The 69,848-nt window shown below is 53.4% G+C and overlaps 2 protein-coding genes across 2 annotated transcripts; one reads left to right on the top strand and one right to left on the bottom strand.

Annotated features, from left to right (window-relative positions):
- Positions 1–6,652: 6,652 nt before the first annotated feature.
- On the bottom strand, positions 6,653–31,602 carry ADAMTS15 (ADAM metallopeptidase with thrombospondin type 1 motif 15). Its single transcript, XM_059676437.1, has 8 exons — positions 30,258–31,602; positions 19,002–19,134; positions 18,349–18,516; positions 17,829–18,112; positions 12,780–12,957; positions 11,629–11,810; positions 11,346–11,521; positions 6,653–9,364 (listed from the first exon to the last, which is right to left on the bottom strand). Exons 1-8 carry the CDS (start codon positions 31,212–31,214, stop codon positions 8,590–8,592), a joined length of 2,853 nt encoding a protein of 950 aa, XP_059532420.1. The 5' UTR covers positions 31,215–31,602; the 3' UTR covers positions 6,653–8,589.
- A 16,469-nt stretch (positions 31,603–48,071) lies between these two features.
- ADAMTS8 (ADAM metallopeptidase with thrombospondin type 1 motif 8) lies at positions 48,072–69,632 on the top strand. The gene is made up of 9 exons (XM_059675915.1): positions 48,072–49,207; positions 57,585–57,824; positions 58,660–58,795; positions 59,900–60,067; positions 60,953–61,254; positions 63,570–63,753; positions 66,052–66,224; positions 66,364–66,539; positions 68,473–69,632. Exons 1-9 carry the CDS (start codon positions 48,476–48,478, stop codon positions 69,041–69,043), a joined length of 2,682 nt encoding a protein of 893 aa, XP_059531898.1. The 5' UTR covers positions 48,072–48,475; the 3' UTR covers positions 69,044–69,632.
- Positions 69,633–69,848: the final 216 nt, after the last annotated feature.

Genomic DNA, 69,848 nt, shown 5'->3' with positions numbered 1-69,848 from the left:
TAAGTACTATCATTTCCCCTTTAATAGATAAAGCAACCAAAAGTGTGTCCCCCCTCAAAAGGGTCAGCACCTGTTCGACCGCCCTATCTACATAGACCAGCCTAACTCCGGTCCTCACAAACTTTCTCCCCTCACCTTTCTGGCTCATGTAGAAACGGAGCCCAACAGTTATCAGCCTGGGGTGCTGCACTAGCTCTTGGGGTCCCCTTACCCCCTGCCCACAGCTTTGTAAACTGTTCTTTATTCAACTGTCTCCTCAGATTATTCTACTTTGAGTGTGCCATCTACTTCCTGTTGGAATCCTAGCTGATAGTGAGGGGGGGGGGGGAGGTAAACTGGAGAAATTTGAATCCTCCTAACAGTAAGGTGGGTCAGGAAGCAACCCCAGTTGGTGGAGAAGGCAGCCCCTGAGGGAGGGAGCGGGGGGGGGGGGGGCGGGGGGAGACGTGGAGGGGGGAGGCAAATTGGCAAAACTCTGGGCATGGTAAAGCCACTTGAAGAACAATCTGGAAATAGCTCACAGTAAAGTTGAAGGTACACACACCCTATGGCCCAGAAATTTCACCCCCGGCGGCTCCCTATATACATGCCCCGGAGAACATGTACGGAATGTTCACAGTAGAACTGTTTGTATTAGCAAAATTCTGGAGGCAACCTAAATGTCAGTCATTCGATCCAAATAATGAAACAATACACCAGACGGAAAAACAAGTGAACTAGAACTCCATGTATCCACAGGAATGAGTCCACCAGATGTAGCGTTAAGCAAAGAGAGTAAGCTGCAGAAAACGCAGGGATACGCAGGAGCTACTGCAGATACCAGTGGGATGCATGCATTGTTTAGGGATCCAGATTTATGCAGTGGAAGGATAAAAGGATGTCTAGGGATGATAAGCAGCAAACTCAAGATGCTGGGCACCCTTGGTGGAGAGGGAGGAGCATGGAGGGGGAGACTCCCATGGGGGCCTTCAACTCTATTAGTGATGTTTTATTTCTCATGCAACATGATTAATAAAGTAAACCACCTAAGCTTGATTTTATTATTCCTTGTTCCTTCTGTGTGTCTTAAATACTTAATAATTTTGAGGAAAGGAAAGGAACAAACTTCTGGAGGTTTCCAGGGAAAAGAAAGAGCCACCGGGTTGCTGGACTCCACTTCTCACTATTCCTCACCGCCCTTTGACACACAGTGGCTCCAACCATCCAGGGTTTCCGGGGCCTCTGGACTCCAGGTTCATGAGGTGGCAGGGTGGTTCCAAAGCCAAATGCCAGCCCTGAGAATCTCAGAGGAAGCTCCACTGGGAAACAGGCAAGAAGGCAATTGAGCCCAGCCAGTGTGGCTCAGTGATTGAGCGTCAACCTACGAACCAGGAGATCACAGTTCGATTCCTGGTCAGGGCACATGCCTGGGTTGTGGGCTCTTGTCCCCAATGAAGGGATCAAAGAAGGCAATCAACGATTCTCTTTCATCATTAATGTTTCTCTCTCTTTCTCTCTCTCCCTCCCTCCCTCCCTCCCTCCCTTCCTCTCTGAAATCAATAAAAATATATTTTAAAAAAGAAAGGAAGAAAGAAGGAAAGAAAGGGAAGAAAGGAAGAAAGGAAGGAGGGAAGGGAGGAAGGAAGGAATCCAGTGAACAGATTTCCTATTAGGAGAGATGATAGGGGTCAGGGCCAGTGTGGGTTGTGTTGATAGGCCCTTTGGAAATCACAAAACATTGCCTCCAGAACATGCTCCTAGGTCATTCCAAGGAGTCTTTCAGGAAAAACAAATGGCCAGGTAATTGTCTCCCCACCTTACCAAGAGACTGACAAGACCTCCTCAGCTGCCAGGGTGGCGAGGAGCCCAGTGCTGGAAGGAAGCAAGGAGCTTGAGTCCCGGCCCCGCCACTGGCCTGGGTAACTTTGCACAAGTTACTTCACATTTTGAAACCCTGGTTGCATTCTGGGTTGGTCAATCCTCAGAGGATGGTTGTGAAGACCAGACAGGACTGTGTTTGCACATCAGAACAGTGCCCGCACAGGGCAGCGTCCTCACGACACCAGAGGCAATGGGCCGAGTTATCTTGCTCTCACGCACGGTTCCCAGGAAGTCTCCACCTTGGAAATTCTCCCTGACAGTTGGCTGTGTCCCAGCCCCGGCCCCGCCCAGGCGCTGGGTGTCCCTGCTGCCTGGGGCACTGCAAACAGTCCAAAGAGGGCCCTTCCAGCGGTCAGAGGTCACGTTGTTCTCCTGAACACATTTCCTTACACCCCCAAAGGCTCTTTTCTCAAAAGCCTCAAGACCAACACCACCGAGTCAAGATATCTGCTGGATCGCCCATGCTACCATGGGGATGGGTGCTCCCTGGTGAGACCAGAAGCCCAGTCCCATGAGGCCACCTGGACAGGTGGTCAAAGTCAAGAGAGCAGTGGCCTGAACCCCTGCTCATACTGGTGGGATCGTGGCCCCAAGAAGGGGCAGAGGAGAGGGGGCGGAAGGACGGACTGCAACAACATAAGGATGTGGCTGGAATCTCATCAGCCTCCGAACATTCCCCAGGACTCTGTTTCCCACGTTCCCCAATCCGATCTTTCACGAGGAGGTTCCCTTCTCTCTTCCTCTCCATCCTGCCCTTCCTTTCTGCCCAAATCCCTCTCCTTTGGAAACGAAGAGTTCTGCTTCTTGTCAGGAATGCTCTGGGAGCCAGGAACTCTTATCTCCCTCAGCAACATTCTGGCCAGTGCTTGGAATGTGACTTGCGTTCCTGAGCAAACACAGGACAAACACGCCAGGGCTTCCCGGTGAGCCCCAGGGGGTGGGGCACGGAGCTCCTGGCACCCCTGCTTGGGAGCAGGGGCAATGTCATTGCGGTCCCCTGGGGCTGCCCGGGCTGGGCAATGTGGTGGCATCGGGACAGTTTAAAGGGGGAGACATTTGACTCTCCTGGGACTCGTGGCTAGGATTGCAGGCCTCTGGGCTGACTCACCCAACAGGGCTGGGTGCAAGCCAGGGAGCCACGGAAAGACTTTCTGGGTCACACACGCTGCCACGGGCCCTGCCAGCTCAGCCTGCTGGGGGCCAGCCAGGGCTCACTGGGCAGGGGAGCGGGGCCCAGGGGCGTCAAGACCTTTTGACCATTATTGAGGCTTTTTCTCTTCTGGGACAAAAACGCATTCCTCTACGGAGGATGAATTACAAAGCAAACTGTTGCTGCCTCTCTTCAAAGGCCAGGAGGTTAGGAAAGGGCTCCTTCCCCATGCGGAAAGCTTCAAAGGACAGCCAGGCTGTCTGCTCCAGGCGGCTCCAGTGTCAGTCGCTACCCCCCTACCCTACCTGGAGCTTCTAGAGGTGGGACCCAGCCTCCTCTCCTTTCTCCATTATTTGCTGCAACATAATAAGAAATATATAGCCTGGTTGGCGTGGCTCAGTGGTTGAGCACCAACCCATGAACCAGGAGGTCACGGTTCGATTCCCAGTCAGGGCACATGCCCAGGTTGTGGGCTCAATCCCCAGTATGGGGCGTGCAAGAGGCAGCCCATCAATGATTCTCTCTCATCATTGATGTTTCTATCTCTTTCTCTCTCTCCCTTCATCTCTGAAATCAATACAAATACTTATTTGCTAATATGCATGCGTACAAGTCCTTGGGTTGCTCTCTAACCCCCTCACCTCCCCTGACACTTGTCTCTGGATCTATTTTTGTTGCATGCATATCAGCATAACCAACGGACACAGACACTGGGCCGGTGGGGGCTTGCCCGGGGTGGGAATGGCTGGGGGAGGAGGGGGTCAATCAGGGAAAAAGGAGACATATGTAAAACTTTAGACAATAAATTTAAAAATAATAATAAATAAATAAAATATTTTTAAAAAGAAATATATAGATAGATATAGATTATATAGATATGGATATAGAGATGGAGATGAGATGGAGAGGGAGAGGGAGAGGGAGAGGGAGAGGGAGAGGGAGAGGGAGAGGGAGAGGGAGATGGAGAGGGAGAGGGAGAGGGAGAGGGAGAGGGAGAGGGAGAGGGAGAGGGAGAGGGAGAGGGAGATGGAGATTATATATATTGATCTCTGCCCCCTCCTTCCTGATGCAGAACTCTTCAAACCCTTGGGATTTCCTGGGCGATGGAAGTGTCTTTTGTTGTCCTGAGGTGACTCTTGGTGGGCTCCTGGGTGGCCCCTGGCTGGGAGCCAATCACCAGAAAAACCAAGCCGTGATTGCAAACCTAGAACTTTCACCCATCAGGGCAGGGACGGGGCTGGAGATGGAGGTAACAATCGCCCGTGCCTACTGAGGAAACCTCGTGTGAATCCCTAAACTACAGGTGTGGAGAGCTTCGTCCTGAGGAACACATGAGCGCAGGGAGGTGATCCCCAGCCCCACAGGGACAGGGCTCCTGCACTCAGAACCCCCGGGTCCTCGCCCCACAGACCTCTTCCCGCGGCTGCTCACCCGTGCCCTTTATCACAGCCTTTATCATAAACCAGGACACATAAGCGAGTGTTTCCCTGGGTTCTGTGAGCCATCCCGGCTGATCACCAGCCCTGTGTGGGGACTGTGGAAACCCTCACTCTGGAGCTAAGTGCATCTGAAGCCTGGGCGTCCTGGGGACCACGACTTGAGACTGGTGTCTGCAGTGGGGCGCCTTGTGGGACTGTGCCCTTGAACCTGTGGAGTCTGATGTTGACTCCAGCTAATTAGTGGCAGAAATAAATTCTAGGACACCCGCTGGCGTCAGAGAGCTGGGACATGGTTGGTGCCAGGGGTGGCAGCGGGGGGCACACATTTCGTGTTATAAGTAGGGAAAGTCTTCCTTTACCCCTATCCCTGCCCATGGGGACATTTCCATTATTGGCAATGGCTGTCATGGGAAACAGAAGGGGTGACAAACATAACAAGCCCAGGAACGTGGCAGCATTTTGTGTAAATTTACGAAGATCGTACAATTGCTGACTTGGAGCTTAGACACCAGCGTGAGCCCCTGCAGACCCTTCCGCACTTCCCCCAGCCCATGGGGTCACCTGGGCTCCTCGGGCTCAGGCCTCCTTCTCCAGAACCTTTATCAAGGGCTGAAGCGTGTCCAAGCCCCACTCTGGACCCTTCCCCGACCCCTCTCCAAGCACAATGGGCTCTGAGAAGCCATTCTCCCTGAGGCCCTGCAGAAAAGGCCCGGGGAGGGGCCCTTTCCTCTCTGACCCGCAGCGGACACCCAACAATCTTCTCCCAAAGATTCAGCCATAACTGTGCCTAGAAACCCAGACCGCTGAGGCCAAAACACCCTAAAGGAACATTAAATAGTAACCCTACCTTCTCACCTCGCAGACAGGAAGCGGGATTCCTGGAGAGGACCTCAGATCTGAGACCAACACAAGTCTCTGGACTCGCAGTTGGATGTTATTCAAAACGCATCCCACCCCACCCCTTTGGTTGTAACACTGTCCAAACAAAACAGAACTGGGAAGCGAGAAACATTCTCCCAACAGAATGAAACATTCTCCTAAGGCAGGTACCCAGAACCCCTGCACAGTAGACCCTCTGGCCCCTCCTGTGCCTCGCCCCTCACTCGAGGGGTCCAGGTGGCCCCAGCGGCCTTCCTGCTCCTGCTGGTCCCAGGCCCCAGCCTGCTGCTCCTCTGCTGGATGGTGGACGGCTCCTGCCCCTTCAGCAGGGCTGTGTCCTGCCCTCGGCCAGGCTCTCCCGGGTCACACACCCCACACAACCCACACACCCAGACCTCAGTTCTTCTGTGCATCGGTTCCTCTCTCCTTGGCACCCACCACACCCGCCACTGTGCTGCCTCGTTTGCTCTGCCTCCTCAGCCAGCTGCATGGGACGGGACTGCGCCTGCCCAGTCACTGCTACACCACAGCCCCCAGCTCCGTGGCCGCACATGGTGGGTGCTCAGTAGATTTGTGCAGCGTGTTCATAGGCGAGATGAAGTCACCGAGGCAGGACACAGGTTTAAATACTTACAACTTTATTAGGAGAAGGCTGTTGTCCCCGCAGCAGCCAGCCCCCCGTATACACAGTATACACAGCCCGGCGGTACCCGGTCTCCATCCCCTGCAGAACACGGAATGCAAAGGAACCAGACACAGAGGGGGCTCCATGATGACGGTGCCTTCCAGGCCGGAAACACGCGCGTCTCTGCACCTGCGCCCACCCCACCCCGCAGCAGGGCCAGGCCATGCGCTCAAACTCCTCCAATCAGTGCACACGGTGGGCAGAGGGGGCAGAGGGCTCCTGAGCCCAGGTCCTTCCTGGGCCACACCCCACAACAGAAGTTGCTGGAGCCCCCAGAATGCTCCTCTCCTCCCACTGGACATGAGACACCACCTTGGCTTTTTATCCCATCCCTAGACGCCCGTGCCTTGAGGCTCATCTGTGCTCGGCCTTGGAGAGCACAGTTGGATTCGTGAAATGGTCAAATTCAGGACCAACCTCCCAAGTTGTCTTGGTCATACTTCTTTTGCAAAGGAAAATAAAAAAAAGGAAAGAGAAAAACATCACGGCAGACAAGGACAGCGAGACGCAGCCTGTGTCAGGAACAAGACTGGTTATCCCTCCTTGGCATGACTCAGAAAGCTGCTCTGTGAAGGGCCAAGTACCCCACCGATGGCAGCTCCGTTCCCCCGCCACCTCTTCCCCTACACATCCCCCACGGCCCCCACGACCCCCTCTCCTCGCCAAGGACGGGTGCACCAGGCACAGGGCGCAGTGCTGCTGTCGGTCGGCAGGTCTGTGTCCGGCCGGGCACCCTGGGCTCCTCTTAGCCCTGCAGCCTCCAGTGCTCACTCCTGCGGGACAAGGAACCCTCCTCCCCTGGTCTCCCAGGGAGACTGCAGCCCTGCCTCCAAGCTCAGCACGCCCCTGCTCCAGGGGGCTCTGCGCCAGGGCTCAGCCAGCGTTAGACTGGGATGAGAACGCCATCCCAGAGGCCCGCCTGGCTGCCCGGCTGGCTTGCAGATTCTGACTAAGAGGGGAAACCGAATGAACACACCTGCCCTGATGTCACCTCGCTGAAGTCCAGGACTCAAACCTACGCTCAGAAGCAGAACCTTCCATGTGCACCCTGGGGCAGCCGAGGCCTCAGAAAGACCCTACTTGGCCAAAGGACCCGACCCCAAAGCATCTCCCCACTTGGAGCTGTAGGAGCACCCTGCTTCCCACTCCCCTAACATGTCTCCAAGGTAGACAGCTCGCCAGCCGCTCCCACTGGTGGTTATCAAGGCCCCTGGGTCAGGTGATCGATTCTTGGTGTCCCCTGCGGCCAGGGCACCTGAGAGAGGGCACCTGTCTGCGTATTTGGAGCCGCAGTGAGTGGCCAGCCTGTGGACAGCAGAGAGCCATGCACCCGAGCGCACCTTTGTGCCTGGACAGATCAGTCCATGAGGACGCGGCCAGGTCTTCTGGAAGCACCAGGACATCACTGCTGCCCCGGGGGAGGGCCAAGGCGGGGTTCCCCGAGAATACAGCCTGAGGTAGCAACTAGTGAATCCCATTTTCCAACTGCAGAAACCGCAGCCCGGGATGCCACGTGACATGCCCAAGCCAGACTGCATGGAGCTGTCCGGATGAGGACCAACCTGCAGGCATGTGGAGTTTCAGCACCGGCCCTCCTGGGCACACCCCATGCCCTCTTAGTAGGCCCGGGACCCTGACCACTGGGAAGGTGATGCAGAGCCGAAGGCATCAGCCTGATTGACACCTGCCTCCCTGGAGGAGGAAGCCATCAGAACCCGGGCCTCCTCCTCCCACCCTAGGGTGACATTCCCCCAGGCTCAGCCCAGCCGCAGGGACCGCAGAGCCCTTGAGATCTCTCCCCAAACCCCCTGCTTCAGCCACAGAATCCATCTCCCCTTACACGTTTCAGCATTTTTTTTAAATGGTCGGATCTCTCGTGAAGACAACGGGCTCCCTATCGACATCCTATCCCTTCCCGCGGATCCTCAGATGACACTGGTGTGACAGCCCTCCCGCTGGAGGCCTGGATGACACAGGAGAAGAGGTGTCTCTTTAAAGGAGGGCCCAGAGTAGAAGGAAGATGAGGAACCTCAGGACTCCCCCATACATCCAGTCCTCCTCAAGAAGAGTGGCCCGGGCTGCAGGCACACCTCACCTCCTTCTCCCTCCACGCCTGCTCACCCCCAGCCCATGTGCATGGTTCAGTCTGTCGGTCAGAAAAGGAAAGTGGGCTAAAAGCACCTTGTTCAGAGACGGCTCAGAGCCCCCGGGGGCACCTGAGGGTGCCAGCTGCTGAGCCATGGCCCTTCCGGCAGCCTGTGGCCTCCCTGACGGGGGCCCAGGTCCCTGAAGTCTGCCTGGGAGTGGCCACCCTCCAGGTCTCTTGGAAACTGGGCCCCAGCACCTTCTTGCCCAGCACCCGCACCTCTCAGCCTCTCCCGAGACTGGGCCCTGGAGGAGCCAGGTGTGAGGTAGACTGTGTGTTAGTGACTTAGCTCCCTGCCCAGGCCAGGGGGTAGGAGGAAACCGCTCGCTCCCACCCATGATCCTTGTCCCTGGATGTGGTGACATCGTGGCGTGGGCCTCCTGCCCACAGCTCCCGCTGGCCAGAACACCGGCAGCACCGTAGATCTCACTCAGCACGGCCTCAGGATGCAGAAGTCCAGTTCTTGGGGCTTCCGACGCAGGTTGCACTGGTCCCGGGCCAGCAGCCGCCCTCCGCGGCCCACACACTTGAGTGGACGCCTCTTAAAGCCGCGGCCACAGCTCTTGGAGCAGGGCGACCAGGCCCCGAGCTCCCAGGTCGGGCAGGGGTCCCCACAGGCTCGCGTCTCCGCCGGCCGATGGTTGGCGTTGCAGGCAGATGCTGCGCGCTGCCCCAGGGCACCCCGACAGACCACCGCCCGCCTCTGCAGGCCCCCGCCGCAGGTCACAGAGCACGGCCCCCAGCTGCCCGCCACCCAGCGCGCAGCGGGCCTGTCATCCGGCTGCTCCACTTGATTGGAGAGGCTGAGGACGCTGTTGTGGAGCACGGAAGGCCCCCGGGGGTCCTTGGAGTGGGAGGACTTGTCCTCCCGGGGCTCTTTGGGCAGATAGAAGGAATAGCGGACCCGCGGTGGCGTCATCTTCCCCACAGAGAGGACCTCCACGGTCAGGGGCTCCAGGATGGGCCGGGAGGCCTGCAGGCTCTCCACGGCCATGCCCGTGCCACTGTAGCGCAGCACGCTGCCCTTCACCACCAGGTCCCGCTCCATGGGTGACACCACGAAGTGCCCGTTGAGCAGGTACTTGCCTTGGCTGTTCTTCAGGGCCAGGTAGTTCTCATCGCCAATCAGCCCCCTGTAGCCGCGCTGGCGGATGTCAATGCTCGAGGCGCCTGCTGGAATGGCCACCACGAAATTGTAGCCGTGCCTGCGGCGGGAGGGGGTTGCGAATTAGACAGATGCCTGGGGGTAAAGACCCGGATTCCGCTAACATCATAAAGATTCCCCTTTCACGAAACCTGGGGTGGGCCCAGCCGGTGTTGCTCAGTGGTTGAGCATCGACACATGAACCAGGAGGTCATGGTTCGATTCCGGGTCAGGGCACATGCCCGGGTTGCAGGCTCGATCCCCACTGTAGGGCGTGCAGGAGGCAGCTTATCAATGATTCTCTATCATCATTGATGTTTCAATCTCTCTCTTCTCCCTCTCTAAAATCAATAAAAAATATAAATATATTTTTTAAGTTCTATAGAACAACAACAACAAGGCCTGGGGTAGGTCATGAAGATGGCAAAGAGCCAAGACCAACCAGGCTGCCTCAGCCACCGCTCAGGCGCCCGGGAGACACACACGAGCTGCAGGATGGAAGGGAGATTGTCTTCAGGTCATTTAAAACTAAGTATGCTGGCTGCATAGCCTGATGGTCTTTCTTCTTCAATACAATGATATTTTGGTGAATTCCAGCATATGAGTAAGACCGGGAGTGTTGGGGTCAGAGGGATCCCTACCACACACTTCGCTGTTGTCCTTACGTAAGTTCCTTAGTTTCTCAGTTTCCACACCCAACAGACCATAGTCACACGTAGCACGTGGCATTGTAATGAGGATGGAATTAGCTACTGCACCCACAGCAGAGGAAGCACCCAGTGAGGAGGGAGCGGGGAGAGAGAGGCGATAAGTCACTGAGTCCCAGGCTGGGCCTCAGTGCAGAAGTACACACTGGCCCTGGAGTGTGGGACCCAGATCAAGTCTTGGCTGGGACACCAACTCCCTGGTGGCTTTAAAGTCAGTCTCTCTGGGTTCCAGTGTCCTCTCTGATACAATGAGTAGGTTCAACTAGAAGATTGCAACGGTTCCTTCTAGCTCCCCTAGTCTGTGAAAGGAACCCCTGTCATGTAACCAGGACTTCCTCACTGGGCCTCCCCGCTGCAGATCCCTCTGAAGGGCAGCTAGGACACCCTCAGCCTGCAGTGTCCAGGTTGCCAGAGAAGTTGCCCACCTAGGGCTCAGCAGAGGCCCTGTGTGTCCTGGGGCGGCCGAGGCTCCTGGCCACGCATACCTGCCCCACAAATGAGGCCCCAGTGGCTCTGCCTGCCCCAGCTGCTCCCAGAACATGGGTCGGGACTTTTGAAGGAGCACATTCCTCTGGAAAATAAAAGGGAAGGTGCTGGACCTCAGAAAGCTCAGGCCAGGGAGCCCCAGGCTCCGGAGTTGGGGCTAGAAGAGGCCCAGAGACATTTCTTCCGCCGGTCCCAGCACAAGTCTGCCAGGAAGGGGGTTCCTTCAGTCCCAGCCTCTCACACTACCTGTCTCTACAGTTTAGTGCCATTCTCACCTCCATCTGGTCCCCAAGGCCAAGGTCTCGGGCATGAGGAGGCTGTCCCACTTGGCCTCCAGTAGAGTTGCGTTTTGCTATCATCGTCATGAACATTAAGCACCAAGTACTATGCTAAGCATCTCACTTGGATGAACTCCCTTCATTCTCCCATCAGCACTACATGAAGTACATTCGGGACATGCCCACTTCATCAGGGAAGAGATATGTTATTCTAGAGACTGTGTCACTTGCCCAAAGTCATCCGGAATATTGGGGACTGAAATGTGAACCCAAGTCAGTCCTACCCTAGGACTCTAGACAGACCCTAACAACTCTCTGCATCCCCCTGAGCAGCATCTCCTGCTGAGGGGGGTCCTCCTTGAGCATGCATCTTTGCAGTCATCTTTGCTTGCTGAATGAATGAATGAATGTCATACTCATAGAAGAGTGTGAGTGGTCTCCACAGCAAGGATACTGGCCAGGATCTGACATTTACCCCAATCGAACTCAAGCTTCCCATGCCTGGGCGCTATGCCACTCACTCCTCCTCTCCCCTGCTCCCTGGCCACGCCCTCCAGGGCCCAGCACTCACATGGGCTTGGTGAAGAGTCCTGTCACCTTCTTACAGCTCTTATTGTCTCCCCCACACACCCCGCATTTGTCGAACTTCTTCTTGGAGCCCAGGTTCCCGTCGCAACCAGCCTTGATGCACTTGCCCTGGACGCAGACCGAGGTCGAGTCAGGGGTACACAGCGTACCGTCCACCACCTGCAGCGCCCCCAGGAGGGGGAGGAATGGAGAGAAGGACAGGTCAACTGGAGGCTTCCCCGAAGGCCTTGAACCTTCTCTGACCTCTTGGCCTCCAGGGCGCTCACCTTGGGTGCCAGCACGTAGAAGTAGCCGGTGCCGTTGGCTCGGCAGATGAGCTTGCACTTGTCCTGGGGAGACACCCCTGAGTACTTGGGCACCCACGACACGGTGAGGGTGAGCCGGTTGGTGCTGTGGTTGTAGCCGTTGAAGGCCTCGCACTGTTCCTCCCGGAAGCTCTTGCCAGAGGCTGGGGAGGGAGCAAGCAGGTACAGAAAGCTAAAGTGAGGGGCCAAGGTGGGAGCGAAGTAGAGAGCCCTCCTGGGGCTCTTCCCAACCCTTAGCTGAGTGATCCCCATCCTTGAAGCCACCCCATCTCAGCGGACTAAAGCAGGCTGGGCCCAGGGATGCAGGACACTGATGATAAGGCATCTCCCAGGCTCTGGGCCATCTTCCCCAGGAGTCTGGCCTTAAAGCCATTGTGTCAGGTACCCTAACCCTCTGTGCTATACAACTAGCCCTACAGCAGGCTACTGAAACTATTTTCAGAATGTTATTAAATTACATGGAATACTAATAAAATAAATTACATGGAATACTAATTACATCAATATACAATGACCAACATACTTTGAAACATATTGTGATGTGTGTGTTTCTTTGTTATTACACAGTAAATAACACGACTCCATAATGAGTCTATAACCCCTGTAATTTTGAAGTAGTGACAAGCACAAATGGCATCTTGAGAAATCCATGACAACTAAAACGTAATGTGACATAGCCATGATTGCTATTGGTGACAACGTCATAGGTACTGCTACCACTACATTTTGGATAGAAAGTTTAGTAAAAATACTAAATTTCTAATAGAAGGAAGTTCTAAATTTTAAATTAGAAAGGTTAATAAAAATAAAGATGTCATTTTTCTTCCCACCCAAGGTCATGGTTCCCGGGATAATGAATTTCTGCTTACGTCTCAGCCCCTTGGGCCATGTAGCCTCCCAGTCTAAGCCTCTTGCCAAGGGAGTAGACAGAGAAGTTATCCCAAAAGGAATGTGCACCTGTGCATTCCCAGGCTCTGGCCTAAGGCAGACACTCTTGACCGCAGTAACTCTGTGGCCATGAATGACCCCAAGTGGGGACTGTGACCTCCAGCCTGACCTGCCTCCCCCAGGCCCAGGCCCTGGCCCAGGCCACCGCTGCCCTCCCTCCTCACCTGAACTGGGGCAGGGCTCCAGGTTGCAGGATCGGTACTTCACCCTCACTCCCTCGCAGTACTTGCCCCCATTGGCCGGGGTGGGGTTGCTGCACTGCCTCCTGGCCAGCTGCACTCCCCCACCACAGGTGCGAGAGCAGGGGCCGTAGGGCTCCCATTTGGCCCAGGAGCCGTCCACCTGTGAGGAAGAGTCTGTTATGGCCCTGCTGGGGTTGGGGTGCCACACCCACACCCTGAGCCCACAAGAAAGCAACACTGGTACAGCCTCCCCAACCCCCTCTCTCCGAATGAAGCCTAATTCTACAGCCTCCTCTCCCTTCACCACAGTGGTGGTCAAGGGCAAGTCGGGAAACTTTCCAAGTCTCAGGTCCTTCATCTGCAAAAACAGGACCCATGAAATGCAGGCGTGTGGTCACACAGAAGATTTAAATGATGCAACGTGTATGAATATTCCTGGCACTGTGCTTGCCATCGTGCAGGAGTTCAAAGTGTCTCCTTACCTATTGTTAGCGTATATATGTCTCTAAATCTAAGGCATGGCCAGTCCTCAGCTGTTGCCAGTAAACCACAGATATCTGGATATTTTTTATCTGTACGTGTTTACTAATGCGGACTTTTCACAAAACCAGACTGATCTTAACCTCACTTGGGGGCTGAATTTGAAGTTTCACTATTAGCAGCTCTGATGTTTGTGTTAAGAGGAGATACACATAAGAGACTATGAAGCAATCTTACAACTCGACTTGGCTCTGGGCTGAATTATGCAGTGTTGTCTTATTTTTTAAGAGGGTGGAGAGGGGATAGAAAATTTATGGCCTTCGGGATGTTTTCCTTATGATGACAGTAGAGTGAGTTTGTATCCCCCAAGCGCACATCAGTTGGGCAATAAAGGAATCAGCCCTGAGAAACAAGCCTGGGATTAAAACGCTGTCACACATCATCCTAAAACCACTAATCCACATGGAGCTCATGGGGAACTGGCCGCATGCAACAGAAGAACTTTAATTTATATTCATAGATTCAGCGTATCTGCGCGATCTGTCCTTCTGTCAGAGAGAGAGTTCTGGCTTCATTGTGTCATGTGGCAGTTCCATCCTGTAAAAAACACTTTCCCTGGGGCCTGCTTTCTCCTCAAGCGGGAGCCCCACCTCATTCCAGCCTTTTATTTCTAAGACAGTTCTCTGCGTCTGTTCTTTCTCCCTCCTCCCCTCTGTGCTGGCAACGTGGGTCTCATTGCACCAGGGAAGCCGCTCCCAATCAACAACGATCTCTAAAGACTGAAACTGCCCTAGCTGGTTTGGCTCAGTGGATAGAGCATCAGCCTGTGAACTAAAAGGTCCCAGGTTCGATTCTGGTCAAGGGCACATGCCCAGGTTGTGGGCTCGATCCCCAGTGGGGGACTTGTAGGAGGCAGCTGATCCACCATGATTCTCTCTCATCATGGATGTTTCTATCTCTCTCTCTCCCTCTTCCTTCCTCTCTGAAATCATAAAAAATATATTTAAAAATAAATAAATAAATACTGAAATAGCCTATGGCTAGGCCTTGCCGTCTTTACTATATATATATATGTTTTTTTAATTGATTTCAGAGAGGGAGAGAAAGATAGAAACATCAATGATGAGAGAGAATAATTGAGCAGCTGCCTCCTGCAAGCCCCATATTGGGGATCGAGCCCACAACCTGGGCATGTGCCCTTCACCGGAATTGAATCTGGGACCCTTCAGTCTGCAGGGCAATGCTCTATCCAATGAGCCAAACCGGCTAGGGCCATCTCAAGTTTTTCTGCAGTTATTTAGCATTGGTCCCATGACTTTCTGAGACGATGCTATGGTTTTTCACCTGGCACCACTTCTTCCCACTGGTTTCTACAGGAAACATTCATCATGCTCCTCTCATGTGCCATCATTCGTTCATTCACCAAATATCCATTGAGTTCCTACAACCTGCCTGGCTCCAAATCCTTGCCCTCAAAGCGACTTCATCCAAGCAGGGCAAGGTGAACAATGCAATAAGCCTGTGCTGCCTGGCCAGCATGGCTCAGTGGTTGAGTGTCAATCTAGGAACCAAGAGGTCATGGTTCGATTCCTGGTTAGATCACATGCCCGGGTTGCAGGCTCGATCCCCAGTGTGGGGTGTGCAGGAGGCAGTCCATCCATGATTCCCTCTCATCATTGATGTTTCTATCTCTCTCCCTCTCCCTTTCTCTCTGAAATCAATAAAAATAAAAAAAGTAAAACATAAAAAGCCTGCGCATAGTGTCAGATGGGGTTCAAAGCAGGTGGGAGAAAGAGAGATGGGAAGGGCCTCGGAGAATTGGGGTGCTCTGTATTATAAGGGGTCTCAGAGGCCTCACTACTGAGGTGACATTTTTGCAGAGGCCTAAAGGGAAGTACAGGAATGAGCTGTGCAGGGGTTAGGCAAACTGCGGCTCACGAGCCACATGTGGCTCTTTGGCCCCTTCAGTGTGGCTCTTCCACAAAATACCACGTGCAGGCACGCATGTACAGTGGGATTGAAACTTCGTGGCCCATGCACAGAAGTCGGTATTTTGTGGAAGAGCCACACTCAAGGGACCAAAGAGCCACATGTGGCTCGCGAGCCGCAGTTTGCCGACCACTGGGTTAGGGAAAGGGCACTCCACGCAGAGGGAACAAATACAAAGACCTGGAGGAGGCAGGTACCCAGAGTGCTCCAGGGTCACAGAGCGAGAGAAACAGGAGAGGAAGAGCGTTGGGGCTCATTCGTTCTAAGAGACGAGTAAAGCCGGGAGGGGCACGACCTGGCTCACACTAAAAGGCTCCCCTGCTGCTCTGGTGGAGACAGTCTGTAAGAAGGTCGGTCAGGGAGCAACCACAATAACCCAAGGAAGACGTGACGGAGGCTTGGACCAGGGCTACAGCAGGTGAGGTGCTGAGCTATGGCTGGCTCCTGGCTCTGTTTTGGAAATAGAGTCCACAGGAACGGCTGAGGTATTGGATATGAAGTGAGAGGAAAACGGTGTTGGTGTGAGCCCCGGGAAGATGGAATCCCCAAGGCAGGTTTAGGGGAGCTGATGGGGAACGCGGCTTCCCTGATGTTATGTCTACACTGTGTATGAGTTCCCCACCACGTGGAGATGTCAAGATTGGGTGGGGCATTCAGGTCTGTAGTTCAGGAGGCAGGCCTGTGCTGGAGGTAGCCATCTGGGAGTCTTTGACACAGAAATATAGTGTTTCCAGCCAGTGGTTGAGATGAATCGCCTAAGAAGTTAGCGGGAGGAGTGAGGAGGGCTGGGGACTGAGCCCTGGAGGTCTTGGGAGAAAAGGAGTAACAGTGCCCCAGGTGGAGGGCTGGGCTTCAGTTGAAACAGGTGAAGAGACTGTTCAGAAAAGAGGTTGAGGATGCAGTGCAGTGTTTTTTAACCTCGGCTGCACATTAGAATCACCTGAGAATCTTTTTAAAATCCTGATTTCTGGGCCTCATCCTCCGGAAATTCTGTTTCTTTGTTATGGGGTGGGGCCACAACATTAGCAACAACAAAAACAGAATTTCCAGAGGATGGGGCCCAGAAATCAGGATTTTAAAAAGATTCCCAGGTGATTCTAATGTGCAGCCAAGGTTGAGAACCACTGATGTAGTGGATTTTGCGGCTGATGGGCTGAGAATTCCAGAAAGCATGGGGAAAAGATGGTGCCTCTCAGATCACACTTCCTATATCTAATATCCTTAAGAAGTTATTATCTTCCTTATCCTCCTGACTCATCTCATCCTCCGGAGCAGGAGCTGGCCAGGACCTTCTAGTCTAAATGCATCAGCCTGGTGGTCAAGACAACTGCAATCCAGCCCCAAACCATCTGCCCAAAGCTGATTCTGATAGAGCCCTCATCCACCCAACGCTCCAGCTGGCCCTGCCTCCCTGACGTCTCTACTCCCTCTCGCCCTACTCATCCCTCAAGGCTCCCTTCAAATCTGACCCCCTCATCCAAGTTTTTTTCAGACCCCTCTCATGATCATCAAACTCTCATCCCGATCTCCCATGACACACTTTCATGCTTCTGCCTTAACACGTAACTCACGCCTCCCTGTGTCTTGTGTTACAGTTCCATTTCCAGCTTCCCCACCGGCATGTGAGCCCTCTGAGACGCGGCCCATTTTTATTTGTTTTTCTGGCCACCACTGTGTCTTACACAGTCCCCTGAACACAAGGGGTTGTTGCCTAATAAATGGCTAAAGTTTAATTAAGTATATATTCCCAGAACACAGAAAAAGATTTTACATAATTCCGTACCACACCCATCTCAGGGCAATTGCCAACGTGCTTGGTGAGTGCTTTTTCATTATATTGCTTCGGTGTACACACAGCCCCAAGCCAAGCCCTCCTGCGGCCCGGCCGGGGTGGGGAGGCGATGGTCTTCCCCAGGATCGAGGGAGCAGAGGGACTTCTTATTCCTGCCTGGGAACGTACAAATCCCTTCACCGTCCCAACCCAGGACCTGGAGAAAGTGTTCACTATATTCTGAGACTATCTGGGGTTTTGAATGTGTTCTGGTTTGATCGTTATTCCTGCTTATCAGGAAAAATAAAGTTTCTCCCATTGTGGTTTGGCCTCAAAGACCATCAACCACAACAGAAACTGATGCTTGGCTCAGGGTGCAGCAAATATGGAGGCTTGCCCAGGGGTCGGCTTCCTTTCAGCTCAGAGCCTTGCTCACCTCTGGCCCACAGCTCCCTGAACATGGAACACACTCAGAGAGAGCTGATGAGGGAAGAAAGGAAGGAAGGAACCAAAGAATGAGCAACCCAAATATCAAAGTGTTCAGCTTTGGTCCAGAGCTGCCAGGTCGGATGAGGTGCAGAGCTCGGCACGGGGACCCCTCGCTTCGGGTGAAGGGCTTTGCCCACCTGCCTTAGACCTACCATATCTTTTCTCTCCAGTCTTAGAGTCAAGAAGGTAATAGAACCACAGATGGGGAAATCGAGGCACAGCACGGCAAGGCGACAGAGTTATGGTCCCATAGCAAAGCTGGGATGAGACCACCAGGGTCTACTCCCCTCCAGCACGCTCACCCTGTACTTATTGAGGTTGTGTCTCTCCACGCAGGTCCCCTTGAGGCAGAACTTGCCCTCGCCGCAGCTGGTGCCATCTGCCCAGGGGAAGTGGCGGGTCTGGCACACCATCTGCCCCTTGGCCTTGCCGGTGCACCACAGTTTGGTGCAGTACTGCATGTAGGGACAGGGCTTGGAGCCCACACCGAAGGCCAACTCACACTGCTGGCTCAGGGTGTAGCTGGCCCCCGGCAGGTCCTCGGGCAGGGCGATGGGCTTGCTGGGCTGGTCCAGGAGGCAGTCTCCTGCAGAAAGCCAAGGGCATGCATGAGGGATGAGCTGGGGAAGGCGGGGCGTGGCTAACCAGTATCTGAAGGGTAGGGAGAGAATGAAGCAAGGGGCAATGGAATGGGCAGACTCTCTTCAGAGCCCGCCTCTTCAGGGTCATGTACATGTTGGGCAACAGAGGACAGGTCCAGAGAGGTGGCGGGCACCGCCAACAGTGGCAGACTGACGCTCCTGCTCAGTCGCCCTGGCTTACCGTGCCCACTGTCCAGGAAGTCGGTGATGATGGCAGCGCTGCAGGCTGACCAGGGGTTGGCACGGTCGATCTGGATGAGCGTTGGGGACATCATGTGGTTGGCACGGAGTTTCCCGAACACCTCCTCACACACTTTCACGTTGTCATGGGGCATGTTGAACACATGGCCTGTGGGGTGAGGCAAGAGGCTCAGTGGCTGTGTAGTTAGGAGGCAATGGGGAGAGATGGGGGCAAGAGGACCAGTTGGGGAAGCTAGAGAGCTGGGTCAATCAGGCTGGTCATTTCTATGTATTGATGGATTGCTTAGCAGATGTCCCCAACATCATGTTCCTGTGTCCTCTGTCCCATCCAGGAGGCTGCGGGCTCAGTGAGGACAGCAGTGTATTGAACATACTTTCCCCTTAGTGCCTGGTTGATGAGACACACTGACGTTCTCGGACAATATCACTGGCCAACTGAGCTGGGGCAAGCAGAGACAATCAAACAAAGCCATTGCTAGAGAAGACGCCAGCCCTGAGAGAGGATCCCTAAGGCTTCGGGCCATGAGGAAACACAGACATGCCCATGTGTCTCCCCGCCAAGCACCCAGGGAACCCAGAGAGACCCCCGAGGGGAGCTCTCCCACCCCACCCGAGAGCCCCCTCCAGCCTCACCCAGCTCGTGGGCAGTGGTGAAGGCTGACGGGAGCCCATCGTCCTCGATCACAGAACAGCTTCTCTTGGGGTCGCACATGGTGCCCACGTCAGCCATGCCCAGCGTGTCACAGGTGGTGGCTCCGCACAGGTCCTGCCAGGCAAGGGAAGCAGAAGCCAGCCAGAGGTTAGAGACAGTAACAGGCAGGCCTGAGGGGAGAAAGAGCATTCCAGCTCGCTCCCATTCCAAGCCTAACCGGGTGCAGCACCTTTTCAGCCAGGCCCTTTCCCAGGGGGCTGTGGGGCTGGCTATTCATGGGATTGACCCAGGCTGAGGGAGGAGGCCTCGGAAGACAGCTCTGTGGCTCACAAGTCCTCTGCGGGGAGGTCCTGTGGGAGGAAATGAGGAGGTACCGAATTAAACTACAGGGCCACTGCTTTATATAGAGTCGGCCTTCCAGACCAGAAAATGGTGACTCCCACAGCTAGGCGAGTCTCTGCTTGTGCCTAACGGAGGCAGGCGGGGGTGGAAGGCAAGCACAGTGTCCATTCAGTCAGCTCTGTGCAGCCTTGGTCTTGGCTGCTTTTGGAAAACCATGAATTAAGCTCAGACTCTCAGCCAAAGGGTCACAGGCCAAGGGCCCACCCATGCCTGCCATCCGGCCTCCTGGGGTTGGGAGGAGGCAAAGTGAGGTGGGCCCAAGCCTCTGTCCAGACACAGCTCACTTGCTATGGAAGCTCAGGGGGACCGCGGGCCCAATGGCTGCTAGGAAGGAAAACGAATTAAGTGGATTGTGACCTAAGCAGGAAGGTCCGTCTTTTTGTACTGAAAGGTAACTTGCAACCGAAAGTAGGGCTTCTAGCAGCACCCCTGACAGGAGGCACTTCCGGGGATATGGAAGTCCTGGGTGGCTACCTCAAAGAACCTATTAAACAGTATGGGCCAGCGATGCATCTAGATACTGCAAAGCCCAGGACCTGGAGCTAGAATAAGACACTTGCACACATTGTACTCCTCTTTTATATATATATTTATTGATTTCAGAGAAAGAGGGAGAGAGAGAAAGAAACATCAATGATGAAAGAGAATCATTGATTGGCTGCCTCCTGCACGCCCCCTACTGGGGATGACGTCCGCAACCCAGGCATGTGCCCTGACCAGGAATCAAATGCTGACCTCCTGGTTCATAGGTTGACTCTCAACCACTAACCCACACTGGCCAGGCCGTTCTGCTCCTCTTGAGAAGACCAGTGATGCTGGCTTTCTCCTCTCTCCATCTTTGCCTTCCTTGTGGAGGGCACTTTACAGCTGACAGGAAACTATTACATCCCCGCAACAGTCTTAGGAGGCAGGTATATGATATGCCTATTTGTCAAAGGCAGAAGCTGAGAGTCATGATCATAGTTCATCGCGGTGATGATTTCTCAAATGCTGACACTGCGTGCACTTCTCACACACGACCCTGCTGAATCGTCACCACCTCCCACTGGAATAAAGACTACTGTCACCTTCTGCAGACAGGAAGCTGAAGCTTGGAGAGGTTCACGTCTCGGGGAAAAATGTGCCCTTGAGGTCGGTAACAGTCAGCACTATTTCCAGACTTCACAGCCGACTGCCTGGTGCCTCCTGTGTGAACCCTCCAGAGAAAGAGCTGTGCATGTTCTCCTCTGGGAGCCCAGGTGTTTACAGAAACACACACACACACACAGCTGTTAGCTTCCTTCTCTTAAGGGCTGTGTGTGTGCGTGCATGCGTGTGCAAGTGCGGGCTGACTTGGGGAAAAAGTGGGCAATCCAGTTAGTGAGGTCAGGGGGCAGAGGAAGAAAGGGGGTCATGGTTCAGAAGATCAGCAAAATTTAATCCGAAGCCCTGAGAAGGTTACCACCTGAGCAGTGGAACTTGGCTTCCCATAGTCAGGTGAGAGTCACACCTCCTCATGAGCGAGGTTATCCGGCCAGAGAACCGCCAGGGTCATCAGACTGAGCCCACGGTCAAGGATGGGTGAAACGCCTGGGCACCCTCGAGCTGCTGTCCTGTGCTGACCTGTGGCCCTCCCTCCACTTCTGGGAGCCCCACGGACGAACTTCAAACTCCCTTCTTTTCCAACTACCCTTCCCTCTCCAAGGCTCAGAAAGGTCTTCTTCCCCGGGATTCTGAAACCTAAAGACAACCGCTGCCAAAGCTTGAGGGGAGGGGGGGAAGTGCACTTGACCAGCAGTTTAGGGAACCTGACTGCTGGGGAACAGCAGTGAGTCCTATGGACCTGCTTGTGATGCAGCTAAGGGCCCACCATGAGGAAAGGGGTACGAAGGTTCATGCAGGGGCACAACGAAGGCGGTTGGGCGATGGGGCCCATATGTCCCCGGAGTACAGGATCCCGTAAGGCAGTAGCCCCGGAAAAGTCTAACCTCTAATGGTCAGAGCCTGTAGGACAAGCATGTTACTTGGCCCTGGGGCACCACGAACACTCCCTGTTGGCCTATGTGAGAGAGAGGACACAGGGCTGTGAGGCCTAGATTCTGGTCCTGGTCCCAGCCCCAAGTACGTGTGTGATGTTGGGCAAGTCTGCTCTCCTCAGGGCCTCGGCTTCCAATGCTGGGGAGGGGCCCATTGTCACCTTGAACCAAGACTGTACCATGGCCTTGCACCTCTGCTCCCTCCCCGATCCCAGATGCTCAGCCCCATCTGGCCTTCTGGGCTATAAAGGGACACAGAGACTGGTCTACCTTCAGAATGGAAAACAAGGAGGATCATCTTGTCTACTGACCATGCGGGGTTAGAGTAAAACAAACACAGAAAGTGAAGGTCACCCAGGTGCAAGTTCAGGGTCCTGTCCCACTCTGCCCACAGAAATGACTAGAGCAGGTGGGGAGCTCAGCCTGAGTCTAGGCAGCCCCTGAGGCTCAGTGGTCCGGCCAGAAGCCTCCTTCCTCTCAGGGAGGGTGGACTCTCTGTGGAGCAAAGACAAGCAGCTGCAGGCCGTTCCTGGCCAGGAGCAACCTGTTCTTTCCATTAAGAAATCCCAGTTTCCCTGGATCAAACAAGAGGAACAAGGCGAGAGCCGGCATATGTCCTGAGGGTCAGGGTGTAGCTGAGAGCAACTGTCCTAGGGTAGCCAGTTCCTTCACTGTGGCCCGATGCAGCTGTTTGGGGTCAGAGGCTCTGCTTGTCCCTCTTCCCCCGGTGACTCGGTGACTCTCTGGGCCACAGTGCCGTGAGCGCCTGCAGGTGTGTGTGGGGCCAGTGGGGCCTCATTGGTGGCAGCGAATGCCTCCACCCTCCGGAGTGAACTCAGATGCACTCAGACTGCGTTAACCTCTTCAGCGCAGGCTCTTGTCTCCATAAATGAAAACTGCTCTGGCTCTTCCCGCCTCGAGAATGTGCTCACTGCTCAGCCCAGTTCCTACCTGCCTCACTGTTTCTGATCATCCGTCATTTCTCCACGTAGCTGCAGCTGCAGCTGCTTCGTTCCAGGTGACCCAAGAGTCATCTTGGCCAAGAACCTAGTCCTCTTGGATTATTCTTGCCTAACTGTCCCTTTCTATAAAATCATTCAAGATTGGAGCCACGATTTGAAAATAAATAAAGAAGAAGAACACCTTGGCCCTGGCCGGTGTGGCTCAGTTGGTTCAGCGTCGTCCCGTGCACCGAAAGGTTGTCCGTTCTATTCCCGGTCGGGGCACATGCTCAGGTTGGAGGTTTGATCCCCAGTGGAGGGCATGCAGGAGGCAGCCCATCAATGATTCTCTCTCATCCCTGATGTTTCTATCTCTCCCTTACACTCTGAAATCAATAAAAAGAAATTTTTTTTAATCTAGCAACTCAATGCTAGGCCGATGTGACTACGGCTGCCTGGTAAAGAGAGAACTTGCCCTGTAACTTCTATACGCAGATTGGGCGTCACTGGAATATACAGATGGTATTATAGCAAGAGACTGAGGCCATCAAAACCCCAAGAACTCCCTCAGTGAGGAAGAAGAAGAACCCAAAGCCTGCAGGAAGACCGAACTTTCTCCAGAAAGCATCCAATCACAAGGGGCACACACCAAATGCAATGACAGTGGCTAACGTTTCTTGAGCCGCTACTATGCACGGGACGCTGCGTGAGGAGTCTTACCTGTGGTAGCTCATCGAATCCTCACAACAGCTTGAGGAGGGAGATGCCATTGTGAGGTTCCATTTTACAGTGAGATCCAGAGAAGATAAACGACCAGGCCAGGGTCAGTGAGCCCAGGGTTGGGCTGGGAGGGAGGGACAGAGGAGGGTTGAAATCCAGGCAGCACAGCCTCAGAACGGAGCAATTCCCACGAACCTGCACTGCTTCCGGTGCACGTGCACCCCAAGCATGAACGTGCTGGGGAACCTCAAGAGGGCAAGGCTCTCCACCCCAGCCCCAGAGCAGCTGATCTCGGAGTGGGGAGAGGCCTATCTCCAAGGGGAAAGCGGCAGGATTAGCTTCAGAGACTGCTCATAGCGCGGTGTCTGCACCACCCCCCTGGATGAGCAAGACTTGGCTCCGTGCCCCACACCTGCACTGACACACTGACCCCATCCCTGCCGTGTACCCTGCCTGCTGGCTCCTCCCGGGGCCCCTCCTTTCTCCAGGGAAAAGCCTGATGGCAAAGAGCCCAGATGAAATGCCAGAGGAGCCTAAACTCCCTCTCCCAGGCCTGCAGCCTGACAGCCTAAGACAACGTTGGATTAATGAGCCCCAGGCAGGGAGGTGAACTACCAAGCCCTGTGGCCACGCGCAGCCCTTACACTGTGTCGGCGCCTTCCTTCCGTGGACACATACTAAACAACGGCGTGTGCATGGGGCCCAGCAGAGGTAGAGCGGTCCTGCCTTACAGGAGCTGACAGGTCAGGGGGAGTGGCAAATGCTGGAGCCCGCAGTTCCCACAGGAATGTCATCAGACTGGTGTCAAGGAAACTTGCAAGGGCCACAGGACAGAATGCTTTAAATCAGGCCTGTCCCAGATGGAAGTTCTGGCAAAAGACCTGTAGGTAATCATTCAGCAATGGCAAACGAATACAGTTCGCCCTCCATCCACGGGGCATACGTCCCAAGGCCCCCAGAGGATGCCTGAAACCATTACTAGTACTGAACTCTATCTGTGCGACCTTTCTTCCTAGACATACACACCTATGATAGAGTTTATCACTTAGGCACAGTAAGAAATGAGCAATGAAATAGAACAATTTTAACAATATACTGTAATAAAAGTTATGTGAATTGTGGTCTCTCTCTCTCTCATAACATCTTATTTTGATATTTTGCACTCATCTCTACACTTAAAAGAAGCACTTTACAGCTTCTCATTGGCGTACCAAACTGCCGGCATTTGGAGCCATTATTCGGTACAATCATGCTGACTTGAATACAAGCACTTCAATACCGCAACAATCAATCTGATGATAACCCAGAGGGCTGCTTAGCGACTAACAACGTTCAATTTAAAACATATGTTGCCCTAGCTGGTTTGGTTCAGTGGATAGAGCGTTGGCCTGTGGATAGAAGGGTCCCAGGTTCGATTCGGGTCAAGGGCACGTACTTCATTGGGTTGCAGGCTCCTTCCCAGCCCGGGCGCTGGTCAGGGCATGTGCAGGAGGCAACCAATCGATGTGTTCCTCTCACATCGATATTTCTCTCTGTCTTTCCCTCTCTCTTCCACTCTTTCTAAAAAAATCAACGGGAAAAAAATATTCTCAGGTGAGAATTAAGACAAAGAAGTATGTTTATTTCTGGTCTAATATTTTCAGACCTCAGTTGACAGCCAGTAGCTGAAACCGTGGATAACGGGGGAGGACTGTCCTGAGCGAGGTAGTGGTGATAACAGCGGCCAGTACCTGGGTGCCTACTCAGGAACACTTGGTAGCTTATCCTGGCAACAGCCATTATGTTAGGTCCCTTCATTGTCATCCTGGTCCCCATTCTATGGATCAAAGAGTTGATTCATTCCATGTCTTTTGCTTAAAGAGCAAGTGTCAGGTTTCCAACGCAGCTTGCCTGGCTCTAGCCTATGTTCTTCCCATCGTGCCGAGAACAGAAGGCAGGTGTCAAGGTGAGGAGAGGGTAAGTGCTGACAGTGATACCACCACAGGGAGGCTCGAAGGAAGGAGAAGAGCAAGAGCTAAGGAGGAGAAAACCTCACTTGCTTCCCTGACTAAACTAGTGTTTTTTAAAAAAAAAAAAAAAAAAAAAAAAGAACAAAAAAAGATTCCCGTGCACTCTACCATTGGCCGACTGACTTGGTGTAAGTGAGAAAAGGAGGGAGAAAGGGAATCACCCCAAAAGTCAGGGAGCAATCCTATTCCACGCCTCCCTCCCCCTACCTTCTCCCTCCCAGAAGGAAAGGTGTTAAGTTTCCATTTAGTGATATTGACAAAGTTATTAAAAAACAAATCTGCAGGTGCCCTTCTGTGTTAATATCTTCCACGTCCTGACTTGGGAAAAGATTCTGACAAAATTATGATTCTTTTTATTGTATTGGGAGATATGTGTAAAATACATATTATGGTTTTATTTTTTAACATTTTTTTAATATGTTTTTTACTGATTTCAGAAAGAGGAAGGGAGAGGGAGAGAGAGATAGAAACATCAATGATGCCGAAACCGGTTTGGCTCAGTGGATAGAGCATCGGCCTGCGGACTGAAAGGTCCCAGGTTCGATTCCGGTCAAGGGCATGTACCTGGGTTGCGGGCACATCCCCAGTAGGAGATGTGCAGGAGGCAGCTGATCGATGTTTCTCTCTCATCGATGTTTCTAACTCTCTATCTCTCTCCCTTCCTCTCTGTAAAAAAAATCAATAAAATATTTTTTTAAAAAAAAGAATTGTTTAAAAAAAAAAAAAAGAAAAGAAACATCAATGATAAGAGAGAATCACTGATGGGCTGCCTCCTGCACGCCCCCTACTGGGGATCAAGGCTGAAACCTGCATATGTGGCCGGACAGAGAATTGAACCTTTTCCTCCTGATTCATAAGTCGCGATACGCAACCACTAAGCTACATTTCATTTTTTTATCTGAGCACTAAATTTCACTGCCATATCACAACTAGTTTATTATAGAAATAACCAGCTTCTATTTCAAATGAGGTTCCAGAATGCTGTTCCACTCTGCATAGTCTAGAGCTGCATAGATTTCCCCACAAGACATGGAGGTACCCAAGGTCCAAACAAGAAGATAAGTGCCGAGCTGTGGCTGGGGAGAGGCAGAAAGATGAGAATGTGAATGAAGAGAATAAAGGAGGAGAGAATGATGACAGAGAGCCTCCTCAATAATCCTGAAAGTGGAAAGAAGAGCATGGAAGAAAACACGGAGAGGAGAGGACAGGGCATGGGATAAAGTGGTACCAAGCGTAACAGAAAAAGCAAAGTAAATGAAGGGCTGAGAAGGCAGAGAAACCACAAAGCACAAATCCTAAAAAAAAAAAAAAAGTAAAATAACAAAGTCAGTCCAAAGGAGGAAATGTCACAAATTGCAAAACAGATGGTTGAATGGAGGGGAGGTCACCTATGAGGTCCAAAAAGCTTCCTTCCCCATCACCACCAGCTCCCAGCCTAAGTGTCTTTTTTTTTATTTTTATCGTCACCCTAGGATATTTTTCTATTGATTTTTAGAGAGAATGGAAAGGAGGGAGAGAGAGAGAGAGAGAGAGAGAGAGAGAGAGAGAGAGAGAGAGAAGCATCGATTGGTTGCCTCCTGCATGTGCCCTGACCAGGACTGGGAATCGAGCCTGCAACCCAGATATGTGCCCTTGACTGGAATCGAACCCAGGACCCTTCAGTTTGTGGGCCAATGCTCTATCCACTGAGCCAAACCGGCTAGGGCTCAGTGCCTTTCCTGAGGCCTGTCCCTCTGAGTGCTTCACAGGCTCTAGTTTAAGAAGAATGACCCCCCACTTGACTTCCAGCAGAGGAGCCCCTAGCCTCCCAGTAGGACACTGTACCACACCGTGTGGTAATGAGCTGTTTCCTTGTTGGGCTCCCTGACTCACGGTCAATTCCTGGGGGCCAGAGGCCACCTCTTACCAATATCTCTATCTCCACGGCCCAGGATAGCTCGGTGAGTATTAGAAGAATGTATGAATGCCTGAATGGAAACCAGTCTATCACAGTTACCCAAACAGCGGAGGCGCTGGGCTTGGAGAGAGAAGAGGGTCTCGCATGGACTAGCTGGCTCCGGCCGCCTGAGCAACAGGAAGCCTCAGAAACGTCCCTCCTCGGAAGTCAGCGTCCACCCAGAAAGCCTGGCTCGGCTTCCGCACGGCCCTGGTTCCGATCCCGCGCTGACCTCACCCTGCTGTTATGAGGCTGCAAGCTGATCGCCTCAGAAAATCAGATGTGCTCTTTCTCCAGGAACATGAACTTTCTCTGAATCGTTAAGCAAACTCCTCAGATTGTCAAAATACTTGTCGGGTGATCCATTTCTTTCTCCTTTTGTGCACAGGAGACTCCCTGGGTCTTGTCTTCCCAGTGTTTTGATTTCAACACCCCACGCCCCTCCCACTGCCTGCCAAGGACAGCAGCATCTCCCACAGCTCCGCCCAGGCTTGTTGTCATACACAGCCGCTCGATGGGCGGTCCAAGGGGGGGGGGGCGGGGGGAGGGGGGCTCCAGTGTTGCAGGTCCTGTCATTCTTACTGCTCTCCTTGCAAATACCCCTGGCACCTGCAGCTCCAAGGGGCCAAGCCCGGCCCCTTCCTAACCGCTCTCTCTCTCTCTCTCTCTCTCTCTGTGGAAACCATAACTAGAGTGTGCAATCAGTTAGAGAGTCACCAGCCAGTTTTCCCATTTCTCTGGGAGAATCAAGCAATAGGTGACTCTAAAGGTGTCCCTCCTCTTCTGAGCCCTTATAAACAAAAGCTGATTTACAAAATAAGTGCATTTCTAAAAACTCCTCATCCAAACAAGCTACATGCGTAGAGTATCTATCATTGGAATTTTAGTTTGAAATGCATTGATTACGCCGCCATCATAAGCCAGGTTTAAGCAGAGCAGCTCATACATCTGACGTAAAGGATCACGACTGACCCTCACGAAGCAAAACAGAAGTCCCTCCTGTGTCGGAGGGCAGCAGGCGACTCCCCCGGGCTCCCAGAGACCACATCTGGAAAGCGCAGCTGTGCGCGCATGTTCTCATCGCATACTGTACCTTCCCGGGGGAGTTCAGGAATGAGCAGTTCCTCAGGCTCTGGGAATGCAGCGGGCTCTGCAGCCTGTGCTGGCCAGGCGGTGAGGGAGGGGCGTTTACTCTATCCCGCAGAGCACATGCGTGGAGGACAGACCTGCCCACTCGGCCTCCCCACGGCCTGGCTCTGCCCTCTGGACGACGGAGAGGAAGAGAGCCTCTGAAAGTCACATCTTGCTCGTCACCGTCTCTGACCCAAGCGGTCATACATCTTGGACCCATTATGCGTTGTCAACATAGTCCCCGGGGGTCTAGCTCACACGCTGACACACAGAAGCTGGCGTGCTGCTTGAAGAAGCCGGCTTCTTCGTCACAAGTGGGGTCCTTCTAACGGCATGGCCCATGGTCCCGGCAGGGGTCCTCTTCCCAGGGTTGGTTCCAAAAGTCGCCTGGCCCCTGGGCAGCGGAGGCCGAGGTCTGGTGCTTTCGAGCCAGCGAGGGCCCTCCCTCCACAGGGCATCCCAGGCAGCAGATGAGCCGCAGCTGCTTTGCCCATTAAGCTATCCTGTTCTCGGCTTTTGCTTGCTTCCCCCGGCAATCTGCCTGTCGACTTGGCCTGCACGCAGAGGTCAAAGCCACCTCCTCTGTCGTTTCCCCATGACTCAGGCGGTGCTGGTGAGGGCTGGGCAGTGGCAGCTCCATAGACCTCAATTGGAAGAATGAGCGCAAGGAAACAGACTCAGGCCAAAGACCTCCCTAGAGAAACCAGGTGGTGGGAGGAGAAGGCTGGGAAAGGAGGAAGTTCAGCTGCGGGAAGGGACTAGCTGTGCCAAATGGGTTAGTGTAGAGGACTCCACCTCCAGCCCCAAGTGCGCCAGTCCAGCTTCGAGGGGCCATTCGGAAACCGTGGAGATTCAGAGCCCCACGGGTAACCATGGATTCTGTGCCTTCCCCAGGACGCTGTGGTATGGCACAGATTCAAGTCGCAGCCCCCCAAAACAGAGGGAGCAGGTCATGTGAATGCCCCTTTTTCTCCCAGTCTCCAGTATCTATCAAATTTTAAGAGTCCAGAAGCTTCACAGTACCCAATCACTCCAACATCTACAAATCTACACTTTCCCAGATCCATAGCAAAGGCACAGCTGCTTTTCTGATCTGTTTTCTAATCCCAATATTCAGTCACTTTCCAACCCTGTAGCTAGGTCCCCAATGCCCTTCCCTGAGCTCACACCCTGCCACAAGGCCAGGGGCAGAAGCCAGAACGCTGCGGTCCCGGGCAGTCGCAGGCGGTTTCAATGATTCGAAGTCAGGAGCCTGCTCTGTTCCCCAGCATACATCGGGGCCAAGGGTCACCCTCCACCAACAAGGACATGGGAAAATTGAAAGAGATCTTCCCAACTCAGCTCCAAGTGAAACCTCAAGCTCCAAACAGGGTCCCCTACATAGATGGCCTGCTCTGAACATACTGGAAGTCCCTCAAACAGAAGGCAGGCCCAGCACAAGGGGGTATAGAGGAGGGAGCAGTGACCGAGGGGGAATGGTCCCAGTACTTGAGTCTCTCCTTTCACTGGAACCTACAAAATATCCCACATCCAAGTTTTCCAGGCCCAGAACAGAGAGGACAAACTGAACATGTCACCCGTGAGAAATGTCACCCGTGAGAAATGTCGCCAGGTGCTTCGCGGGGCCATTTGGATCACCTGCCAGTTAGTTCTACCAGCAGAGGGAGAGAACCTGGGTGCCTGAAGCAACTTAGACGCCCCCATAAAAAAGGGCGGACTTTTCCCCACCCGCCCTCTCCAATGCCTCCTATCTGCCTGGAGACAAACTCCGGCTCCTGGGCGGCAACTTCCTGGGCTCCGGCCCCTTGGCACCTGATCCAGGAGGCGCTGATTGGCCACGCCAGGCCGACACCTTCTGACCGCCCATGTGCACCCAGATGCCCCTGAGCCAGAGTTCGCTGAGCCTAGGAGCGGGCTCTCCCTGGAAGATCCAAAGTGGGAGTTGGAGGAGAGCAACGAAAGTTGAACTTGGGGGAGAGGGGGGAGGGGCATGGCACAGCACAAAGCGCATCTGGAGAGCTAAGGGCAGCGACCTGATGGAAATGAAGCCGCGTGGGTCCAGAGAGGTGACAGATGAACTCACCTGCCTGGTGAAGAGGATGGCGGTGTCCCAGTACTCGGGGTGCTTGTCGCTCACTTTGTTCAGCTTCTTCTGCCAGGCACAGAAGTTGCGCAGCGTCAAGGCCGCGTTGCCTGTGACCTTGGGCCCCGCGTCGCGGTCTCCAAGGAGCAGCACCTTGACCACGACGATGCTGATGGGGTTGAGGATGCTGGGATGGCGGTAGAGGCGCGCCGCGGTGGCCAGCAGCGTCAGCAGGTAGTGCTCCAAGTCCTCGCCGTGGAACTTGACCATGGACTCGTCCGCCACCACCAGAGTCTCCACGTAGCGCGGGATGGACACGAAGCGCTTGGCGCGCCCAGACCTGCGCCTGCTGCGACTCTCCCCTAAGCCGGTCCGCCGAGGCTTATAAGGGTCCAGAGCCCGCAGGATGGCGGGGTTCCAGCCTGAAGCCACCCCGCAGCGAGAGGTGGGGTCTCCGGGAGGCCCGCCAGGGGCGCCGCGGCGCTGGAGGAGGTGTGCGCCCTGGCGGTTGCGCTGCGCCGCGGGCGCGCTGGCGTTGGGCAGCGGGCTAATGACATACTCCACGCCCCGGTAACCGAAGGCTCCGCGCAGCCCCCCGCACAGGCTCACGGCGGCGAACGAATCCGGCTCGGCGTTCACGTCCCCCGAGTAAAAGCAACGTCGCAGGTCCGGGGAGTTCGCGGGGAACCCCTGGAGCGGGACCCCCAGATGCTCAGTGGCGAAGGCGGGCGCCAGGAACTGGGCATCCGGTGTCAGGTGGAGGTAAAAGTCCTCCTGGAACGCCGTGATCTGAAAAATGAGCCCCTGATCCCCGGGGTCCTCGGGGCCCCGCCGGTAGTACTGGCGGCCGTTGATGTCCGGGTCCAGTAGGATGGGCACCACCACCTCCCGCTCTGGCTCTGCACCGCCCGCGGGTGCCCCGGCGAGAGCCAGGGTTAAGATGCCCAGCAGAAGCATGGCGGCGGGCAGCGCACAGCCCCGCTCTCGGAGCAGGAGCAGCCGCCGGCAGGATCTCGGTGCAGCCAGCACCGGCACCGCCGACGCTCCGGGCAGCCCGCAGCTCCCGGGAAGGAGAGCGAAGGGAGGGCGACGGCTCCCCGAGCGGCGAGCGGTGAGCGAGCGCCCTGCAGCCCGCGCCTCCTACCTGTGCCTTCCCTAGGAAAGCGCGCCGCAGAACTTAAGTGCACCCGCTGTCAAGTGCAAGGCGAAGATTTGCAGCCGAGAACTAGAGGGAGGTGCCGGGCCGCTTCTCCCAACTGCAGCCACTCGTAGCGCCACAAACCGGGCGCTGGGCGAGCCTATTAAAGGCCCCCTTCTCTTTGGACTGCCCAGTCGGCGCCCCTCCCTCTCTCGCCTCCCAGCCTCCCAAAGCTTGCAGCTGGGAGCCTCCGGGGGCCATCGAAGAACTCGGTCCCGCCTCCAGAGCCGAGAGCCACTAGGCGGGGAGGGAGTGGCGTTGAGCTGAGGCTGGAGGCGTGGGCTGGCCGAGAAACAGGAATCTCAGTTCGCGTTTTTTTGCCCTCAAGTTATGCCCTGGTGGCCGACACGCCCGACATATCGGTTACGTCTGCCCCAACGGACATCTGCCCACTGCCACTCTCAAGGCAGTTCGGTTGAGGAGTTGAGGATGAAGACCCACCACTGCCCGCCACCCCCACCCATCCATCCCAGGCCCTCCTGTTGCAACATTCCTGCTGGTTCTTCATGACACTGTCCCCTGAAAGAACCAGAACCAAGAATGATCCCTGTGAATGTCCTAATGCCAGAAGGGCAACTTCCCAGGAACATGGAGAGCCCTTCTGAAACCCAGGGCCACCTATGCCCACGGTCTGCCCAGGGGGCCGTGGTGTGCTGGCTGCGTTGGTGCAGATTGTTAAATTGTCCGGCAGTTTGCCAGTCAGCTGTGAAACACAGCCGTTATTAAAAAGTTAAATTCTATAAACTTACAATTACAAATTATGTTTAAAAACAAACCTCGTCACTCCCTAATCGACTATTGGGCTCTGAACCACCAACCCTCTCCAGGACAGCCCACAGCTTCCAGAGAGCAGGAGGAGGCGGGAAGAGGGTGGAAATGCTGAACGGTGTGCTGCTCTTGGAAGAGATCCTGGTGGAAGTATTTACACCACAGAAATAGGCGAATGCTACCCCCTCAGGGTTTAGGGAAAAGAGTCGAGAACCGTGGGGATGTGGAGAAAGGTGGCGTTCCTGCCAAGGAGGGACTGAGGGACTGGTGTACAGTAGAAAACCCAGAGGGTACTTCTCCCAGGAGTTTATTTCATTTGATCCTCAACTAAGTACCACGCAGGGCACTGGCATGAAAGACAGACCATCAAGCCATGAGCTCCCGACCAGTTTTGAGTGGGGGGTTCTGGGAGCCCTGTTTCAAGTGCTGGTCCTTGAGATCCTCCGTGTCTCTCAGTAACATCAACTTCTTTCTTCTGGCAACTTCTTTCTTCTAGGTATCTCTCCTGATACCTAGAACATCGTCACAGAACCAAAAGGCTCTGAGTTGAGTTTACAAGAGAAGACAGGATTCTGATGCCAAACAAGGAGGTGTGTGGAAGAATTTTGAAATTTTCTTAGAGAAGTGGCTGCTCAAGTAAACAATTCCACTGCTGAAAGGAAGAGAGCGCTGGGACTGGTCCATCAGTGAAGAGCACTTTTTACCCATTATCTTCTCCCCATAAAGGACCCACTCTTCCAAGATTTCCCTGGGGCCTTGGCACAGGAAGCTGCCCAGATGCCCATCAGTCTCCAGGGGCCCCTCTTCCATTGAGATTCACGGGGCTAAAAATCATTATGTGAATGAGTAAGACGCGGTGATTATGCTCTGTAAATGAAAGGGAGAGTGTGCCTATGGGAGGATTGTGTGTGAGAGAGAGGGAGTTCAAGTCTACAAAGGCCTTGTGTGTTTGGGTGTTTAAAGAGGGACTGTAATTAAAGAGAAACTCAGACAACCAAGGGCAGTCATAAGCCACTTGTAAAGGGCAAGCAGTTGTTTTCCTATACCCAGCCGATATAATGGTGGGTTACAAGGTTTCCAGACATTTGACTTTCACTGTGATCAGCGGGGTTTGGCGGGGGCTGCAGCATGTCAGTGAAGCTTCCTCTTCCCTAGTCACAGCCGACTGTCTCAACCCTGAGCACAGAAACCCCATGAGTGGACCTTCTCAAAGGCACTGGCGTGCATTGAGCACTTCCTCGGTGCTCAGCGCTGCACCAAGAGTTTTATACACACTCTCTTATTTAACACTTGTCTTCTCCCTCTTGGGAAGCTGCCCTTCTATTCAATCGCTTTGCCAGGGCTTCCTAGCCAGGAACTGAGGATCTAGGTGTCTGCTGAAGTCGAGTGTGTAGAGCACTAGAGTAGAAGTCAGGAGAACTCAGCATCGGTACTCCATTCGCATCACTGATCTGGCTCTCTGGCTTGATTTTCTCACCTGTCCAAAGAAGAGGGATCATCCGAGGTCAGAGGTTGTCAGTCACAGACTGCATTAGAATTCTGGTCTATGTAAAATCTAAGCTCACTTCCAGATCAAACGCTACATGACTGTGGGAGGCTGCGGAAGACAATATAGCATGATGATTAAGAGCCCAGGCTTGGAGGACCCTGATGTGCGTCCTGGCTCCATCGACTTCAGTTGTGCAATTATGGATAAGTTACTTTACTCTCCAAAGCCTCAGCTTTTTCATTGTTAAAGTTAGGATAATAATACTACTATTCATCTCTATAGTTATTATGAGCACTAAATAAGTTAATACTTAAGCAGTGCTCAAAAGGACTTAATACATTTTGTTGTTGTTAATCCTCGCCCGAAGATATCTTTCCATTGATTTTTAGAGAGAGTGGAAAGAAGGGTGAGAGAGAGAGAGAGAGAGAGAGAGAGAGAGAGAGAGAGAGAGAGAGAAACATCAATGTGAGAGAGACACATTGACTGGGCCTGCAACCCTTGATCAGAATCGAATCTGGGACCCTTCAGTCCACAGGCTGACACTCTATCCACTGAGCCAAACTGGCTAGGGCAGAAGTGCTTAATACATTTTTTTTCAGGTATTTTTTTTTTTATTTCAAGAAAAAAGTTTTAAATATAATAATATTACATGCAATAAACATTAAGAATAAAAGGATTTTTTTTAAAGTTCACAACTGTTATCTAAGAGTGCTGTTAATATTTTCATTTTTTTATTCCTATTTTTATTACCACCAAGCCTTACTTGGCCCCCCAAGATGGCCGCCATCATCGCCCTCCCATGTTCTCTGGTATTCCTAATGGAAGGGAGGAAAGCTAATGGGAATGGCCTCTCCCCGCTTTGCTCATGGATTTCCCATGATACATTGGCAGCCCTTCGTCCATATTTGGACCCTATAATCGCCATCCTCCTGTTTCTCCCTGTCCTCCGTGATCTTTGAAAAATAAAAAGCAGCTCCTTCCCCAAAGGAGAGATTGAGGGCCTAGCTCATGCCGTGAAATCTAAACTCCTCCGCTGGGCCTTTTATGCCCTTCGACAGCTAGGCTGACCGCTTCCTGTCCTTCAGGTCTCAGCCAAGTGCCACCTCCTCAGCGAGCAGAAGCCAAACCATGATCGGGATTCCATGTTGTATTTCCTCCGTAGCATTTACTTCTATGTACACCTGTTTTGTTCACTTGAATCTTTACTGTTTTGTTGCCTGTCTTCCCCTCCTGCCCCAGCTAGAATGAGAGTGGGGCCTTATCTGTCTCATTCACTGTTACATCCCCCGGGGCCTGGCACAGAGCTTGGCAAGTTGGAGCTCTTCATTCATACTGATTGACTACCTGGGCTCAGTTCTACTCTCGGCGTGGTCACGCACAGGCTGTGAAGCTTTGGGCAAGACATTTCCTCTCTACAATGGGGATTGGCTCTATCCCCTGGGAGAGTTTGGAATCCCTAACGCACTGCTCCCCATTATCATTAACTTCCTACACCTCTGTGACAGAAACCTTAGCCCAGGACCCTTGTCACCTCGCCCAGGACTCTCATCTCACCGTGGAGGCAGCTGAGGATCAGAAAGATAAAGTTACTTGTCTAAAGCGACGCAGCCAGCTGCTTTGCTCATCTTGCAAACTCACTTCTCTTTCCCCTTGACATGGAAACCTGGCTCTAGCGAAATTAATTAGCCTGGCTTCTGCTCAGAGCTGCTATCCCAGCACGTGTGGCTCCATGTAAGCATCTCACCCACGGAGGCTCGCTCAGCCTCATCTCTGCGTGTGTGTAACTCTCACCTCCTCTAGAAAGTCACTCAATGGACCTCACAGGGATCTAACTGCTTCATTTTTCTCTGTATCTTCAGCAAATGTGGACTCCATTGCTAGCCCAGGAATATTCCATGTGCACTTACCTGCCCTTTGCTAATTAAATGTCAAACTTCGTTTGCTAAGATTGGATGACAGCCACCCTCAACTGGAAACTCATCAACACCAAGGCTTTCTTTTCTTTTAGTTCAGTCTCCACGGCAATCCCCAGAGCAGATGTGGACTGCTTGGCAGAGCCAGATGGGTGCAGGAGGTTCAAAGTAGATGATGATCAGCCCAAAAGGGGGAGGCACTGAGGCCAGAAGGAGGCAACCACAGAATTCGGTTTGGAGACTTCGAGTTCCTGCTCTCAGGTCTTGATGATTCCCCAACATCAGGACCAAGCATGACGTCCGCCTACCTGTAAAACCCAGCATCCCGGAGTATCTCCCCAAAAAGAATTACGGAGAAAGAGAGGAGGCTAAGAAATGAATGAGAATAAGCTCTATGATCTCAGCCATGGGGAGGGACGTGGCTGAAAGAAATATCCCAGCCCTAGCTGGTTTGGCCTGCGAACTAAAAGGCCCCAGGTTCGATTCCGGTCAAGGGCACATGCCCAGGTTGTGGGCTCAATCCCCAGTGGGGGACTTGCAGGAGGCAGCCAATCCATGATTCTCTCTCATCATGGATGTTTCTATCTCTCCCTCTTCCTTCCTCTCTGAAATCAATAAAAATATATATTTTTTAAAAATCTCCCAGTTCCTCAGATTAGACACTATTAAGTCACGGATTTACCATGTGAGGATTTAGACCAGGTTTTACACAGAAAAGAGATTTCAGGACTTGCCGTTTGTGTGCGTGTGAGCTTTACATCGCCACCATTCTGTGTCAGAGATCCCTGAACATCCCAGATGTGTTTCATCTGCTCTTCGTGGAAACTGCCACAGAGCTGGGCACGGCAGATGACAGCTCCAAAGGCCCAGGCTCTGGGAAGCTGCTTGGAAGGCTCGGGCAGTGAGCCGCCTCATCCACTGGCTTCCTCACGTGCTGGCCCCCTTGGCCAATCCTCTCCCAGATGTGGAGACAGCTGAAGCAGCTGGACACTCATCTAAGGACCCGTGAATTATAGCTCTGGGCCTGGGTCCATTCTTCTTTGCTCAGAGGAAATATTTAACTCTACTTTCCCCCTCTCAGCCACCCACTCTGTCTTTTCCTCTGGGGTTTAACTCCTGCTTGTTCTCTTGGAGCTAGGAGGCTAGAACAAAGGGTCCTGATTAGACTCTGGGAAACTCACCGAATAATGCATCCAGTCTGCCTCCTGCTAGCACCCTGACTCCACCTTATACAGCCATGTTCCTCGCAGGGGGAGGGTAAATTAATGGAAGAGTAGTCTTACAATAGTCTCACACATCAAGTCTGCAGAGTAAAGAACATCATTTGGTACTCTTGCAATTAGAAAGCATCATAGATACAATTCTCACCTCTGGAGTTTGCAACTTACTTGATCAGTTCTGCCGAGAAAACCCGAGGTGAGCTAAGGCTCTTGCTCTCTTCATTTAGGTAAATTAGGGGGTAGGCACTGTGTTCCTCCATTCTCTCCTCTTAGCACAACCCTCTCCCTTCCACCTCTCCATTCCCTGCCTGGCCTCAGCACCCCCATGCTTTCTGTCAGCTCTCTCTCATTCTTCTCATGCACCCACACTCCCCTTTCTCAAAATTTGCTGCTGCCAGCATCTTCATTTACACCAGGGTGAAAAAATAGCTGATAACAGCTTTACAATGTTTCCATTCACATATATTTACACCTTAAAAAGATCAAAGCCTTTTTCTAAACAAAGTTCTGATAGTAGAATGTCAGAAGTGACCAGAGAAGGGTACTTTAAGAGGGGAGGGGGGAGAAAGGGGCAACCAAAGACTCCTGAGGTCAGGTCACCCCTGGGGTGGTGCAGGTTGTCCAGCAGGGAGCACAATTCTTATAAACGAGAAACAAATGATTCCATCTTCCACCCCCCTGTCACCCATCACTCTCACTGGGCCCAACAGGTTGGGAGCATTCTGACTGTGTCTTCCAAGATGGGGGTTTCCAATTAGTGAGCTACTGCCCTGTTTTGTCCCTCTGGCATCTCATTTAGAAACACTTTGCAGAATGCCTGCTTCCTTCGTCCCCATCTCTTACTAACCTCATCCATGCACATTACCGCACTCCATGCTTCACTCTTTTATTTTTTAAACTTTAAGCTTTTAATTTTTTAAAATATATTTTTATTGATTTCAGAGAGGAAGGGAGAGGGAGAGAGATAGAAACATCAATGATAAGAGAATCATTGATCAGCTGGCTCCTGCACACCCCCTACTGGGGATTGAGCCTGCAATCCGGGCATGTGCCCTTGACCGGAATCAAACCTGGGACCCTTCAGTCCCCAGACCGACGCTCTATCCACTGAGCCAAACCAGCTAGGGCCTTCAGGTCACTCTTGAAGTGGAGAGGTCAGTGGGCAATGGGGATGAGTGGCATGGACACCAAGGTGAGAGCGGGGAGTCCAGCCTGGCAAAGGAAATCTCTAACTGAGCATCCACAGTCTGACATGCATGAGGCTTAGAGGTGTGAGTCCTCTTCTGATCCTCAAGACCATTAGAAATTAAAGGGCAGGAAACTCTGGTGTTTAACTAAAGAAGAACATGAGACCATCCCTTGACCCAGGCCGGTGGCAGGAGGAAAGCTGTTTGTGGCTCTCACGGCTCAGGCCCACCTCCCACCTGAGTGTGGGTCCCAGAGCAGAGCCCTCTCTCCTCCTACCCCCCACCCCCTGGCCTCCCCGTGCTCTGCTGAGAGGCCAGATGTGATCTCCTGTTTTTAAAAAGGTTGTCCGGGCTTTGCCTGCCCTCGCTTCCTCTTCCCTGCACCTCTGTGCCCCTCCCTTGTCACTGCTGAGAGCCAAGAGGTGATGGGATCCAGGAATGTCGCTTCTTAGCCAACCTGGCGGGAGCAGCCCAGCAAAGTGTCCAATACTTTCAAGCTGTGGTTGGGGAGACTCCAAACAGCAAGTCACTCCAAGCAAAGATCTCTCCCTCCCTCCCCTTTGCTGTCCACGCCAGCCAGGAATCTTCTCCACATCAGGACAGCCCACCCTCAACGGACCAATTGAAAGACACCTGTAGACCACAGAGCCCAGGTGGGTGAAAATCACTGCGTTTCATTAAAAAAAAAAAAAAAAAAGGCAGTGGTACTTCCTGCTTGCAGAAAGGCCCCAGATATGTGTGTGGGGGGAGGGGGGCCCGCGGGGAGGGGAGGAGACAGCAACAATGGAGACTGGACAGGCAGTCTTCACCTCTGCTCTCGGAGCTGTGAAAAGAAAGAAAGTGGGGGATCAAGAAGCAAAGGGATGGGTAGGAAATTAAAAGGAAACAAAGAGAATCCCTATTTCACACATATTCAAACAGCAGAATGTACGCACAGCTTCCGGCTCCCAAATTCATGTTCCCAAGCCCGTCACTGCCTGAGCTTCGTTGAAGTGCATCCATCCCGCCTCGCAACCCCAGAGAGTCCTTAGATCTAAAACCAAACCCCCTTCTATGCACGTCCCCAAAACATACACGTGCATTTTGCCTCTTCCTCCTGTTTCCTCAACTCAGCCAATGGCTTCCCTATTCACCTCACCACTCAACCAGTCACCCTCATCTCCTTCCCTCGGCCCCCTGCACCATCACCAGTTACCCGCATGGGCTAACTCAAAAAGGCTCCAACGGGTTCCTCTCCTTCTCCACCACCACTTCCTTCGCTCAGACCATGCCATGCCTGGAGAGTCCAGCCTCACAGGTCTCCATCACTCCAGTCTCTTCCTCAATGCAACCGTTAGTCTACATAATCGCTAGCTACCTTCCTAAGAGACAAATGCAGTCCTATCACTTCCCTGCTCACAAGTCTTCAATGAGTCTGCATCGCCCTCTGGGAGAGAGCTCAGGGTACCCAGGTAATGAATATGCTCCTTCAACTGGCCCCAGGTGACCGTTCTGGCTTCATTGTCTACCACCTCTTGGCACCTGACATTCCAGGCCTGCAAGACTCAATGAACTCAATACTTTCCCAAATGCAAAAGGTTCGTGTGTGTGTGTGTGTGTCCATCTTTCTGAAATGGTACCCCCCTCCAATGTCTGGTGAACGACTGCTTATTCATTAGAGTCCAATAAAAATAGCACTTAAGTGGATACTTTTCCATCCTGATCTCTGCTCATCAAAACACAGCTATCACTACCTTCTCTGGGCTCTCATAACTTATTAATCAATCCACTCGGCAAATGTTTCCTGAATTCCTACTCTGTGTGCCAGGCTTTTCTGCAGATAGCTTTAGTATTGTACGTGCAACATTAGATTAGCATTATTTTTTCTCTTTGACTTTCCGTTTCACCAGACTAGGAACTGTCTGGATAACACAGATGCCGAGGACGCAGGAACTGCCTTCCGTATTTCTTTGCCCATGTTGCCTAGGACCATTTCTGGCACATAGTAGGTTTATGGAATTATTTACTAACCTGAAAAATACAGGGAATGGGGAACTGAGAAAGGAAAAGAAGAAAATTTAGTAAATTCCAAGGAGAAGAGAGAAAACTGGGACAGGAGCTACAGAGATGAGAGCACGAGAAAGGGAAGAAAGGGGAAATGAAAGGTGAGCCCCTTCTCCCACTACCGTGTGTGTGTATTGGGCGGGGGGGGGGAGAATGAATGGGTGAGTGTGTGAATGTGCGCGCACATACACACACACAAGGCAAGATACTAAAGAAGTCTTCAAAGTTGGAAGCACCAGGCCATTTCTATCCCTCTCCCCTTCCCATTCCTCCCCTGCCATGTGGCTGCTCCAAATCCCACTCTTCCTCAATCCTCAGGTCTCCCCTGCATCCCCATCACGCTTTGAGACATCCAAGAAATACCCCCACATTCTTAGTCTCACACCAGGGAAACACTTCTTTGTGAGTCACTGACATGGCTAAATTCTAAGAGCTCGGAATGCTCCCATAATGGAAGATTCTTTTCCTGGGGGAAAACACCAAAGGGAGAGTTCTGAAGGAAGGCAGCGTGGTCAGGCTGGGTGACAGGGTTGCTGAAATAGAGCCGCGTGTCCCACTGCACTCCGTGGGCCTGGATTCTGCTGCCAGGCCCACCTCCAGGCAGCTCTGTGACTCGGAGCATCTCACACAAATCCTGGGAGCTCGGGTTCTGCTTTGCACAGAGAGTGGGATTAGCCGTGACATGGAGAGAACGTGGGACTGACGACCCAAGTTCCGGCCCTGAACCTTCTGTCGGCCAGCTGTGTGACTCTGGGAAAATGACATCCTCATAGGTCTCCACTGACCATCTGCAAAGTGAGAGGCTAGAAAAAGGTGTTTCCACCTCTGATGTCTATGTCCTTCTTTAAAATTGTCTGATGCCAATGAGTCTGATGAGACGTCACACGGAGCCGAAGAACATTCTGAAAAGAAATCACCCCAGTCATCTCAGGAAGTGGGGTTGGCAGACAGCTGCACAATTTGCACTAGACCTGGATGTCTAAAAGAAAAAGAAAAAAAAACTGATTTTTTTTAATCCAAAGTCAAAAGAATGCTAATTTCCTCTACTACTCAAGAATACGTGAAAAGTGAGATGGATGAGGCTGTAAAGTCCTCATAATCTCACCTCCCAACCCCACTCACGAATCCTTTTTCAACACACCTGCAAATACTTAGGAGCCCTGACATATGTCCCTGGCTCCCTGATTTCTCCCTCGTGCTACAGCCACAGTGTCTGAAATTCTACCCTTGGTGGTTTATTTCTTTGGGCTCCCCTTCCTAGGGTCTTTTAAAATCAAACACCCCTAGCAGTACTCATTATCACACCAAAGTGTTCATGACTTGGGTTCCGTTCTGTCCATCCTCTTCTGACAGGTGAGCACCTGGATCAACTCTAAAAGAAGGGAGACCCTGAAGGAAGATGGTGTGGCTCAGCTGGTTGGGTATCGTCCTGAGCACCGAAAGGTTGCCAATTTGATTCCCAATCAGAGCACAAGCCAGGAAGCAGCCAATCAATGTTTCACTCACACATTGATCTTTCTCTCTTTCTCCCCCTCTCCCTTCCTCCCTCTCTAAAAATCAATGTTAAAAATCTGTGAAGAAGAAGAAGGAGAAGGAGAAGGAGAAGGAGAAGAAGAAGAAGAAGAAGAAGAAGAAGAAGAAGAAGAAGAAGAAGAAGAAGAAGAAGAAGAAGAAGAAGAAGAAGAAGAAGAGAACCCTTGAGGATGAGGGTACCGGTGCCAAGATTCACTCCAGATACTCTGCAACTATTCTGCCAGGCCAGATGTGAACACATATCTGTGATGACAATGATGATAGAAAACAATGAACATTTACAAATGCTTACTAAGGTGCCAAGCACTTCACCTTCTGATTCATGGTAAACAAATTCATTAAAAATGGACGGTTTTTATATCAAGCCCCTTGATGACCTTGAATAAGCACCTCATCTGCTCAGAGAAATCACCCTCCATCCTGACATCCCAGCTCCTTTCCTTCGTCTCTCTTTTCTTCCTTTTAAAACAAGGGGAAAAGGGTGCAGCCGGGCAAGTTAGTACAATTAAAAAAATATATGTACAGGGGTGTGTGTGTGTGTGTGTGTGTGTGTGTGTGTGTGTTATCCGAAGTGATGAACTAGACCCATTGTTGAGAGAGATTTCAGACCTTAAACCAGCTGTGAAAGGTAAATGTGGTGAGACTCCCATCTGGTGGTTAGAATCAATAAGGAGGATTTGAGGGACATGTAGTGTTTGCATTCAATAATTAACCGGGATAGAGGAAGCAAACCATTCTCACCGTTAAGATGGGCCCAGACCCTGGAGACATCTCGGCTTGACCAGCTCTCCCAGGCTGTCTGATGAGCTAAGAGACACTGGTCTGATCAAGGCAAAGAAAGGATTGCAGGAAGAGAAGCACAAGTTAGGTTAAGCAGGACAACCACACAACACCGCCTTCAACCTTCTCCAGGGACTGGTTGTCAGACATTTAACGAAGGTCCAGGCTTTTTATTTGCACAGTTTTGAAGGACTGTTATCTCAGACTTGCGTGACATGACAGAGATTTCTAAACTTTTGAAAGAGTTGTTCTGAAAAATTGTACAAGAAGGTAAATACCAAGTTCCAACAGTGCCACCTGCTGGCCATCAAATGACAAGACAAGCATGACTTAAGCCTCTGTTAAACATCATGGCCATGGTTATTGCATGTAAGACTCAAGATGTGCAATTAACTCTCAGCAGCCAGTTACATTAGGGATCACATATTGTCATCACGGGTACATTCCTCAGAAAACTTTATGTTTTGGGTGCCCCACAATGAGCCAAATTTGTGGCTGTTAGTCACTGAAAATACAAGTGATAGGAACGAAAAGGTTTGTTTGCTTCTTGGTGTAATAAAACCAATTACAATCTGCTCAGCAAGCAAGTCAAGGTCACAATGGCACTACAGTATGTAAAGGTCTGGTTTTCAGTGATCTAGAGCAGTGGTCGCCAACCGGTGGTCCGTGGACCACTGGTGGTCTGTGAGGTCCGAAAGGTTGGTGACCGCTGATCTAGAAAACAGGGAGCTCGCCCATTGAGAGTGTCGGTAAGCTACAGAACGCCAGGTGAAGGTAGGAATCATCAGAGTGGCTAGCGCTTTGCAGGAGTTTGGAACTGAACGTGAAGTAGCCTCAAGAATATGAATTAATGTCTTTCTATCTACTGGGTGAAGTTACAAGGTTCCGAAAGAGAGAATATTTAGGATTAAGAAAGAATTAAAAATAAACAGGAAATGCTTGCATACTTACAAGTGATCATCACAAAACACAAAGTCAATACAAGGTGATTGTCAGGACAAAAGTGATGTCCAAAGTCCAACATGCCTGCCTGGACGTGTGCGCGGCAGCAGGAAACATAAGGACCGGAAAACGCTCAGGCAATGCGGGATCTGGTGGTTACGCAACAGCCAAAGTTAAAGAAAATGAGCATAAATTGTGGCAAAGGGGTATTATTTTGCTTAGAAAGAGAGGGCTCTGTTTGTATTGAAGTGCTGTAACAGGCTTTTGAGAAAAGCTGTTTACCCCCCTCTTGGAGCTCTTTAAAGATAAAGTCTTAGGGTCCCTTCCAGCTCTGTCCCACCACAGTTTAACCTCTGGTTCTAAACAAAGGAAGGCTAATTCAGCATGCGGCGTCATCAGCAGAAAAAAATTAATTTAATTAGTAGCTTATGAATGTGACCTAGGTTAAGAACACTGTTGCCACCACTTATTAACTGAGTGACCCTAAGCAAGTTCCTTAACCCCTCTAAACCTCTCTCTTTTTCTGTAGGTTGCCTTTTTCAAAGGATGGTCATGATAATAAAGCGAAATACGCCATGCCTAGCCCACAGCAAGCACTCAAAGGATGGAAGCTATTATTACTAACAATTAAAGAAAAATGAGCCTTGAGACAGGAGTGGGGAACATCAGGCCCGCAGGCCGTATTAGGCCCACAAAATCATTGGGTCTGGCCCTGCCAAGGCATGAGGGGTGAGTTAATTAAGTGTTGGACCAAATAGAGCAGGCTAATTTTGAAGTTGATAATTTTGTATGGCCCAAGAATGAGGTTATAAATATCCAAGTGGCCCTTGGCGGGAAATAAAGTTCCCCGCTCCTGCTTTAGAACAATGCCCGGGCCAGAGCAAGCATTCCATTTTCATAAGAAGGTGCGAATTGCAAGTGAAATTTAAAAGCAATACAGTTTCTTTATCCTCAGGCAGGGGGTACCCTAGTACTTTAAGAAAAAGATGCCACTAACTATATGTGTTTGGTTTCTCCTCTGTGATTGCACGTGGAGTAGATTAGATGACCACTAAGCTCTCTCCCAGAAGGAGGGAGAGTCTTCTAGAACAGTGGTTCTCAACCTTGGCTGCACATTAGAATCACCTGGGAATCTTTTTAAAATCCTGATTTCTGGGCCTCGTCCTCCGGAAATTCTGTTTCTTGGTTACTAATGTTGTGACCCCGCCCCATAATAAAGAAACAGAATTTCCAGAGGATGAGGCCCAGAAATCAGGATTTTTTTAAAAGATCCCCAGGTGATTCTAAGGTGCAGCCAAGGTTGAGAACCACTGTTCTAGAGAATACCAGAGCTTAGTAGACACTATAAATTGATGGCATACACTCTATAAAATTCTAGTTATAAAGTAAGAGATACCAGTTACTAATAGTTCATTAAAAACTCCTAAATCACTACAGACCTATAAAAGAAGGTACTGTAAACATAAAAGCCCTTTAGTTATGTGAGTGTTATTTAAAAATAATGAATAATTGTTAGGCACGGAATTAAAGACAAACATAGATATTTTCATTTTTATATAATTTTCCTTTCATATTCAGAGCAAGAAATTGTTGAGCTTCTTAGTTCATAAGAATCACATATACTGAGAGTCTAAATAATCCTACATTTGAAATGTGAGGACTCCAAATTAATGCTTTACCGTAATTCAGGAGTCAGCAAACTTTTTCTGCAGAGGGCTAGAGAGTAAATGTATTTTAGGCTCCCTTACCCCTGCTCTTCTAGCACAAGAACAGCCGATGTGTAAATGAATGGCAATGGCTGCACTCCAATAAACCTTTACTGTATTTATGGACGCTGAAATTTTAATTTCATACTGTTTTCAAGCATCATCAAATTGTATAATTTGTTTTCCTCCTCCCCGCCCCCCCACCACCACCACCACCAATTCAGTTAAAAATGTAAACAACATTCTTAGCTCGTGGACTATACAAAAACAGGCAGCGTGCAGGATTTAACTGGCCGTGTTTGCCAGCCCTGCTGTCATGTTGTATTTTGAGAAGGAACGTGGTGATGTAGAAAATCCAGAATTGGCAGATATCCCTCTGGGATTTGCACTGGGTGGTTAGTTGGTTGGTTGGTTGGTTGGTTGGTTGGTTGGTTGGTTGGTGTTGTTTTGTCCTGCTGTTCTCATCTGCCTTTTTCCTATGGGCTTGCACCACAAACCAGTTTCTCAGTCCCAGAGGCAGGGACACAGGCTCAAGCATAGCTAAGGCAAGCCTGACCCCTTGAGGTCACCCTGCAAGCGGCAGGCGCCACCCAGGCTGAAACGTTGGAATCCAGGTGGGCTGGAGGGAGGGAGAGGGCAGCCATGCAGGCTCCACCCAGCAGTAAGCCGGCCAGTTGTTGTTGTTGTTATTGTTGTTGAAGCTGTTAAAATGGGGCAGGAAAAGTCCTTCTCCACAGGAACTTCCTTCAGGGGCATTTCATTTTCTTAAAACAAAAACAAAACACTCCCAGAGGCTTCCCAGCTGAGACCAGAAGCCTCCAAAGAAATTCAAGACTTTCTCTGGTCTGTGTAAGCCTCCCACTTGTAGCCATGAACACGCATCAGGGAGGAGGGGAGGGAGACTGGGCACAGCCCTCCATCTGCCCCTCTTGGATGCTTGCAAGGGAGAAAGTAGGAAACCCATAGGGAACTAATTGCTATTGAGAACCAGGAGTTTAACTCTGGGAAATGGCAAATCAGGGGCTTTAGGAAGCAAAAATGAAAGATCAGAATCAGGGGGTGGGTGGGTGGGGAGAGACTAACCGAAGAATTTATATACATAGGCCATGAACACAGACTAATAAATAGTGTGGTGAAGGTCTGGGGGTGGGGGGTGGGGGTGCGGGGGGAAGGGTCATGGGTGTGGGATGGAAGGGGTCAAGGGGAGAAACAAGGGAACATCTGTAATATTTTCAACCATAAAGATAAACTTGAAAGAAAAAAATAAAAGGCCAAAAAAAAAAGTTACAACAGGCCTGAAGCAGAATGGGATTCCCCGTGGCCTGCCCAGGTCCCTCTCCCAGGTCACACCCCTGGGCTGGGAGGGTGTGTTTTTGCTAATTTTTGGAAAAAGATGGCCGAGGCCACTCTTTCCATTCCCCCGCCGCCACGGCTAGAAGTGTTTGGGGGAACATCGGAGTCGCCAGTTGTTCCTCTCTTGTAAATTATCCAGGAAAGACCATTCTGCAGCCTGCTGGGTTGGGAAGTTCAGCCTTCCTTTCAGTGAGTGCAAAGCCACCCTTCCCTGCTGCGGGGTCTGCGGCCACGGGAGAGTCTCACGTGCTGCGTGCTGCCTGCTGCACCCCCGTGGCTGCTGGAAGAACTTGGATGGACTAAGAAGAAACGTAGACGACCTCATCTGTCAGTGCCCCCAACACAGGCAGAAAACTCTTCTTATAGAACAGGACCCGGAGTCCTATCTTCAGACCCGTGCCATGAAGACTGGGGTGCCATGCCGGGCTCAGTGGTTGAGCGTCGACCTATGAACCAGGAGGTCATGGTTCCATTCCCCGACAGCGCACATGCCTGGGTTGCAGGCTCGATCCCCAGTAGGGGGCGTGCCGGAGGCAGCCGATCAATGATTCTCTCATTATTGATGTTTCTATCTCTCACTCCCTCTCCTTTCCTCTCTGAAATCAATAAAAATAAAAAATAAATTAAAAAAAAAAGACTGGGGTGCCATGAAGTGCTGTGTTTTGTGGTCTTGAGAGAGGACTGTAGACCATACCATTCCCCGTGCTTTTCTTTGTGTCTCAGGCCCCGCATCCCAGGGGGAGGTGGCAGTGTGGGGCAGAATGAAAGGTGGCTACCTTCCATGAAGTCCCCCACCCCGCACCCCCCATACACACACCCCACCCCACCACCCCACATCCCAGGAGTTTTCAGGACCAGACATGCAGTTCCAGGTGGCCTGCTACCTTCCTCCTGGGTGACCCCACTCGGCTGCCAACCTCACTTCTGGTCATCACCACTGGGCTGGGTTCTGCCAGCCAGCCCTGGAAGGGGCAGTAACAGCATCTTTGGTTCCATTCACCAGGTGGTATCTTTCCCTATCCTCCGCTTGGGATGAAAATGTGGTTTTTAGTGGGGAGCATGATTTTTTTAAATATATTTTTTATTGATTTCAGAGAGGGAGAGAGAGAAACATCAACGATGAGAGAGAATTGTTGATTGGCTGGCTCTTGCACGCCCCCTACTGGGGATCCAGCCCACATGTGCCCTGACCGGGAATGGAACCGTGACCTTCTGGTTTACAGGTGGGCACTCAACCACTGAACCATGCTGGCCTGGCAGGGAAGCATGATTGTAACATGATCTTTCCCATCTCTCTCCGTTGCTTCACAATTAAAAGCTCTGGAACCTTCTCTGGAGGAGACCTCTCTTCTACACAATCGGATGCCCAGAGTGGCTGCTACAGGGATCTGAATGCTGTCGCTGGGGGCCACGCAGAAGCCACTTCAGAGAATGCGTCCTAGACACTTGGCCTTAAAGGGGGCAGCGCCTGGGGCCTCCCTGAGGACTCTGAAGGGCCGGCCCAGCGCCGTAGGAGTTAATGTGGGACCGTGCGTAAAGGGAAGGGGAAAAAAGTTGGAGTTGACACTTGGGAGGGTGGGGAATGGAGAGGGGAGCGAGGCCCGCTGACTCCTGATTGGTTTTACATTTCATCCAATTTTTTTTTTTCCTCTCTCTCTCTCCTCTCGCGCTCCCTCTTTTCAAGTTTCTCTCTCCCATCCCAGGGGAGGGGAAACGGGAATAGTGAGCGATCAAAAATAAACCTCTTATGTCAAAGCCGGGAAGGAAGTATAAATACGAAGGGCTCGGCAGCCCACTCGGTGCTTCCCGGGGTGGGGACGAGGCCAGGGCGAAGGGCGGGCGGGCGCGCGGCTCGGGGCTCCAGTTACTCGCGCTCTGAGCGGCGAGCAGGCGCGGAGGAGCGGCGTGCGCGGCCGGAGGGGCCGCCAGGGGACCGGGCGGCCACAGGGCCCCGCGGGCCGAGTCGCTCCGCGACCCGATTGATCTCCTTTTTCCTAGAGGGAGCGGCCCGGCCGCGCTCGCGCCGCCAGCACCTGCCCGCGCCGGGCCGGCTTCTCCCCTCTCGCGCGCCGCCGCCGGAGCCCCCATGCCCCGCGCCGCTCCCCGGTGGCCGCCGCTCCTGCTGCTGTCCCTGCTGCTGCAGCCGCTGGCCCGCGGCGCCCCGGCCCCGCCCGGAGCCGGGGGCCCGGCCTCGGAGCTGGTGGTGCCCACGCGGCTGGCGGGCGGCGCGGGCGAGCTGGCGCTCCACCTGTCCGCCTTCGGCCGGAGCTTCGTCCTGCGCCTGGCGCCCGACGCCAGCTTCCTGGCGCCGGAGTTCAAGATCGAGAGCCTCGGGGGCTCCGGCGCGGCGGCCGGGGGCGAGCGCGAGCTGCGCGCCTGCTTCTTCTCGGGCACCGTGAACGGGGCGCCGGGGTCCCTGGCCGCCGTCAGCCTGTGCGGCGGGCTGAGCGGCTCGTTCCTGCTGGACGGCGAGGAGTTCACCATCCAGCCGCGGGGCGCGGGGGACGCCCTGCAGCGGCCGCACCTCCTGCGGCGCTGGGGCCCCGGCGCGCGCCGCGCCCCGGCCCACCCCCTCCCCCGAGGACCCGCGTGGGGGGCGCGGATGGGCGACGGTCCCAGGCAGGAGCGCGAGGAGGAAGAGAAGGACGCGGCACCGGACGAAAAAAGCGAAGAAAAGGAGTCAGAAGGCGCCCGCGAGCTGCAGGCACCTCGCGGGGCCGCGAGCAGGACCAAGCGGTTTGTGTCCGAGGCTCGCTTCGTGGAGACGCTGCTGGTGGCGGATGCGTCCATGGCGGCCTTCTATGGACCCGACCTGCAGGTAGGACTCGATCTGACCCGGGGAGGTCCCCTGTCCCTTCCCGGAGTCCCCAAATGCTCCCCTTCTCTGTCCCTCAGAAAATCCTTCATGTTCTTCACTCTTCCCAAACAAGGTTCTTGGCGTTCTGAGAACGCGCGGGAACTCTTGGCTTAACCTCTGACACCTGGGCTACCTACTGCCCCCTCACGTCCCTTCCAAATTAGGGTGAGGCCCCAACGTCTCCCCCTCTCAGCTGCTCTTCCCACCCCCCCACCCCCGCCATCCCTCCCTTCCTAAATCTCACAGAGTTCTCGGCAAACTGAACTGAAATGGGTTTTAAGCACCCCCTCTCCCAACACAGATGAAAACTGAGCGTTTTGGGAAAACGCCCACCCCATTTCTCAGCCCTCTGCTGTCTCCAGATGGGAGAGGCTGCCATGGGAAGATGTGGCTATTTCATTCCCTTGCAAACAGCACGGAGGTTCCCATAAATAAGATATGGTTTGGAGGGAACTGAACCTGGAAAGGGGCTGCCCCACTTCGGGGTGCCCAGCTGGTTCTGATCAGGGGGCTGGGGGTGTGGACTACCTTGCCAGCCTGGCGCCCAGCCCCGCAGAACTTGGCAGTGCCAGCATCTGCACAGAAGGGAGGGAACCAGAGTTTCTGCCTGGGGGCTCAGTCCAGGAAACTGAAGCTTCAGTGGGAAAGGGAGGGGAGAAGGGAGTGGGGATAGGAACTCTTCAGGGACTGTTCTTAGGGGAACCAGAACTATATACTTGGTCCACCCCAGCTGATCGGAGCCCAGACCCAGCTCTCCGCCGAGCTGGGGCAGGAAAGCTACATCCAGGGCATAGCCCCTGTGGCCAGATGGTTTCTAACTAGATTCAAAGGTGTTGCAGACCCTGCAGGAAAGTCTGTGTTGCCCACAGACCAGGGGAAGTATGGGGGTGGCACTCTCTCTTCCCCGGGGAACACAGAACCGGTAATGTGCCAGGTAGAGAACTGGCCCACCTGGAGGTCACAGTGCCCTGAACCAGGGTTCGTGGCCCCTGGAGCAGCTCAGTGAACACTGACAGTGATGGCAATCTCGGCTGGGGACCCTATCCGAGCATTTCGGCATCACCCGTGCAAAAGAGGCCAGACAAGACGCAGTCAGCCCTTCTGTTTCGCACCCCATCTTTCTCACTCCACAGTCCTTGGGAAATGCATTCTAGATGGAAGGATGGAAAGACTAGGAGGTGAGAGGTTCATGTGGCTGCTCCTCTAGCCACTGCAGGGTCAGGTTAAACCTGGGTGGGCCCCTCTGCATGCTGTCGGTTGTGTCTGTTTATCAGTCACGGGGTTGCCTTCCCCCAGAGCATGGCCAGACAGCTGCGAGCCCTCCAGGCGGTCTGCCCCTCAGGCTCTGGGTCTACACAGACCTCCTACCTGTTTCCCCGCCTACCCTGCAAGTCCTAGACAGGGTGACAGGAGGGGCTTCTCCCATCCCGGGCGAGGACCCGCAGGCCTGGCTACTAGGGTGCAACGGCAGAAAGAGACTGAAGTACGTTCATTGCAAACCCAGAGCTGAGCTGCTGGGCCCCTCCCCACACGTGGACCAGTGTCCAACATCTGCCTGGGAACCAGGAGATACGAATAACAAGACCTCAGAGAAGCTGCAGAGAAAGCGATTGCTTGTCAGTCCCTGGAGCCGAAAATGTCCTTCTTAAACTTCCTCCCGCCTCGCCCTCTGAGCTCACTGAGCTCACCTTGACACTGAAGATACTGAGCATTTGCCTCAAGGACGCACTTGACCTCTGCAGACACCAGCGCCACGGAGAAGCAGGCGTGGCTTGGTGCTGGGCTCCAGGGTGCCCAGGCCCCTGAGCAGGAGGCTGGCTGCGTTTTGACCCAAGTGTGCTGCACCGGACAAGTCGGCTTTCTCCTCGCAGAGCCGCCTGGGATGCCGCCTCATAGGGTGCCTGGCTAGATGGCCTAGCGTAGGCTTACCCCATGCCTGCCCCTCCGCATACACTCACAGCGGCGTAGCTCTGCGCCCAGCTAGCCCAGGTCAGGAGAGCACATCAGCATGGGCATCGGGCACCTGTGAAGGCTACGTCTCTCTCCCTCAGGTGTCTACTGCTAGGCCTTACACCTCAAAGAGAAGTCCTCTCCCTGGGTCTCGTGTCACAGCCCACCTGCACCCCTGCTGGGGCGGGGCAGGGCGGAGGGACAGCTGGTGTTATGATTGCCCACAGGCCCCTCACCAGCTGTGGAGATGCCACAGGGGAAACTTGAACTTCTCGCTTCATCCCCTGGGCTTCCCAAATGGGCCCATGAGCTCAGCCGGGAATGAATGTCAAGCCTGGTTCCCCAAGACCTTGCCTGCCCAGACCCTTCTCCCCAAAATAGAATAAGTAACTTTCTCAGGGGTCTCCGGGGCCTTCATCACACGGACAGAGGCACTTTGGGGTGTCTTAGTGACCAGGCACATGATGAGGATGCGGAGAGCTTCACCCCCTCAAGGGCTTGGGCTTCCTCATCTCTGAAGAGAGATACCTGGACCGGGTAACCTGTGCGGCTGCTTCATGACGAATCTTCGAGAAAGGTCAGCACTGTGCGGGGAAGCCAGTGCGTTCAGCTTGAGGAGGGGTTTCCACGCATCAGCTCAGCGGGAACACCTGTGAGGGGTTAGGAGCCGAAGGTGCAGCTCGCGCAGCACGTGTGACTCTGCAGGTCCCGTCTCCTGAACCGGAGGGCAGTGCTGTTTTCTGTGCCCGGCTGCCTATAGCTCCGCGAGGGCCTGTGACTATGGCTCTGTGGGCCCCTGCCCCTTGTCCATACTGAGGGAACGGGTCCTTGAATCCAGCTGTCCAAAGATGCCCCACCAAACCCGATACCGAGAAGAAACCGCCATAAAGGCCGAGAGAAAGAAGCAGCCGGGCTCCAGGCTGGTCTCACGGCTGAGCCACAATTTCCCAGAGCTCCGTGCTCTTCAGTTCACTTAATCCTTTCTCAGAGGGGCCCCTGCTTCCCACCTTCTTATCTGGTTTCAGAGGGAAGGAGCCCAGACAAAGGGGGCTTTCTGAAAAGAGGGACCACCTCGGAAGAGAGCATTAACTCCGTCTGCCTCCGGCTGCTGCTAGTCGCTCTGGATGAAACTGGAGCGGGAGGGAGGGTGGGCCCAGCAGCTCCCCACTCAGTCTGGAAAATCGACCTGTCAGGGGTCAAGGGTGAGCTGAGCTTCCGAATTCCCTTCTCCGCGGAGAGGGTCCTTGGAGTGGCGCCCATTGTCCCCAGAGCAGACGAGAGGTTTCCCAAGATGTCAAGCTACCTGCGAGTGGTTTCAGGGAAGGGCTAAGTCATAGCCATTTCGTCTCCCCTTAACCATATCCTCTGGGGAAAATGTCGCCCGCAAGCCCTGATACTGAAGTGACTATGTATTCCACTTTGCCCAGCATAATCCCAGCATAGTCCCAGGTGGTCAGAAGTGACCTGCTTTGGAAAAATAACAGAAACGGATGCATGCCCCACTCTCTCTAGCCACCCAAGTCTTCGTGGATGAAGGACAAGTGTCGTGTCCATGCGAATTATGTTCTCCCACTGGCAAAGGAATGAGTCTTTTTTTTTTTTTATCTCTTTTGTCTGCTGCAGTCAGAGTGATCAGCAATATGAAGTCTTTTCCAAAGAAAATGCCTTAATATGCAAAGGTTTCTGATTCGTCATCCGCCTGCCCCGGGGGTGAAGGGTGGGGTGTGTGCCTAGATGACGTCAAGGCCAGGTTGTTTGCTTTTGTGCTTTGCGTTTGTTTACTCTGTGCTGTAGTTTTCCTCCAGGCAGTAAACGGGGAGACAGTCAGTGTCACGTTGAAGAGGATCTGCTTTGAAGGGTAACGGAAGTAACGGAGTGTCCTTGAGCAAGGTACCTTAATTTTTCGCCAGAACAAGTATCCCAATGTCCTGGCAGTGTGTTGAGGATACAATATATATGGAAAGCAGCCGAACTAGTGCCCAGCACATAGTAGGTGCTCAAGAAAGCGTAACTGATACTAGAGTTGCCTTCGGTGATGGTGCCTGGCACATAGTAGGTGTTCGACAAAGCATAACTGATACTGGAGTTGCCTTCAGTGATGGCATTTGTCAGAGTAGGAGCGCAGTGTGGTCACCTGCCATCATAGCCCGCCACTGCTGTGTCCCCTCCGCTGTCCCGTGGCAGAGAGGGTCTCCTTCCAGCTTGCTTGGCTCAGAGTTTCATGCTTGACTCCTTGTGGTTCTGATAAGTTTGTGCCTCGGAGAGGTGGCCTCGCCCTTGCTGTTTTTTGTTTGGGTAGCAAGAACGGCACCAGGTATTAGACCAGTGAGGTCAGACCAGACCTGGGTTCAGCAACCTCGGTACTTGAGTTCTGGCTAAGGAAAGAATTCAGAGCCAAGACCCAAACTCTAAGAGAATGTTTATTTGGAAAATCAGAGATAGAAGAAGTAATTTATAGAAAAAAAACAAAAACTGGCTTAGGTAGCAAGTTATAGAGGTAAAGGAAGGCCCCTTGGAGCTTAGAAGTGAGGACGGTCAAGGCAATGCCCCTGAGGGGATGGGGCGGGGCAGGAGGCAGGGAAAGGCTCAGGCGGTCAAGGCAATGCCCCTGAGGGGATGGGGAGGGGCAGGAGGCAGGGAAAGGCTCAGGCTGCTCCCAGGAGGGGAGAGCCAGCTGGGTCCTCTGTCCTAAAGGTTTTAAGAGGGAAAATTTTAGGGGAGGTCCCAGGGGAAGATCTCAGGAGAATATTCAGCAGCTTTCCAGGTGTGTCCTTTCAGGGTTGGGGGCTCCCCTGCTTAAGTGGGCACCAGGGCAAGGGGTCATTATTCAATGTAGCTGGTTCTGCGTTGGCCGTGGTTTTGCTTGTCTGGTTTTGCTGCTTTTCTGGGCCTGGAGCTGAAATACAACGGAGGCTTAGATGTTATCTCCAGGGAAGAAAGGTCAGGGGGTCCAATACACATGACCAGTGATATGCTTGGGAAGAAAGGTCACCCTGGGGATGAGTTCCTACCCTACCATTGTCCTTTGCTGGCGCCCAGGGCCCTGGTGACCTCCGTACCTGGCCCATCGTCCTTGCTCTGCTCATGTCTAACTGCCTACACATCCTGAGAACGAGGAGAAATGAAGGACACCCGTGTAGGACCCTCTCTTCTCCTATTGCTTCTTTCCTTTTCCTTTCTTCTTCCCACCTCCGCCTCCTCAGCACAGTCTCGGGCCCTAGAGAGATGCCCAGAAGGAAAAAAGGAGAAGAGCAGTTGCTGAGGTCAGAGGGTTTCCGTGTGTCCACCTCCCTCTCCTCACGTCTCCCAGACCCGCCGCCAGGAAAAGCGGGAGGACCCACAGTGCACAGAGCCAGTGAGCAGAGCAGAGCGGGTGGCACTGGGGGCAGAAGAGGCTGCTGGAAAGACACTGGACCCAGGCCCAGCCTCCCCTCGGCTCCACCCTCGTGGCTTTGGCTGCACCAGAGCTCTGGGGTGGGATCTCCTTGTTTGTAGCTCAAAGAATCAAAAGAAAAAAAAACTTCCCTAAACTGGCTGGGGAAGGTCTCTCTTTTCCATGTCCTGCGGGAGCCCGTGGAGAAGGAGACTCCCAGAAAGATGGCCCGCCCTCCCAACAAGAGTGAAAGGCGTCCGACCCCCAGTCACTCAAGAGCAGGGTGTGTGTGTTTTTTAACACCACGGGCCTGCTGGCCCTGGGCTCTGTCCAGCCTACCGGCCGTGCTTGTGGGAAGTTGTCTGCTGTATTGGGACCCCATCCACAGGGGCACAATCTTACCCACACGCCTCAGCCGGCAGCCTGCACTGGGGTGCAGGGAGGTATAAATAGACACCAGGTGGTGGAGCGAGCCATCTGCCCTTCTCCTTCCTGGCTCTTGAGCCACTTCCCGGAGAGACCGTAACTCAGGCCTAGGGGGTTGGCTGAGAATCGGAGGCTCACCAACTCAGGCCACCACCCCACCAAGGCCCAGTGGTCCTTCCCCTGCAGGTGTCAGGCATTCCTGCCACCATTTCTCAGAGGAGCTAACGCTGGGGATGGTGACCCTTCATCTCCAAAAGCTCAGTGTGACAGAAAAGGTGGGTAAGTGGGACAAGGTTTGGGGATTTTTAACAGAAACACAGGACCACAATGCAATGGAAATTATCTTCTGATAATTCTCAGATCTAACCTCTCGTCTAAGCCACAGGCAGAAGGGAATAAAACCTTAGGGCTGTCCAGACAAATACCAGAAGGCCAAAGGAAATGGCCCTCTAGGCGGCTCAGCACAGCAGTCATTCATCTGGAGAAGATGCTAGGAGCTACCTCAGCTGCAAAGGAGAAGACCCCCCTAAAAAACCTCTCAGTGTTGGGGAGCGTCTGATGCTTCACCCCATCCTTTGGGGGGCAGTTCACACCAGGCTGCTTGGTTTACCCTGGGGACTTGGCCGTTGTATGGTGTCCACACAGCTGCTGGCCTGAGGAGCCTCGGTCTGACCTGCCCAGCTTGGGACTGCAGACTCCTCTCAAACCTCAAGTCTTCGGTTCCGTGTATAATTTTCTGGAGTCAGTGCTGAGCAGCTGGCATCTCTTATCTCCACACCTTCTTTGTGAGACATCACCTCCCCAATTGCGAGATTATGAAATCAGGACTCAAAGGGAAGAATTCTTATGAGGAGAGTGGCAGGTTGCCTGGGAAGAAGTCCCAGGAGTTGGTTCCTGGCCCATCAGACTCTGGCCCTTCCTAGGGCAAGAGGCCAGGACACTCTTTCTGCCCCCTGGGAGCCGTGAAGGGCTGGACAGGAAGTGGCCTCAGCAAGCTACCATTCTTCAGCCCTCACCCCTGGTTGCATAATGATGTGATTGCTTTTTTCCCTTAGGAATCCAACTCCAAGAGCGAGAGCGCCAAGTTTCAGCTTTGCTGATAAGATGTTTACATCAGCCTAAACATAGCCGGAGTACTTGACACCCTCAACAACCTGCCAACCTCTGTCTGTAGGGCTTACAAAATGCCTGGCTTGTCGCCTGGGAGGTGAACAGACAGATCCCATTCACAAATGATGCGATTCGTCTGGATCTCCCACACATGGCCCCAGACGGCGGAATGTCCCTCTCTAGCCTTTCACTCTCCCTTCCCCTCCTTCCACTCCCACCTTCCAGATCACCGGAGAGAAAAGGAGAGGCTCCTAGAGACGGTGCCCCAGAGAACAGAGAGCGGGGCCAGCGAGTTGGCTGCTCAGCTGGCCACACTCACGGCTGAAGACAGTCTTGCCTCTGCCCCTTTGTCTCCTCTTCTGCAAAATAACCCAAGAGAATGCGCGCTTAGAGGCAGGAGCGTGAGCCCCAGCCTGGCCTCCTCCAAAGGCGTGGGAGCAGCTGGCAGCCCGGGGACAGGACAGAGGCCCAGCGATGACGTGGGCTGTCTCAGCTGGCCTGGGTGGGACTGGAAGCAGGTGTGAGCCTCCGCATCTGGGCCTCATTAGGCCCACAGGGTTCGCTCAAGCCCCAGGCAGACGGGAATAAGCCCTTCAGGGCTGTCCAGGCAAATGCCAGGAGGCCGAGCACTGGGATACTTAATGAGAAGATTGTGGGCCCCAGAGACGGACAGGCCTGGGCCGCATCTGGCTTGAAGAGCGGTGTGGCCTTAGACGTAGGGACTGTGGTACCGCTTCACAGGGTTATTGTGAGCATGTAAAGAGGTGACATTGGTGAAGTGTGGGTCCTGCACCGGGAGCAGAGTAGCTATTGTTTGCCGTGACAACCAGAGCCAAGTTTTCAGGGTTAACATTTCATCCTGCAGAGTAGGCTTGCCCCGCAGACATCAGGAGAATGCTGGACACTCAGAGGGAAATTCTACTCACCTGGAGCACTCAGATCACTGCTTCTGGGCTGAGAATGGAGAAGAGGGGGGAGAGGGGCATGGCAGGGAGACGGCCAGTGCGAAGGTCAAGGCTGAATAACCAGCTTGGTCCCTTAGAACTTTCCGTGAGGGTGGAACGTTCTGTCTGCTCAGTCCAATACAGTGGCCACAAGCCATAGATGGCTATCAACAGACTTGAAATGTGGCCAGTGCGACGGGGGAGCTGTGATTTCAGTTTCGCTGGCTTTTAATGGACTTTGATTTACATGGCCACATGTGTCTGGTCAAGATGTTACATGCACGCGCTTCAGAGCCAGGCAGTCTGAGCTCACATGCTGGCCGTGCTCTCCGTAGATTTGTGATCTTGGGACGCAACTGGCTTTTATGTGAAATGAAGGGTCTGGAGGCTATGAGTTTTCAACAAGATGCTATTTATCGGGCACTCGGCCCAGAGCGGGGCACACGGGGTGGGTAACAAGAGGTGATGGCCGTGGGCAGGCGACGGGCTGGGAGATGGAACCCTTCACTCTTCCTATTCCCCTCCTTCCCGACAGAACCACATCCTGACCCTCATGTCGGTGGCGGCCCGCATCTACAAGCACCCCAGCATTCGCAATTCCATCCACCTGGTGGTGGTGAAAGTGCTGATCGTGGAAGATGAGGCGCAGGGCCCCAGGGTGTCTGACAATGGTGGGCTTACCCTGCGCAGCTTCTGCAACTGGCAGCAGCATTTCAACTATCACAGCGACCGGAACCCAGGACACTTCGACACGGCCATCCTGCTCACCAGACAGGTCTGTGGATGGGCTCCGGAGACCCCGGGGAGAGGGGGAAGGTGGGGTTGGGGTGGGGTGACTGGGTCAAAGGGAGGACCAGGGCCAGGGCTCCTGGGCCTGCCCGAACGTAGGGACTGCCTCCCCGCTGGCCCCAGCTGGGAGCCTCGAGTGTGGAATGAGGAGGGGGAGGAGGTCATGAGGACAAGTGTGAGGTATTTGCAAGGGAAGGGGAGGAATGCCATACAGGCTCTGTTCCAAATGTTTGTGACCAGCTGTCTGCTGAGGTCATAACTAGAGGACACGCCGTCCAGTAAGAGATCTGGAGTGGGAATTAGAGAAGAGGTCCCTCTGCGGTGATGGTTTAACATATGGCCAGGTAGCCAAGCCATTACCCTCGCGATTTCCCCAAATCAGGAGGCTGCCCATCTACCTGGTGAGATTGAAACTCCAGGTGGGCAGCATCCTCAAGGCTAGAGAGTGTAGTCATGTGCACAAGGCTCTGTCTACTCCTCAGTCCTCACAACAACCCCACGAGGCAAGTTCCGCTGTACAGTTCCCCGTTTTACAACCGAGGAAACTGAGGCACAGAGTGTCACAAAGCGGCGGTGCCCACAGCCCAGCCCAGGCTCCGTGTTCAGAGCCGCTGTGCTGGCCTGCCTCCCCCAACAAGCCGTCCAAGCCCCAGCCAGCCCAGCACAGGCCAATGTAGAAGAAGAAACGGTCTTCCCTAAACCAGTGTCCTTTGTGAAGAAAGAGGGATCTGGGCTTATAAAATGTCCTTCGACTCAGGAGGAGCAGGAATAGGAAGATGTCTTCTGTCCGTTCTCATGCTCTCACCCTCTCCGCCTCGCAGAACTTCTGTGGGAAGGAGGGGATGTGCGACACCCTGGGCGTGGCGGACATTGGCACCATCTGTGACCCCAGCAAGAGCTGCTCTGTGATCGAGGACGAGGGGCTTCAGGCGGCCTACACGCTGGCCCACGAGCTAGGTAAGAGCCGCCCTGCCCGCCTGCTCCACGCTGCCTCTTCCAGACCCAGGCTCACACAGCTCTGAGCAATCGCGGGCCTTCCCGGTCAGCCAGGTCCCCCTCCTGATTCCGACAGAATGGTCCCATGCCAATACGTACTGTGCCTTCTGCATTCCCACCCTGAGCACGAGGCCTACATGTTAAACTGAGCCATCCTCAGGGATCGCCAGGAAAATGCCCAGATGTGAAACAGGTCCTGGTAAAGTTGCGATGTGTGTCCAAGCTAAGCGGTAAGAACCTGGGAAGATGGATGGTGAAGAGAGAGCGAGCGAATAACTGAGGTGCATGTGAATTCAAGGCAGGCTGCCCGTGCTCCTCGTGCTCTGAGAAAGCTTCTGGGAAGGGAAAAGCCCAGAGTGGAAAGGTCTTTAAGGAATAAGAAGAGGGCCGAGCATGGCTCAGTGGTTGAGCGTGGACCTGTGAACCAGGAGGTCACCCGTTCCATTCCTGCTCAAGGCACATGCCTGGGTTTCAGGCTCGATCCCCAGTGTGGGGCCTGCAAGAGGCAGCTGATCAATGATTCTCTCTCATCATTGATGTTTCTCTCTCTCTCTCTCCCTCTCCCTTCCTCTCTGAAATCAATAAAAATATATTTTTTTAAAAAAAAGGAATAAGGCCCTGACCAGTTTGGCTCAGTGGATAGAGCGTCGGCCTGCGTACTCAAGGGTCCCAGGTTCAATTCCGGTCAAGGACATGTACCTTGGTTGCGGACGCATCCCCAGTGGGGAGTGTGCAGGAGGCAGCTGATCGATGTTTCTCTCTCATCGATGTTTCTGACTCTCTATCCCTCTCCCTTCCTCTCTGTAAAAATCAATAAAATATATTTTAAAAAAAAGGAATAAGAAGAGGGCATGCTGCTCCCTCAGTCCCTCCCTTCTCTCCGTTCTTCTCCTCCTCCTCTTCCTCCACCTCCTCTTTTTCTTCTTCTTCCTCTCTCTCTCTCTCTCTCTCTCTCTCTCTCTCTCTCTCTCTCTCTCTCTCCATGGGAGCTCTGGAGCAGGGTGGGCAGGGCTGCCAAGCAGTGGAGGCTGTGAACGTAGACCGAGGGTCTCTCTCTGTCCCCAGGGCACGTCCTCGGCATGCCCCACGACGACTCCAAGCCCTGTGCACGGCTCTTTGGGCCCATGGGCAAGCACCACATGATGGCGCCCCTCTTCGTCCACCTCAACAAGACACTGCCCTGGTCTCCCTGCAGCGCCATGTACCTCACAGAGCTCCTGGACGGTGGGCACGGTAGGCCTCCCTGGCCAGCTGCTGGCAGCGGCGCTCTGCCCGGCGGGCTCCTTACTGAGCTGCATCAGGAAGCATCATAGCCATTGAGGGTTAGAAGAGGCTTCAGAGATCTGGCCCTTGCCCCTCGACCTGTGCCAGGGCCTCCCCATCCCCACAGAGCATGCTCCTCCTTGCCCATTGTCCAGCAGCCTGAGTCCCGGGCTCATCTAGACTCAGTCACAAAGCAGGTGGAGTTGGCCGGAGGAGGTGGGTCTGAACAGAGCTGGGAGGAGTGGAAGAACAGAGCTGGAAGGAGCGGAAGAATGTTTGCAGCGCAGAGGAGGGAAGAGTGTGAGGCTGGAGTGGGACATTGTAGGATCGCTTAGCAAGGCAAAGAGAGCAGGGAGTGGGGGGCCCAGGTGGGCCGGGAGCGTGCGCCTGGCTAAAACAGCTTGGTTTGTGGAGCAAAACAGTGAAACACAATTTCTTTCTGATTCTTCCCCTTGAAGGAGGCAGGCTCACATATAATACAAAAATGATGGATTATCCAAACACCAGCCCTGGGGCTTCGTTTTGCAGGCCATGGTTTTTAAGAGTTCATTTACACCCCCGGGTACATTGACCTACATTAGTATTACAGTTTGCTGGGTAAACACTGAGTCAGGTAAGATGTTCTGGAAAACAAAGGAAATCCGATCTTGAAGATAACTGTTGTGACTGATAGTCGAAAATGGGACAGATTCTGTCTGGATGGCGAGTGTTGAGTTTTTAGATTGAGGTCAAGGGAAAGCTGATGTCTAGACCTTAAACTTGTCCATCGGGATTTGGGGGGTCCTATGGGAGCCATGCGGGGGTGAGAGAGGAAACGGGCCCCTGACTCTGGCCTCTGCTTCCTCCGTTTCTCAGGAGACTGTCTCCTCGACGCCCCCACCTCGGCCCTGCCCCTCCCGACCGACCTCCCGGGGCAACGGGCGCTCTATGAGCTGGACCAGCAGTGCAGGCAGATCTTCGGGCTGGGCTTCCGCCACTGCCCCAATACCTCTGCGCAGGACATCTGCGCCCAGCTCTGGTGCCACAGGGATGGCGCCGAGCCCCTCTGCCACACGAAGAACGGCAGCCTGCCCTGGGCGGACGGGACGCCCTGCGGGCCCGGGCACCTCTGCTGGGATGGCAGCTGTCTTCCTGCAGAGGAAGTGGAGAGGCCCAAGGTGAGCAATGGCTCCTGGGGACACCGAGGTGGGGTGGGTGGGGTGGGGTGGGGTGGGGTGAGGGGCAGAGTAGGGAGAGCTGTTTGTGCGGAGAAACCACACTTGACAGCAAGGAACTAAGGGACTCTGGGCTAGGCTGCAATCAGGACTTCTAAGTAAAATCACTCATATTTTTAAAAATCTTTTTATTGATTTCAGAGAGGAAGAGAGAGGGAGAGAGAGACAGAAACATCCATGATGAGAGAGAATCATTGATCGGCTGCCTGCTGGCATGTGCCCTGACCAGGAATTGAACCGCGACCTCCTGGCTCATAGGTCAATGCTCAACCACTGAGCCATGCCCACTGGGCCAGTCATATTGTTACAAACAAAACAAAGCATATTTATCCAAACACGGAGCCTTCGAAGCTGAGCTTGTAGTGAATGGATGATGCCACCGGTGCCGGGGCCTGGGGGGAGCTCCCTGTGGGATGGATGCTCTGGAGCTGACCTGGAGGCTGTGGAGGTTGGTGATTATAGGAGACACTCCGGCCACAAGACCAGAGCCTGGGCACTCGGTAAACGGAAGCCACTCTGGAGTCTTTATAAACAGATAAGAGTGGCCTGGAAGAGGACATTCCATCAAATGAAGGGAGAGGGCTCATATCCTACCCATGTCTGAGCTGAATTTATAATGAGAGGTTGGGAGAATGAGAGTGACTGTGGGGATTCCATACTCAGGGAGCGGGAGGGGAGGAGGAACCAGACGGGCTCTGACAGGCAGAGAAAACTTGGCCCCGGACACAGCGAATCTGCAGGAGAATCCAAGGCAATGCCGCTGAGAGTTTTAAATGATTCGCTCCTTTGCCCTGCTCTTAATCCTTCCAAGCCGTGGGCTGCTCACATTTCTCCTGCCGCCAGTCCCTGAGCCGCCCCTGTGAAACGGCATCCGTGGAGTTAGGCAGCCTGGTCCCGGCCCAGCACTGAACACCAGGGTGGCCCGAGCAGTCACTCTCCCCAGGGCTGTTCTCTGTGACAGTGTTCTCGGCACTGGGTCTCCGGTGCCCGGTTCTAAGCCTGAGCCGGGCTGGGAGTCACGGCTTCACCCTCAGCCGCCTCGCATCCTCCCATCAGACACCGAGCTTCTGGTCCAGGGGTCTCCCTCTCCTGTAGGGTGACCTTCACACATCACTGAGGAGAGGGGTAGGGAGGGGTCCGTGCAACCTTCCCCAGGCCAGAGCCACGCTCAGTGCCGGGAGCGGTTGACATGGATGCTCATGGCATGTTATTTCTCATCTAATACTATATCTGTGTAAAATAAAAAGCATCGCACCTTTATGATTATATAGTCTAAGCAAAAATATGGAAGGATATTGATGAAAATCATGCCAATGGTTTTTTATCTGGGTAGTTACACACTTTTTAAAATGTATTTTCATTGATTTCAGAGAGGAAGGGAGAGGGGGAAAGAGAGAAACATCAATGATGAGAATCATTGATCAGCTGCCTCCTGCAGGCCCCACAATGGGGATCGAGCCCACAGCCCTAGCATGTGCCCTGATGGGGAATCAAACAGTGACCTCCTGGTTCATCGGTCGCCGCTCAACCACTGAGCCACATCAGCCCAGCTAGTTACACTGTTTTAATGTGTTCCTTTCTTTTTCACACTTTTCTGTATTTTTCATTTTTTATATAAGCAAATGTTATTATTTTTTTTCATTTTAAAAATTATTTTCAGTTTGAAAACCCTTGAGCGCACCAGTGGCCAAGCTTTGCCCTCACAGGCCAGCTGTAAAGTCGAAGCAGCTCTGTTTATTTCCCAGAGACCATCTGGCCCCTGACCTGGCTGGCCGACCGGCAGCCACACCTCCCAGCGGTTATTGCTTTAGACCAGGACTCCTCAACCCCGGCATAGTGACGGGGGGGGGGGGGGGGGGGGCTGGAGGTAGGGGGGTGTCTTGTTCATGGTTGGCTGTGCATTGCTAGGTGCTTAGCAGCCCCTCATCCTCTCCCCACTCGAGGCCAGCGGCATAGACCCTCTCCAGCTGTAACAGCCAAAATGTCTCTAAACACTTCCAAACGCCCCCAGTGAAGAACTGCTATGATAGAGCCAACCTTATTCCCATGAAAGAGTTTCATTCGACAACCAACACTGAATGCCCTGCTGAGGGCCAGGCGCTGTTTCAGACGCTGGACGGTCGCCGTGCGCCGGCCTCTGTTCACAGAGCCCACAGCCAAGCAGGCCACGCGGCCATGAAACGAATGGTTAGGGCGGGGTACTGAACCCCATGCCCCATTCCTATCTCAGCTCCTGACTCGGAGGCTCTGTGTTGCAGGCCGTGGTGGACGGAGGCTGGGCCGCCTGGGGGCCTTGGGGAGAATGTTCCCGGACCTGCGGAGGAGGGGTGCAGTTCTCACACCGCGAGTGCAAGGACCCCGAGCCTCAGAACGGAGGGAGATACTGCCTGGGGCGGAGAACCAAGTACCAGTCCTGCCACACGGAGGAATGTCCCCCTAGTGGTAAGCATCACTGATGGCCACACCCGCCTAAGATCCCCAGAGGAGGACGGAGCAGGCAGTGTCTCCCGATCCCAAGGCAGCGCCTTCCTGTGACCCAGACCCAGTTTTAGGGCAGCCCCTAGCGCCCCAGGACAGCTCTCCTCATGCGGAGGGGGTAGGGGTGGCAAAGCCCGGGAGAGGAGCAGCCCTGGCCTTCCCAGATGTGGAGATAGAGGATGTCACTCCTAACCAAACTCGTTTGGGGGAGGAGGCTTGCAGAGAAGGCTTGGGTTTGGGGTAACATGCCTCCTGGAGGCCTCTGAACCCTCGTCTGTGTGCGGACTGGAAGCGTTTTCCAAAGCCAATGTCAGAGCCAAACCTCCAGTATCTTCCCAGTCCACATCCAGCCCAGAGGGAGGGTTTCTGCATCTGATTCCAGTGCATGTTCCTTCAGGGGAGAGTTGCCCATGTTCCCTTGGGGCCGTGGTAACTGCCTCAGAACCTTCCCAGGAGGCACCGCTCCTTGGCATGTACCTCCCTTGGCGTGCCCCTACCCCGAGTACCCGCTAGAAAGCACAGGCACTGCCTCAGAGGCAGGCACGGGCAGCAGCCGAACGGGTGAGAGGGCGTCGTTGGGAATTTTGTCCCAGCCATCCTGCGCAGCTCCGGGAAGTACTGGCAGGCAGCTGAAGGTCCATCCAAGGGCAGAGACACCCTGCCACTGGCTTGGTGTCTAATGGGGCATCTGCAGCAGTCTTGCAAGACGGGAGAAACAGCAGTGGCAGGGGCTCTGGAAACTGCCTGGAATTGGGAGAGCCTGCCTGGCACACGGGCGAAGCATTCCCTGGAACGGTGAAGGTTTGCCAGGTAGACACGGACAACAGTCATGATCTCAGATGCACTGGGAGGAGCCATCTCAGTCCACAAGTGTCTGAGTGCCTCTTGTGTGGCTTCTAGACTGTAATCAATGTTATAAATGACATAAAAAAATGCACAGAGCATGGTCTCCATCCGCAAGGAATGCGCAGTCTAGCTAGAGATCCAGACCCTTTTACGAGGCCAGTAAAACTTAATCTGTGAAGCACAGACTCCTGGCTCCTGAGGAATTCCGAGCAAGGAAGAGCCGGGACTGGTCAGAAGCTCCCGCCGGCGTGAGGGCTGAGCAGAGCCTGGGGACTGAGAGGGTGAGGAGGCCTGGGAGGGTGGGCCAGGAGACGGGGAGGTCTCCAAAGGGCTGTGACTCACCAGGTGGAATGGGCCGGCTTTTCAAGAGCAGGCGACAAGGTCCATGAAAGCTGAAAAAATGGCATCTAGACGTTTTCAGTGCCAGGTGTCCTGGCCAGTCACCTGGGAAGCATTATCAAACCAGAAGCCCTGGCCCCTCCGTGTACTGATCAGAATCTGAGGAGTGGGGCCCAGTCACCTGTGTGTGAAAAGTCTCCACGGCCACGCAAATGCCCAGCTGAGCCGGAGGACCTCAGTAATGAGAGCAGGTTCAATGCCAGGATTGTGAAGTAAAGTCGTACTCCCACGATTGTTCTGGAAGCAGCGGGCAGCAGGATGGGACAGGAGGCAGCTGGCGTAGGAGGCTGGGCACTAGGGCCACAGAGAAGCCAGGAGGCCTGGGCCTGTGAGAGGGAGACGGAGGTGCTGAGAGGGAACAGAGACACTTAAAACCAGATTGTCCTGGTGATGGAAGGATTTAGGGACAGCTCAGGCATGGAGGATGTAGAGTCTCAGCCTGGAGCGTGGAGGTGTCACCCAATGAAAATCAATCCAGTTAATGAGGGAATCGTGTGCAGCTGGACTGTGCCGAGCTGGTAATCACAGCACCTACACATGCAGTCCCCCGACAGACACCCAGAATCACAGCAGGTGGGGCGTAGGGCGAGACTGGATCTGGAGTTGGAGATCCAGAAGTCCCTGGCCACGTGTCCAGTGTCACTGAGGGAGTCAAGAGAGAGCACGACAGCAGAGGCCCCAAAACATAATTCCGGGGGTCACTCTGTGCTTCCCACACTCACTGAATTGTCCTGTTTCCACCTAAGTTTATGTATCTGTAAAACACAATGTCTTCCTCCAATAGAAAGGACATTCATCCCAGAAAGGCCAGCAGAGGCCAGATGCTCCTAAGGGTCACACGTGGACCTGGGTCAGGCGGACCTAGAAATACTGGGCCCAGGTGACACTGGACCTGTGTCCTGGGGTTGGATCAAAACCAGGCGGAAAAAAGGCGCCCAAATCCAGGCATTTCTCCAGCTGGGTCCTCCCTGCTTCAGCGCGGCGTGTTCACTCCATGCCTTTCCTTACTCTTTTCAGAGAAAAGCTTCCGGGAGCAGCAGTGTGAGAAGTATAACGCCTACAATTACACCGACATGGACGGGAACCTCCTGCAGTGGGTCCCCAAGTACTCGGGGGTGTCCCCCCGGGACCGCTGCAAATTGTTCTGCCGAGCCCGGGGGAGGAGTGAGTTCAAGGTGTTTGAGGCCAAGGTGAGACTCCTCTTGGAACTCAGAACCACAGATGAGGATGAAGGGCACCTACCAGCACCACCCCGTCTCCCAACCCCCCCGCCAGGGGCTGCCTCTGTGCCCACCATCCCCTCTCTTCCTTTCCCTTCTCCTGCTGCAGGTGATCGACGGCACCCTGTGTGGGCCAGAGACCCTGGCCATCTGTGTCCGTGGCCAGTGTGTCAAGGCTGGCTGTGACCACGTGGTGAACTCGTCTACGAAGCTGGACAAATGTGGGGTGTGCGGGGGCAACGACAACTCATGCAGGAAGGTCTCCGGCTCCCTCAACCCGTCCAGGTGAGCCTCCTCGTAGTTCAGCACCAAGGTCAGGAGCAGAACAGGCTTTGGAATCATGTCCCGTAAGTTTTGATTGTGCTGCTACTTAATACCCATGGAATGCTGAGTTTCATTGTCTTGGTAAAATGTCAGCAGTCCTCCATATCTCAGCGTCGTTGTAAAGAGCCATGAGATGGGACATGGGGAGCACTCAGTACAGGGTCTGGCCCTCAGAGAGGACCGTGCATGGGGCAGCCAGAGGCCACAGGGACAGGGATAGATCATCTCTGAGTCAATCAACAATAGAGCTACACTGAGTAACCAGGACCTTTGCCAGAGAGCAGCTCTTCCAGGCCTGTTTGGGGAAGGGCATCTCACCCCATTCCTGGAGAGCCTGTCTTTTGGCAGCTGAATCTTTAGAAAAGGGGGTACAGGGAGGGCGGCCTCCATGGCCTCAGAGGCCACTGTGCCTTCATAAGTCTGAGCACTCCAGACGCTTTCTCACAGCTTAATGCTCCTAGTATTTAAGTCCTTTCACCTCTGTGACCTTGTTTGATTCCTAAAATAAATCCCTGAGGTGGGCAAGGCCAACACTATTATTCCCCACTTACAGATGAAGAAACTAAGGTTCCATAAGATGACCAGACTCTTCTAAGGTCACACTGAGCATTCATAACAGCCAGGAAGAGAACCCAGGTTTCTTAGCTCCTAGATAATCTTCCTGCCGCTGCAGGCACTTCCGGAGAGGAAGGCAAGGGCAGGTGCTATGCAGCCACTCTGGGCCCCTGTGTCTTTCTGTCTCACATCTCATCAGGCTCAAGAGAACAGGATCAGCCCACAGCAGACAACCTAGAGGTCTTTTCAAATTTAAAATCAGGGGATATAGAAAAAAGAAGCCTGGAATATGAGATGTTCAGATACTGGGTCCCCCAGCTGGCTCTCTCTTAGGCATTAGACAAATGGGCCCATGGATATATATATATATATATATATATATATATATATATATATATATATATATATATTGGTTTCAGAGAGGAAGGGAGAGGGAGAGAGAGATAGAAACATCAATGATGAGAGAGAATCATCAATTGGCTGCCTCCCGCATGCCCCACACTGGGGATCGAGCCCACAAGCCAGTCATGTGCCCTGACTGGGAATCAACTATGACCTCCCAGTTCATAGGTCAATGCTCAACCACTGAGCCACGCCAATGGGGCCTTATGGATACTTTCATGCGCCCTCGACTAGGCAGCTGGCCCCAGCTGGGCATAAGGCAAAAATAGTGAAGAACCGACTGGCTGTGTTCCTTAGTCCCTTTCACTCTCTTCCCAACCTGTGTCACCCAAATGCTTCTACCCCAGAAGATAAGAACTAACATTCCTCCAGACACATAAATCCCTACAATAGCATTGAAATAGTTTCCCAAGACAGCATCCTATCCACCCAGAAGCACGGCTCGAGATATCTGGGTCCATCGGAAGGCAGCTCCTCTGTCCGACTTCCTGCCCTAGAGCCATGTGAACCCAATACAGAGAACTGTGGACTCTCAGAGGTGGGGTGAGGCGGCGGATTCTGGAGTGAGTGTGTGGAACGCATTCTCCCACATGGGTTTAAGCTCTGGCTATGAAAGTAGCAATTTTATCCCGGTGCAAAAACGAAATGTGTTTGAGATCTCATTTGAGCCAAGAGCTGCCAGGCTTGGCAAACCCCTCTGAGCAGCCTTCGGGAGCTCCCGTGCTATTGTCAAGACCCACACATCTCACCTGCTCAGCCCCGACACTGAAAATGGAGTTGTCGGCCCCGGCAGCTAGTTGATGTAGAGCTTCGAGGCGACTGCATCATTATTTGCTACTGGTTTTGTCTACCAGCCCCAGTCACCAGCAGGTTCCCTTCCTTAGGCTCTGGGCTGGGAAGGCACCGCTCCTAAGGTGTCTTTCTGTTCCTGTCCTAGTTATGGCTACAATGACATCGTCACCATCCCAGCTGGTGCCACGAACATCGATGTGAAACAGCGGAGCCACCCGGGGGTCCAGAACGATGGCAACTACCTGGCGTTGAAGACCGCGGACGGGCAGTACCTGCTCAACGGGAACCTGGCCATCTCCGCCATAGAGCAGGACATCTTGGTGAAAGGGACCATCCTGAAGTACAGTGGCTCCATCGCCACCCTGGAGCGGCTACAGAGCTTCCGGCCCCTGCCTGAGCCTCTGATCGTGCAGGTCCTGACAGTCCCCGGTGAGGTCTTTCCCCCCAAAGTCAAATACACCTTCTTTGTCCCCAATGACGTGAACTTCAGCATCCAGAGCAGCAAAGAGAGAGTGACCACCAACGTCATCCAGCCGCTGCTCAACGCGCAGTGGGCGCTGGGGGACTGGTCCCCGTGCTCGAGCAGCTGCGGGGCTGGCTGGCAGCGGCGGACCGTGGAGTGCCGGGACCCCAGCGGCCAGGCCTCCGCCACCTGCAACAAGGCTCTGAAGCCCGAGGATGCCAAGCCCTGTGAGAGCCAGCCATGCCCTCTGTGACCGAGTGGGGCGGGGCCAGTCTTGTGCTCATGGACTCGGGCTGCTGGGGCGCAAACAAGTGTCCCCACTGTGGTGACCCTCCGTGTAGAGGTGGCATAGTCGACCCAGGTCTCACCTTGCACCAGCCCTGCCGGCACGGGGAGGGGAAGAGAGGATGGGCCAACCGAATATAATGTCTACTTTCGCGTGGATGGGACCTTGCTTGGGTTCAAGTAGAGGGCATAGGTTAAAGGTGAAAAGTGCACCAGACCAAACGGGAGACCCACTGAGCCTTTTTGCAAAGGACTAGCAAAGTTAAATGGGAAAAAAAAATTGTTTTCTATTGGGTTTCCCCTATAAATAATCTACCTCAAAGGGGAAAAAGTATCCAAGAGAGGTGTGGGGCAGGGGGCCAATGGCGAATGTCAAAGCAAGCTCCTGAGCTGGCTTCCAACGTGATCATGACTCTCTTCAGTATTAAAAACCCATCACCTGCGGGGCTGCAGGGCTGTGGAGAGCCACGTGTTCTCAGGCCTCCACCTGCAGGGGTGGCTCCCGTTCAAGTATTTATGCAAATGTGTCTCTGAACTAAAGTGTGATCTTGTGCCAACATCGTGGTCTGGTCTGGTTCCGTGTTTCTTTCGAAAGGACAGGTGCCCAGAGCCCCAGGACAAAGGCTAGCACTGGGTCAGCACCTTGAACACACTGGGAAGCGGGCACTTGCCCGAGAGTCGTTTCCGGCTTCCTCCGGGGCTCTCAGACACCTGCTGGAGCAGCTGTTCATTTGCATAATCCAGACAAGTGGTTCTCAAACGTTCGTGGGCAT

The sequence above is a fragment of the Myotis daubentonii genome, chromosome 19, assembly GCF_963259705.1.
Source record: "Myotis daubentonii chromosome 19, mMyoDau2.1, whole genome shotgun sequence".
Lineage (NCBI taxonomy): Eukaryota > Metazoa > Chordata > Mammalia > Chiroptera > Vespertilionidae > Myotis > Myotis daubentonii.
Note: the sequence above shows the minus strand (reverse complement) of the source record. Positions and strands in the feature narration are given on the sequence as shown.

Bases quoted from the DNA above. Each gene is read 5' to 3' on its own strand.
- ADAMTS8 (XM_059675915.1), top strand. From the start codon at position 48,476: ATGCCCCGCGCCGCTCCCCGGTGGCCGCCGCTCCTGCTGCTGTCCCTG. The intron at 57,825-58,659 runs GTCTGTGGATGG...TCCGCCTCGCAG, and splicing joins CCATCCTGCTCACCAGACAG to AACTTCTGTGGGAAGGAGGG. The intron at 61,255-63,569 runs GTGAGCAATGGC...TCTGTGTTGCAG, and splicing joins AGGAAGTGGAGAGGCCCAAG to GCCGTGGTGGACGGAGGCTG.
- ADAMTS15 (XM_059676437.1), bottom strand. From the start codon at position 31,214: ATGCTTCTGCTGGGCATCTTAACCCTGGCTCTCGCCGGGGCACCCGCG. The intron at 11,811-12,779 runs GTGAGGAGGGAG...CTCCCTCCCCAG, and splicing joins GGAGCCCTGCCCCAGTTCAG to CCTCTGGCAAGAGCTTCCGG. The intron at 9,365-11,345 runs GTGAGTGCTGGG...CTCCCGCCGCAG, and splicing joins GGACTCTTCACCAAGCCCAT to GCACGGCTACAATTTCGTGG.